Source organism: Petromyzon marinus, unplaced genomic scaffold (assembly GCF_048934315.1).
Source record: "Petromyzon marinus isolate PM22_M1 ecotype Great Lakes invasive population unplaced genomic scaffold, UKy_Petmar_22M1.pri1.0 PM_G_Scaffold_9, whole genome shotgun sequence".
Lineage (NCBI taxonomy): Eukaryota > Metazoa > Chordata > Hyperoartia > Petromyzontiformes > Petromyzontidae > Petromyzon > Petromyzon marinus.
Window position 1 is genome coordinate 5829117 of NW_027423046.1, and position 63412 is coordinate 5892528.

General features: G+C 50.5%; 3 protein-coding genes across 3 annotated transcripts; 2 read left to right on the top strand and 1 right to left on the bottom strand.

Moving 5' to 3' along the window:
- Positions 1-15136: 15136 nt before the first annotated feature.
- On the top strand, positions 15137-30073 carry LOC142921861 (gap junction gamma-1 protein-like). Its single transcript, XM_076063196.1, has 4 exons — positions 15137-15219; positions 24339-24670; positions 26077-26541; positions 29893-30073. The coding sequence occupies exons 2-4, from the start codon at positions 24369-24371 to the stop codon at positions 30071-30073; spliced, it is 948 nt and encodes a 315-aa protein (XP_075919311.1). The 5' UTR covers positions 15137-15219; positions 24339-24368.
- A 4344-nt stretch (positions 30074-34417) lies between these two features.
- LOC142921765 (uncharacterized) lies at positions 34418-37594 on the bottom strand. The gene is made up of 2 exons (XM_076063080.1): positions 37536-37594; positions 34418-36396 (listed from the first exon to the last, which is right to left on the bottom strand). Exon 2 carries the CDS (start codon positions 36384-36386, stop codon positions 35568-35570), a length of 819 nt encoding a protein of 272 aa, XP_075919195.1. The 5' UTR covers positions 36387-36396; positions 37536-37594; the 3' UTR covers positions 34418-35567.
- Positions 37595-45505: 7911 nt separating this feature from the next.
- LOC142921862 (uncharacterized) lies at positions 45506-58439 on the top strand (the record flags this gene model as incomplete). Its single annotated transcript, XM_076063197.1, has 7 exons — positions 45506-45538; positions 45907-45994; positions 46824-47719; positions 52244-52388; positions 52553-52778; positions 52890-53007; positions 58307-58439. Coding segments are annotated over exons 1-7 (1639 nt in total), but the record flags the coding sequence as incomplete, so codon positions are not given.
- Positions 58440-63412: the final 4973 nt, after the last annotated feature.

Here is a 63412-nt window from a genome sequence, read left to right on the forward strand (position 1 = left end):
TCTGAATTTGAGGTACTTCTGCTCCATTCTAATATTCGGTGGTTATCCCGGGGACAGGTGCTGAATCGTGTTTTTGCCATGCGTGTGGAATTAGCCCTGTTTTTGCAAGAGCACCAACACTGCCATGCAGATTGCTTCAAAAATCCTGAGTTCATTCTCATTTTAGCGTACATGACTGATATATTCGCAGCTCTCAATCATCTCAATCAGCAGATGCAGGGTGGTGGAGTCAATATCATGGAAGCGGAAGAACACCTGAAGGCTTTTCAAAAAAAGCTACCGTTATGGAAACGACGAACAGAGAACAATAACTTCGCAAACTTCCCGCTTCTGGACGACTGTGCAAGTAAGATCGAAGATGTGTCTGGAATCGGAGATATTTCTGTATCCACGGAACTGAAGCAAACAATTGCCACGCACTTAGATGAGCTTGCAAAGTCTCTCGACGGATATTTCCCTACAAGAGAGTCATATCCAGCATGGGTGAGACAGCCGTTCACGTTTGCTGTTGAAACAGCAGATGTCAATGATGAATTCCTCGACGAAATCATTGAAATTCAGCAGAGCCAGGTTCAACAGCAACTCTTCAGAACAACAACGCTCTCAACGTTTTGGTGTCGACAAATGAACAAGTATCCAGTTATTGCTAAGAAAGCCCTGGATTTTTTTATACCATTTGTTACAACATATCTTTGTGAGCAATCCTTTTCGAGGATGCTGGACATAAAAACGAAGAAAAGGAACAGACTTTGCTGTGAAAATGACATGAGAGTGGCACTTGCCAAGGTGAAGCCACGCATATCTGAACTGATCTCTCAAAGGCAACAGCAGAAGTCACATTGATTTCCAGGTATGTAATTTGTTGTGAGTTTATGCATTGTGTTGGTTTTATTCTTTGAACAAGGTAATGTTCATGCACGGCTCATTTTGTGTACCAGTAAAAAATATATCTACGTCTTGAATTTGAAAAAAATCACATTTTATTTTTCACTAAAGAGGGGTTCGGTGAATGCGCATATGAAACTGGTGGGGTTCGGTACCTCCAACAAGGTTAAGAACCACTGGTGTAGAGAGACTGAAAAGAGAATAAGGGGCGGGACCTTAGAGTGTCAACGCATTTCAGCGAAAATAACAGGCTAATAAAAATCACAGTGCATTATTTCCTACTTAACATTCGTGTTGGCACCATTCACCGAGGCTTACACAAAACATAAACTGCATAATGACTTGGGCGGTGTTAAACCCAAGGTTGGAAAGAAAGGGAGATTTCGGCCGTCTTTGTATCCCCACAGCGCGGGGTAGGAGTGTGTATATGCTCGGGGGGAAAACCTTCCCTTGACATTAAGTACAATACCACAACGGAAGCTAACCCAGACCTTGGGTTACATACAGAGCATAACTGTGAAACTGTGAGGGATAAATGTTAACTTTAAAAACCTTAACCGTTTCTTGGTGCGTCGGTGAAAGTCGGAGGGAATATTGCCCCTCCCTCCAGGTTGTGTACCCAGACAGAGAGGCGCCTTCGAGACAATTTATAACATTTGATTGTTTTACTTGTGGGTTTTATGGTAGGAGTATGACAACGGAATATACCGTGGGTGATGCACAAGGACACACACTGACACACGTACGGACACACACGGACACAGATACATACGGACAAATCCTGACACAGCAAAAATCGAAAGAAACCCCGCCTTGTGGGCAGGATCCGAGTGAAGGAATTTTTGGGCATAAAAAGAGGATCCTGAACATTGAAACCTCAGTTCGACCGGGGGGGTCGACTCAGGAGCGAGCTGCGACCAGCGGGTCGGCTCGACTCGTCCGCAGTTCATCGGAACTCAGCTGAGTTCGATCGGCTCACCGGAGCCGGCCATCGGGGGCTCGACTCATCGGAGCAGCTCCCCATCTCATCTGCAGGCGGGCAAGACCCGCTTGACAGCTCAACTCGCCCCTGCGTGGGTCAGCCTCTGCCGACGTGGAGGTCTCTGCTGCCGCCGGGGTGGTGAGGGTCGCTGTTTGGCGACAAGGTTGCGTGCACACCGTGCATCGCCAGCCGAGTGCGCACCCGGGTCAACACTCAACCACCGTGCACGCTGCGAGCGAGCTGTGGCGCCATCTACCGACCGCGTCCTGAACTGCAGCAATGTATCGACGACATCCGAATCCGTTCAACACGGTGACCGCCGAATCGATTTATACGTATGACGCGCACCGCCCCCTCACCACACGATAAGCAGGCGTCTGTTTGACACAAAGTTCGACCCCGAACACTGACTATTCAAACAATTCATGTCACTCAAACATACACGGGTCCTTAAACCAGAAGCCAACACTCAAATCTATCAGTCATCAGTGGCTGTGAAGGCGTCACAACGAGACCGAGTGTTCATACATATGTCGTTATAAGCATATCCATAGTTGTCCTCTTTACTATTTAGTGGGCTGTACTCTTAATCGCATAAATATTCAACAGATCCATCAATACGAATTGACTTTGTGACACCTTCTCCCGTAGAGCCACGCTCTTGTGGGGAAGGGTGTGTCCCACCAGATCCTCATCAGGCGATCTGGTCCACAATTAATTAAACGTGGTATCAGGTGAGGTCTTCAGGAGAAAGGAGCACACCATCGCATGCCCTTACTCCAAGCCATTATGTAGTCAGATAATCTGCCGATGTATCTGTTGAGATTTGTGCCTTTAAGAATAATAACTGTTTTAATTGTTTTTATCGTTGTATAATCCTTAAAGTACCTTTCGTTCATAATCGCCGCACGTACTCGCGTACTCTACAGAATAATCACCTGTTCTGAGACCCAGTGTGCTGACAACGTGATAAGGGTTGCATATGGTCGATGATCAATAACGAGTGCGATACTGTGGGAATAATTCAAGTATAATCATTCATTATAAGTTACGGTTTTTGTTTAGTATAGCATTTGCATGTTCTAATAACTCTCTCCTTCTCTAACAACCATCGCTTCATGCGGGGTCCATGTGTTATCAAAGTGAAATCGTACAGTCATTGATGATACTGTCTTGATACCGTGTGGATACCGTGTTGAAGTTCCGAGATTGAGAGTTCACATACATATTATAGTTAAGGTTGAATTAGAAATAAATTGATTAATACAGAAGTGGTCGTGTGATTCTTTCCTGAAATTTTTGCATAAGATCTGTATCCTGCGACGAGATATGAACTCGGGAACCTAAACTATAAACACACCAATCCACACTCATTAAACTAAAGCGAACGATATGAACATGGGACCTAAAATATGAACACTCGGGGAGTGTTAAAGCGAGAATCATTGTATTATGCTGATCAATAATACGAAGTTAGACAACGAGGCCGAATTGACACTAGCGTAACTGCACACGATTGATTGCGTTATCCTGATTGATAACCCCACCTCGTCAACGAGGCGGGGCCTGATTATCATAAAGGCTATCATTAACACAACCACACCCACTCGTATAAATTAATACGATTACCTCTCTAATTAGCATAGTTACACGCATAATTACACGAATTAGCATAATTTCGGATTAATTATGCAAATTTCGAATTTCATTTAATTTTAATTATTTTTAATCAATTTTCACACACCCACATATACAACAACTGTACCAAATCTTACTGTAATGTTTTTCTTTTGCAAAACACGGGCTAATTTGTCAGTTACTCCTGAGATATATGGATTTTTTTATTGTTTTAACAATCTGGTCGCTTTCAGCAGTATTGCTTTGCGATCGTGATTTGGCATTCAGTGCTCTGTTCATTTGAGCATTATTGTAGCCATTCTGTCGTAGTGCGTCTTTAACGTGTTTAATCTCTCTCACTAGACTCTCACCATCTGACACTGTTTTAGCCCGATGTATGAGCGTCTTGATAAGAGAGGATTTCTGAGCTGGATGATGATGTGATTCTGCATTCAGATAGGCATCAGTGTGCGTTTGCTTTCTGTAAACGCTGTGTGTTATTTTACCATTTAGGCCATGTCCAAGCAAAATATCTAGGAATGGGAGTGTGTTATTCACCTCCATTTCCATGGTGAACTGGATGGCTGGGTTTTGTGCATTGAGATGATTTAGAAAATCATTAAGTGTATCTTTACCATGTGGCCAGACAACCAAAGTGTCATCCACATATCTAAACCAAAAGGATGGTTTTAACGTGCTCGAGGCAAGTGCTCTTATTTCAAAGTTTTCCACGTACAAATTTGCTATAGCAGGGGATAAAGGAGAACCCATTGCTGCTCCTTCCTTTTGTTTAAAGAAATCCCCTCTCCATTAGAAGTAAGTGTTATTTAAACAATGACCAGCAAGTTTCGGAATATCTTTTGGTAAACCGGTATTCTTTACTAGTGTATCAAGTAATTTAAGCGATTCATCCACTGGAACCTTAGTGAATAGAGAAATCACATCAAAACTTACCAGAATATCATCAGGAGTAAGTTAAATATCTTTAATCACATTCACAAGATGTTCTGAATTTTTTATGAATGAAGATGTCTTACCGATGTAGGGCTGTATTTGTTTGGTTATATATTTTGCTAATTGATATGTGGCAGAGCCAATTGTACTGACTATGGGTCGTAATGGGATGCCGATTTTATGACTCTTTGGTAGCCCATAGAGTCTAGGTGGTTTTGAGGCCCTTGGCTTAATTTGGTATTGCTCATTTTTAGGGATCAATGAATGTGCAATTATTGCAGTGGTCTTACGTTCTAAAGTATTAGTTGGATCTCGTTTAATTTTAATGTAGGTACTTTCCTCTAGTAAATTTCTAATTCTATTATCATAATCGGCTCGTGACATCATTACAGTAGTGTGGCCTTTATCAGCTGCTAGGATTTGGATATCCTTGTTTACACGCAGCTCTCTTAAGGCTTTTGCCTCGTTAGAGCTAATATTTACTTTTGGAACTTTGCTATTCTCAATTATTTTAGCAACCTCATGTCTAGTCATCTCTGCCTAATTATGTGGAAGGAGTCTAACTGCTGATTCTACCTCAGCAATTATCTCATCCACTGGAATTGTGCGTGGGGTAACGGCAAAGTTAAGGCCTTTAGAAAGGATAGAGACCATGTCACCGGTTAATACAGTGTTAGTCAAGTTCAGTACAGTTTTGTTTTAAAAAATTTGGTTTTCAGTAGGGATTTGTTTATTATGTAGTCTAGAAAATGTATTAATTTGGTTAGTTTTTGTTAGTTTAAACACATTATCAGCCGATTGTTGTGTTATGTTATCGATTATATTCCAATAATGCATAGATACACTATTGCTCATATCTAAATGTAACTGCTTTAACGATTCCGAAATGTAAGATAATTCACTCCTATTGTGCTGTATTGTCTCTATTAATAATAATTTGCTAGCTTTGTGTAGTATTTGGTTAGCTTTAGAAGACTTTATGTGATGTGTTATTTTAACTGCGTTTGGTATTACTTTTGAATCTCTGCACCTTTTGAGGAACGCCAGTGAAGATATCAATTTCATCCGCTTAATGCGAAGCTTCTCCAATTTTCTGGTTTTAAGAAAAGTATCCTCCCCATAGAGGTTTGTCAGTTTAACACGTAGGCTTTCGCGACCAATATTATTCATAATAAAGGTTTTTGGGTTAGATCGCGTTTATTTATAAATGTGTCGTAACCCTCCACCACCCGACACGGCCAATCAGCAAAAAAAGTGTCACGTTGACAAAAGACAAATAATTCACTACTTTAGCCCACCGGTGTGTTGAAGAGTGAATCCACAACATTTACAGTTTGAGTACGACGTTTCGCTGGTAAATACATCCAGCATCATCGGGCAATTCGCCAGAATGGTAAAGCCCTTGCTTGCTCCCGGTTTTATATAGAGCAGCAGGGTGACGTCATCACTTAACTCATATCAGGTGCAGTGATTAGAGGCGGAGGGGGGGGGGTATTGTAATTATATAATCGATTAGTAATCAGTCATTGGTTATAATTAATAATGAGTTGTAGATTAGTAATTCTTTAAATCAAAATGTAATGTGTATTATTAAATAATACGCTTTCAAGCCGCACTAAGCCTGTAGCTGTCAGAGCGATTAAAGTTATTCTTGTTCCTCTCAATTTCAATGGATTCTCTAATTAGTCTTTGCCAGTAATAATTAGTTTTACACACCACTGCAACATTGTCAAAATCAATTGAGTGTCCTTGTTGAAAAGCATGTTCTGCCACTGCCGACAGTTGTGTTTGAGATAATTTAATATTTCTTTGATGTTCTTTTAGTCTTACACTGATGTTACGTCCTGTCTGCCCAATGTAGCAGCTGCCACATAAACAATCAATCCGATATACACCTTCTGTTGATAGTTTAGGTAATGCGTCTTTAGTGCAAGATACTAGTTTTTGAATTTTGTGTACTGTACCAAATCTTACTGTAATGTTTTGCTTTTGCAAAACACGGGCTAATTTGTCAGTTACTCCTGAGATATATGGAATTTTTATTGTTTTAACAATCTGGTCGCTTTCAGCAGTATTGCTTTGCGATCGTGATTTGGCATTCAGTGCTCTGTTCATTTGAACATTATTGTAGCCATTCTGTCGTAGTGCGTCTTTAACGCGTTTAATCTCTCTCACTAGACTCTCACCATCTGATATTGTTTTAGCCCGATGTATGAGCGTCTTGATAAGAGAAGATTTCTGAGCTGGATGATGATGTGATTCTGCATTCAGATAGGCATCAGTGTGCGTTTACTTTCTGTAAACGCTGTGTGTTATTTTACCGTTTAGGCCATGTCCAAGCAAAATATCTAGGAATGGGAGTGTGTTATTCACCTCCATTTCCATGGTGAACTGGATGGCTGGGTTTTGTGCATTGAGATGATTTAGAAAATCATTAAGTGTATCTTTACCATGTGGCCAGACAACCAAAGTGTCATCCACATATCTAAACCAAAAGGATGGTTTTAATGTGCTCGAGACAAGTGCTCTTATTTCAAAGTTTTCCATGTACAAATTTGCTATAGCAGGGGATAAAGGAGAACCCATTGCTGCTCCTTCCTTTTGTTTAAAGAAATCCCCTCTCCATAAGAAGCAAGTGTTATTTAAACAATGGCCAGCAAGTTTCGGAATATCTTTTGGTAAACCGGTATTCTTTACTAGTGTATCAAGTAATTTAAGCAATTCGTCCACTGGAACCTTAGTGAATAGAGAAATCACATCAAAACTTACCAGAATATCATCAAGAGTAAGTTTAATATCTTTAATCACATTCACAAGATGTTCTGAATTTTTTTATGAATGAAGATGTCTTACCGATGTAGGGCTGTATTTGTTTGGTTATATATTTTGCTAACTGATATGTGGCAGAGCCAATTGTACTGACTATGGGTCGTAATGGGATGCCGATTTTATGACTCTTTGGTAGCCCATAGAGTCTAGGTGGTTTTGAGGCCCTTGGCTTAATTTGGTATTGCTCATTTTTAGGGATTAATGAATTTGCAATTATTGCGGTGGTCTTACTACAATAATTGTGATTAAAGATATTAAACTTATTCCTGATGAAATTCTGGTAAGTTTTGATGTGATTTCTCTATTCACTAAGGTTCCAGTGGACGAATCGCTTAAATTACTTGATACACTAGTAAAGAATGCCGGTTTACCAAAAGATATTCCGAAACTTGCTGGCCATTGTTTAAATAACACTTACTTCTTATGGAGAGGGGATTTCTTTAAACAAAAGGAAGGAGCAGCAATGGGTTCTCCTTTATCCCCTGCTATAGCAAATTTGTACATGGAAAACTTTGAAATAAGAGCACTTCCCTCGAGCACATTAAAACCATCCTTTTGGTTTAGATATGTGGATGACACTTTGGTTGTCTGGCCACATGGTAAAGATACACTTAATAATTTTCTAAATCATCTCAATGCACAAAACCCAGCCATCCAGTTCACCATGGAAATGGAGGTGAATAACACACTCCCATTCCTAGATATTTTGCTTGGACATAGCCTAAACGGTAAAATAACACACAGCGTTTACAGAAAGCAAACGCACACTGATGCCTATCTGAATGCAGAATCACATCATCATCCAGCTCAGAAATCCTCTCTTATCAAGACGCTCATACATCGGGCTAAAACAGTGTCAGATGGTGAGAGTCTAGTGAGAGAGATTAAACACGTTAAAGACGCACTACGACAGAATGGCTACAATAATGCTCAAATGAACAGAGCACTGAATGCCAAATCACGATCGCAAAGCAATACTACTGAAAGCGACCAGATTGTTAAAACAATAAAAATTCCATATATCTCAGGAGTAACTGACAAATTAGCCCGTGTTTTGCAAAAGCAAAACATTACAGTAAGATTTGGTACAGTACACAAAATTCAAAAACTAGTATCTTGCACTAAAGACGCATTACCTAAACTATCAACAGAAGGTGTATATCGGATTGATTGTTTATGTGGCAGCTGCTACATTGGGCAGACGGGACGTAACATCAGTGTAAGACTAAAAGAACATCAAAGAAATATTAAATTATCTCAAACACAACTGTCGGCAGTGGCAGAACATGCTTGTCAACAAGGACACTCAATTGATTTTGACAATGCTGCAGTGTTGTGTAAAACTAATTATTACTGGCAAAGACTAATTTGAGAATCCATTGAAATTGAGAGGAATAAGAATAACTTTAATCGCTCTGACAGCTACAGGCTTAGTGCGGCCTGGAAGCGTATTATTAAATAATACACATTACATTTTGATTTAAAGAATTACTAATCTACAACTCATTACTAATCATAACCAATGACTGATTACTAATCGATTATATAATTACAATACCCCCCTCCGCCTCTAATCATTGCAACCGGATATGAGTTAAGTGATGACGTCACCCTGCTGCTCTATTTAAGACCGGAAGCAAGCGAGGGCTTTACCATTCTAGCGAATTGCCCGATGATGCTGGATGTATTTATCAGCGAAACGTCGTACTCAAACTGGAAATGTTGTGGATTCACTCTTCAACACACCGGTGGGCTAAAGTAGTGAATTATTTGTCTTTTGTCAACGTGACACTTTTTTTGCTGATTGGCCATGTCGGGTGGTGGAGGGTTACGACACATTTATAAATAAACGCGATCTAACCCCAAAACCTTTATTATGAATAATATTGGTCGCGAAAGCCTACGTGTTAAACTGACTAACCTCTATGGGGAGGATACTTTTCTTAAAACCAGAAAATTGGAGAAGCTTTGCATTAAGCGGATGAAATTGATATCTTCACTGGCGTTCCTCAAAAGGTGCAGAGATTCAAAGGTAATACCAAACGCAGTTAAAATAACACATCACGTAAAGTCTTCTAAAGCTAACGAAATACTACACAAAGCTAGCAAATTATTATTAATAGAGACAATACAGCACAATAGGAGTGAATTATCTTACATTTCAGAATCGCTAAAGCAGTTACACTTAGATATAAGCAATAGTGTATCTATGCATTATTGGAATATAATCGATAACATAACACAACAATCGGCTGATAATGTGTTTAAACTAACAAAAACTAACCAAATTAATACATTTTCTAGACTACACAATAAACAAATCCCTACTGAAAACCAAAAATTTAGAAACAAAACTGTACTGAACTTCACTAACACTGTATTAACCGGTGACATGGTCTCTATCCTTTCTAAAGGCCTTAACTTTGCCGTTACCCCACGCACAATTCCAGTGGATGAGATAATTGCTGAGGTAGAATCAGTAGTTAGACTCCTTCCACATAATGAGGCAGAGATGACTAGACATGAGGTTGCTAAAATAATTGAGAATAGCAAAGTTCCAAAAGTAAATATTAGCTCTAACGAGGCAAAAGCCTTAAGAGAGCTGCGTGTAAACAAGGATATCCAAATCCTAGCAGCTGATAAAGGCCACACTACTGTAATGATGTCACGAGCCGATTATGATAATAGAATTAGAAATTTACTAGAGGAAAGTACCTACATTAAAATTAAACGAGATCCAACTAATACTTTAGAACATAAGACCACTGCAATAATTGCAAATTCATTAATCCCTAAAAATGAGCAATACCAAATTAAGCCAAGGGCCTCACAACCACCTAGACTCTATGGGCAACCAAAGAGTCATAAAATCGGCATCCCATTACGACCCATAATCAGTACAATTGGCTCTGCCACATATCAATTAGCAAAATATATAACCAAACAAATACAGCCCTACATCGGTAAGACATCTTCATTCATAAAAAATTCAGAACATCTTGTGAATGTGATTAAAGATATTTAACTTACTCCTGATGATATTATGGTAAGTTTTGATGTGATTTCTCTATTCACTAAGGTTCCAGTGGACGAATCACTTAAATTACTTGATACACTAGTAAAGAATACCGGTTTACCAAAAGATATTCCGAAACTTGCTGGTCATTGTTTAAATAACACTTACTTCTTATGGAGAGGGGATTTCTTTAAACAAATGGAAGGAGCAGCAATGGGTTCTCCTTTATCCCCTGCTATAGCAAATTTGTACATGGAAAACTTTGAAATAAGAGCACTTGCCTCGAGCACATTAAAACCATCCTTTTGGTTTAGATATGTGGATGACACTTTGGTTGTCTGGCCACATGGTAAAGATACACTTAATGATTTTCTAAATCATCTCAATGCACAAAACCCAGCCATCCAGTTCACCATGGAAATGGAGGTGAATAACACACTCCCATTCCTAGATATTTTGCTTGGACATGGCCTAAACAGTAAAATAACACACAGCGTTTACAGAAAGCAAACGCACACTGATGCCTATCTGAATGCAGAATCACATCATCATCCAGCTCAGAAATCCTCTCTTATCAAGACGCTCATACATCGGGCTAAAACAGTGTCAGATGGTGAGAGTCTAGTGAGAGAGATTAAACACGTTAAAGACGCACTACGACAGAATGGCTACAATAATGCTCAAATGAACAGAGCACTGAATGCCAAATCACGATCGCAAAGCAATACTGCTGAAAGCGACCAGATTGTTAAAACAATAAAAATTCCATATATCTCAGGAGTAACTGACAAATTAGCCCGTGTTTTGCAAAAGCAAAACATTACAGTAAGATTTGGTACAGTACACAAAATTCAAAAACTAGTATCTTGCACTAAAGACGCATTACCTAAACTATCAACAGAAGGTGTATATCGGATTAATTGTTTATGTGGCAGCTGCTACATTGGGCAGACGGGACGTAACATCAGTGTAAGACTAAAAGAACATCTACGAAATATTAAATTATCTCAAACACAACTGTCGGCAGTGGCAGAACATGCTTGTCAACAAGGACACTCAATTGATTTTGACAATGTTGCAGTGGTGTGTAAAACTAATTATTACTGGCAAAGACTAATTAGAGAATCCATTGAAATTGAGAGGAACAAGAATAACTTTAATCGCTCTGACAGCTACAGGCTTAGTGCGGCCTGGAAGCGTATTATTAAATAATACACATTACATTTTGATTTAAAGAATTACTAATCTACAACTCATTACTAATCATAACCAATGACTGATTACTAATCGATTATATAATTACAATACCCCCCCCCCTCCGGCTCTAATCACTGCACCTGATATGAGTTAAGTGATGACGTCACCCTGCTGCTCTATATGAAACCGGGAGCAAGCGAGGGCTTTACCATTCTGGCGAATTGCCCGATGATGCTGGATGTATTTACCAGCGAAACGTCGTACTCAAACTGTAAATGTTGTGGATTCACTCTTCAACACACCGGTGGGCTATAGTAGTGAATTATTTGTCTTTTGTCAACGTGACACTTTTTTTGCTGATTGGCCGTGTCGGGTAGTGGAGGGTTACGACACATTTATAAATAAACGCGATCTAACCCAAAAACCTTTATTATGAAAAACAAGAAAACTTAGATTAAGGCTATCAGTCTAACTCCGTACTACAATAAACAAAAACATGGCCAAACCAAAAAACTTTTAGAAATCACCAAAATAAAGCCATAAATGCAATGTAACAGTGATCATAGGAACTGTGACCGAATTTTTTACAATAAACTACATAAATAACATGTAACACCGAACCCTAGAGCCACAGCTATGTCGGGTGGTGGCAGGTTTAACCACACATTTATATTTGCGTGATATTACCCCCCCTCCAAAAAAACCTTACTAGTACAGCACGTCAATGTAACGGAGAGCAAATCCACAACATTTAAAATCTGAGCACGACGTTTCGCCAGTGATTACAACCAGCATCATCAGGCGGACGGCCAGATCTGTGCATTTACTCTGCAACACACCGGTGGGCTGAAGTATGAACTAATTGGCACGTTTTGTTTACGTGACAAACCTTACTAATTGGCTGTGTTGGGTGGTGGTGGGTTAACGACACATTTATGCGATCTAACCCAAACAAAAACCTTTCTACTGTATTCATAGCAATTGACGCCCCCTATTGGAGTGATGTAATTTTTGTCCGATGTTTTCCTGGGTTAATAAGTATAGTGACTATAGTCTATATGGTGAATAATATGGCCTACTGTGAGGGTTATTTTAAATTGACGCACTAATTGTAATGCTGGTCGTTGTTGTTCGGCATTTTAGCGTACAACAAACGGAGGATGCTGAGGATGCTATGAAGAACTTTCTGAAAATATTTAGAGGGATTTTCTAAGTTGGTAAATTGATTTTGAAACGTCTGACCGAGGTGTTCTAGTAAAATTGCGTCACTTATATTCTTTACGGATGGTCTTCATCATAACAGCAATTTCCTTGCCTGTAACACAACTTGAATAAGTTAATGTTTTTTTATAATGTAGTTTATCTAATAAAAACATTTCACGGTTGGTGTTGCATATCTAATCCTCTGATCGTATTACCAGTTTCAGTAAATGGTCAAGAGATGTAATGTTCCACAGTTGTGAAAATAAAGTCAGTTTCAAAATACTTTTGAGCACCGAACGACGCCTCTGAAGGTATTAAGCCAGCGGAAGCACGAAGAAAATCCGTCTGTGATAGCGGAGGCGGGAGGGGAGACTGTGGACACAGGTCCTGTATGGGATGGAGTGTTTCTCCAGCGACCTAGGGGAAGAAAAGAGGAGGCCACATGGCGGGAGACTGTGACGCAGATCTGAGAGAGGTCGCTGTTGTACAGCAGCAGCGGTAGCAGCTGCGGGGATTGACGGGAGGGTAGAACGCGTTGGAACCTGTGCCAGGCTAGGTGCAGGAGGTCACGGGACAGACCCAACAGGTGACTTTAGTTGACTCATTGAGATGACTGGCAGATGCACCACTGTGCCAGGCTAGGTGCAGGAGGTCATGGGACAGACCCAGCAGGTGACATTAGTTGACTCACCGAGATGGCTGGCAGATGCACCACTGTGCCAGGCTAGGTGCAGGAGGTCACGGGACAGGCCCAGCAGGTGACATTAGTTGACTGACCGAGATGACTGGCAGATGCACCACTGTGCCAGGCTAGGTGCAGGAGGTCACAGGACAGACCCAGCAGGTGACATTAGTTGATTCTTTAGCACCCATGCAGAACTGCCATAAAGTGGCGGTGACGTGACCACAGCGCTTGTGCCAGGTTAGGTGCACTTAAAGTGCACACTTTGAGGCCACGTGAAGTATCGAAGGTTCTCTGCGAGCCGGTCACGGGACAGACTGACCGAGATGACTAGCTGTTTCACCACCTGTGATCCCCATTGTGCCAACTCACTGTATTTTATCCGCCCAGTGCAACGCTCGTTGTTGTGAGCGTCGCTTCTCCAACCACTGCTGTTGTTGGGAGGGTGACTGCCTCTACTGCCCTGTAGCGTTCTTCAGGAAACTCCTCCACAGAGGCCAAGCTTGGCACCGCTGGTCGGCAAGTCCACTCAGCTCCAAATACTCCTGTGCCGCATCAGTCCATCCCTTCTCATAGTTTCATAGTTTCATTTATTTGGTATAGCCCTGTGAGCCATTCGGCTCTTGAATCGGGTGCAACGCAAACAAACAAAAAAAACATGAACAAGAAAACATCTTAAAATGACTTTGTGCATGTGCAAACAGAAAATCCAGGAAAAAAACATCAAAATATTTCTGAAATAGCACCGTACACCAACGCTGTGTGCAAAAATCCCATTGGGATGCAAGTCAAACAACAACAAGAAAACTAAGATTAAGGCCATCAGTCTAACTCCGTACTACAATAAACAAAAACATGGCCAAACCAAAAAACTTTTAGAAATCACCAAAATAAAGCCATAAATGCAATGTAACAGTGATCATAGGAACTGTGACTGAATTTTTAACAATAAACTACATAAATAACATGTAACACCAAACCCTAGAGCGACAGCTGGCTGCATGAGTCACTCCACAAACAACAGGAGCATCAGTCGGAGTATAACATTTTTCAATGCACCTTTAAGATCAGCACACTAAATCACAAAACAGATAATACTTTGCAGCGGTCATCCGGAGCGAAACATTTTATTTTATTTTAGGCCACTGAATAGCGGTGACAAGCTAGGGGTGTACAACTCCTCTAGAGCAGTTTTGAGTGAAGATCTCATAGGTAGCGATTCAAGTTGCAGTTTATTGGCAATAGCATTCCAGACCCTGGGGGCATCAATAGCAAAGGCCCTTCCTCCGGGTTTGTGTACGGGCAATAGGGGAATGTGAAGCCGGTAGATGAGCAAAGACCCGAGATCAAAATTTGTTCAAATGTGTTCTTTGAAACAGAGAGGAGATCCAGCAGCAGGTAGTCTGCGGGTTGTTTGGTTCTCCAGCTCATGGTGCGAACCCCTCGCCCACAACAGGGGGGGAAGGGAGGGGAATGAGAAGGGAGGAGCCGGAAGTGAGGGGGGGCGGGGTCTGAAGTGAGGGGCGAGGGGGGGGTGGAGGTCAGGGAGGTGACAGGGGAAGAGGAGGGCCGGAAGCGAGGGGGAGGGTTGGAAGGGCGGAAGCGAGGGGGGAGGGGCATAAGTGAGGGGAGGGGCCGGGGGGAGGGTCAAAAGTGAGGACGAAGGAGGGGCCGGATGTGGAGGGGGGCCGGATGTTGGGGATGGGTGGATGTGGAGGGGGCGAAGTGAGGGGGAGGGGCTGGAAGTGAGGGGGAGGGGCTGGAAGGTGACGTCCTAGCCAGGTGCTGCCCCTGTCTCTCATCTCTCTGCGTCATCTCCCAGCTGCTCGTGACGTCTCCTGCGCTCCAACAGAGGTCTGACTCCACCACTCCACCACCCTCCTCCTCCTTCCCTCTCTCTCTGCGCTGTCTCCCACGCAACCGCTGCCGTCTTTGTCTCCCCTTGCTACTGTGGCCACGGCCCCGAGATCTGTGTGTGTGTCTGTGTGTGTGTGTGTCTGTGTGTGTGTCTGTGTGTGTCTGTGTGTGTGTCTGTGTGTGTGTGTCTGTGTGGAGTTGGAGACGCTGCTGCTGAGACTGGAGCGTGCCACTAAGAGGTGGGGCCTTACCATCAGCCCCACCAAAACTAAGCACCTGCCTGGGTATTTTGTACCATCGGACACTCCACCCCCACAACTCCCAATCGGTGATGGGGCAGTTGTGGAGAGAGTGGAGAGTTTCCCATACCTGGGCAGTGTGCTTATGACTGGCTCCAGTTTAACAGCAGAGGTCTCACTCCGAATCAGTCGAGCGGCAATATCTTTTCATCGGTTGCGTAACGCTGTGTGGAAGCTACCTGGTCTGTCGCTCCACACTAAGCTTCAGGTCTTCTCGGCCACGGTCATTCCTTCCCTTCTCTACGCTTGCGAAACGTGGACCCCCCTAATGGAACATCTTCGCCGGTTAGAAACATTTAGGCTGACCTGCCTACGATCCATCCTGGGTTTAACCAGACTGGATTGTGTGAGGAGCTCACAAATCCTTGAAAGATCTGGGCAGGGTTCCATCGGTGAGCTCCTCCGGCAGGCAAGGCTGCGATGGCTGGGTCATGTAGCCCACATGCCCAGCCACCGCATGCCGAAACAGCTTTTGTTTGGCCGGATTGAGGGGGCTAAGCGGGCGCGGCACGGGCTAGAGAAGAGATGGAGTGATGTGGTACAGGAGGACGTGGAGCTGAGTGGACTTGCCGATGACTGGTACCAGCGGTGTCAAGATCGGCCTCTGTGGAGGAGGCTCGTGAAGGATGCTACTGGGCAGTTGGAGGCAGTCGCCCTCCAACAACAACGGAGGGCGGAGGAGCGACGCTCAGAACAATGAGCGGAGCGCCGGGTGGCTAAAGCACAGCAGGTTGTCACAGTAGGGGGCACAGGTGGTGCATCAGCCAGTCATCTCAGTCAGTCGACCCGTGGCACCTGGGTCTGCCCCGTGACCTCCTGCCAGCGGGCGTTTGACACTTCACGTGGCCTCAGGGTGCACATAGCCTGGCACAAGCGTCGTGGTGACGTCACCGCCACTTAGTGGCGAATGGCGGTTGTTGTTGTTGTGTCTGTGTGTGTGTCTGTGTGTGTCTGTGTGTGTGTCTGTGTGTGTGTGTCTGTGTGTGTGTATGTGTGTGTGTGTCTGTGAGTGTATGTTTGTGTCAGTGTGTGTGTCTGTGTGTGTGTCTGTGTGTGTGTGTGTCTGTGTGTGTATATGTGTCTGTGTGTCTGTGTGTGTGTCTGTGTGTGTGTCTGTGTGTGTCCGGCAAAACAACCCCCTACCTCCTCGCGGTGCCGGACGGGCAACTCTGTCGTGGACAGTGCTGTGGGGGGAGTTCCAATTTTGATTGGCTCCTCCCCTCATGGCATATGTGTCCACCACAGGGGCTAAACGGGGGCTCTGGACGGGTGCGAGGGGCTGGTAACCGCTCCACCTTCAATTAATTACCACAAAACCACGAATTAAAGTGAAATATGTAACAACTAAGCTTGTGCCGGAGGCCCCGGGGGGCCAGGCGTCTATGACGTCTCCTGGCCAAACCCCAATTGGCGGAGCCAGGAGATTGAATACCTACCCTCGGGGCTACTCCAGAAACAACGAAAAGCCACTACGGGTGGCCACGTGGAATGTTCGAACGCTCACTGCAGAGGAGAGGCTGCCACTCCTCTGTCGGGAGCTGGACCGGTACCGCCTGGATCTATGCGGCATTCAGGAGGTCCGGTGGACCGGCTCTGGCTCCTGCCACCATGAGGGGTGGACAGTCCTCTACTCGGGGCAGCAGACTGCCAAACAACAGGGTGTGGGTCTTCTTTTGAACAAAAGAATGAAGGGGGCGTGGGAGCGTGGCGGTGAGGTGTGGGAAGCTGTAAGCCCCAGGCTACTTTGGGCTCGCCTTCCCATCAACCGGAGGCGAGGAATGGTGGTCGTGGTTACTTATGCCCCCACCGAAGATGAACATCCGTGGAGGGATGCAGGCAAAGCCGATGAGTCAGATGCCTTCTATGACCTCCTGTCACAGGTGCTGGCTAAAGTGGCCCCTCGGGATAGAGTCATCATGTTGGGTGACTTCAATGCCCGAGTTGGTCATGATACTCGCACCTGGTCTGGAGTGATTGGAGGGCATGGGCCAGATCAGCTCAATAACAACGGTAGGAGGCTGCTAGATTTTTGTGCAGCCCATGGGCTTGTAATTACCAACACGCTGTTCCGGCATCGGCGCATCCACACAACATCATGGATGCATGCCGGGTCCAAGCAAGAACATCTGCTGGACTACATAGTGACGGACCAGCGAATGCGAGCCCATGTCCTTGACACCAGGACCTACCGTGGAGCTGATCTGCCCTCTGACCATCGACTAGTCATCTGTAAGATGCGCCTGCCATTCTTCCACTCCGGTGGTGGGTGTACACCCAGGACCCCATTCCAACCTAAAGTGGCCTGGTCTCAGTTATCTGATGAAAGTTGCAAGCGAGAATTTCATCATCGCTTGCGGCTGGGATTGGCATCGTCCCCGACTCCTCCTGATGTCGAGGGTAAATGGGCGAGGTTTAGGACTGTGACTCATGCAGCTGCAATGGCTGCTTTGGGTACGCGGTCCAGACCTCCCCAGACACCCTGGATGACAGAGGAGTTGTTCAGGATGGTTGAGAAAAAGCGACAGGCCCACTGTCATCGGCTACAGAATCCCACGTCAGAGAATGAGGAGGCTTACCGCAGCCTTCGCTCGGAGGTTCGGAGAGCCGTGAGGCGCTGCAAGGATGGGTGGTGGTCGCGGGTAGCTGAGGAGATGGAGTCTGCCTCAGTGGCCCGTGATCACAAATCGCTATTTAACTCCATCAAAAAAGTAACCTGCAGCGCCACACCTATTACCATCATTAGGGGAAAAAACGGTGATCCAATTTCCGACCCCCAGGAACAGGTTCGCAGATTTGCTGAGCATTTCTGTGAGGTCCTGGGGGAGGGAAAATCCCACAGCCAGGAAAACATCGTGGCACAAAGTGAGGATGACCCTGCTGAGGCTGCGGTGCCTCAGATATTGGATGAAGTCACCCGCTGTGAGTGGCTGGCTGAGGTGCCATCTGCTGAGGAAGTATTGAAGGCGATCCGGAGTCTGAGACCAGGAAAGGCAGCGGGCAGAGATGATCTCCCAAGCGAAATGCTGAGGGAGGGTGGCGTTTGTGCACAGACTGCCCTATATGACATCATAACAACAGTCTGGACCACTGGACGGGTTCCGCAGGATTGGAAGGATGCCCTGGTGGTCCCCCTTTTTAAGAAGGGGGACCGCACAGACTGTAACAACTACAGGGGCATCTCACTCCTCAGTGTGCCGGGAAAGGTTCTGGCAAGGATTATTCAGCATCGCCTTGCCAGGCACGCTGAGGAGAGGCTTGCGGAGCCCCAATGCGGTTTCAGGAAAGGGCGGTCCTGCACAGATGCCATATTTTCTGTCCGTCTGCTACAGCAGAGGTGTAGGGAATTCCAACAAGACCTACATCTCTGCTTTATTGACCTGGTCAAGGCCTATGATACCATCAGTAGGCCTGGGCTCTGGGTCGTTCTTCGTGCTTTTGGAGTACCTGACCCTCTGCTCACGATCATTAAGGACCTTCATGATGGTGAGCGGGCCCGGGTAAAACTACGTGGCCGGGAGTCAGAGCCATTCCCTGTACACCTTGGGGTGCGACAGGGATGTCCTCTGGCTCCCACATTATTTAACATCTATTTTGACCACGTAGTTCGTGAAGCCTTCAATCGCTGTACCGGGGGAATCTCCATATGGTACAGATATAATGGGAGGCTAATCGATGCCCGGGTGCGGTCAAGGGATGGCTCCCTATTGCTCAACCACGTTATGTATGCTGATGACTTGGTAATAGCTGCTCAGTCAGAGGAGGAGTTGGAGACGCTGCTGCTGAGACTGGAGCGTGCCACTAAGAGGTGGGGCCTTACCATCAGCCCCACCAAAACTAAGCACCTGCCTGGGTATTTTGTACCATCGGACACTCCACCCCCACAACTCCCAATCGGTGATGGGGCAGTTGTGGAGAGAGTGGAGAGTTTCCCATACCTGGGCAGTGTGCTTATGACTGGCTCCAGTTTAACAGCAGAGGTCTCACTCCGAATCAGTCGAGCGGCAATATCTTTTCATCGGTTGCGTAACGCTGTGTGGAAGCTACCTGGTCTGTCGCTCCGCACTAAGCTTCAGGTCTTCTCGGCCACGGTCATTCCCTCCCTTCTCTACGCTTGCGAAACGTGGACCCCCCTAATGGAACATCTTCGCCGGTTAGAAACATTTAGGCTGACCTGCCTACGATCCATCCTGGGTTTAACCAGACTGGATTGTGTGAGGAGCTCACAAATCCTTGAAAGATCTGGGCAGGGTCCCATCGGTGAGCTCCTCCGGCAGGCAAGGCTGCGATGGCTGGGTCATGTAGCCCGCATGCCCAGCCACCGCATGCCGAAACAGCTTTTGTTTGGCCGGATTGAGGGGGCTAAGCGGGCGCGGCACGGGCTAGAGAAGAGATGGAGTGATGTGGTACAGGAGGACGTGGAGCTGAGTGGACTTGCCGATGACTGGTACCAGCGGTGTCAAGATCGGCCTCTGTGGAGGAGGCTCGTGAAGGATGCTACTGGGCAGTTGGAGGCAGTCGCCCTCCAACAACAACGGAGGGCGGAGGAGCGACGCTCACAACAACGAGCGGAGCGCCGGGTGGCTAAAGCACAGCAGGTTGGCACAGTAGGGGGCACAGGTGGTGCATCAGCCAGTCATCTCAGTCAGTCGACCCGTGGCACCTGGGTCTGCCCCGTGACCTCCTGCCAGCGGGCGTTCGACACTTCACGTGGCCTCAGGGTGCACATAGCCTGGCACAAGCGTCGTGGTGACGTCACCGCCACTTAGTGGCGAATGGCGGTTGTTGTTGTTGTTGTTGTCTGTGTGTGTGTGTGTCTTTGTGTGTGTCTGTGTGTGTGTGTCTGTGTGTGTGTCTGTGTTTGTCAGTGTGTGTGTCTGTGTGTGTGTCTGTGTGTCTGTGTGTGTGTGTGTGTGTGTCTGTGTATGTGTGTCTGTGTGTGTGTCTGTGTGTGTGTCTGTGTGTGTCTGTGTGTGTGTCCGGTGGACCGGTTCTGGCTCCTGCCACCATGAGGGGTGGACAGTCCTCTACTCGGGGCAGCAGACTGCCAAACAACAGGGTGTGGCTCTTCTTTTGAACAAAAGAATGAAGGGGGCGTTGGAGCGTGGCGGTGAGGTGTGGGAAGCTGTAAGCCCCAGGCTACTTTGGGCTCGCCTTCCCATCAACCGGAGGCGAGGAATGGTGGTCGTGGTTACTTATGCCCCCACCGAAGATGAACATCCGTGGAGGGATGCAGGCAAAGCCGATGAGTCAGATGCCTTCTATGACCTCCTGTCACAGGTGCTGGCTAAATTGGCCCCTCGGGATAGAGTCATCATGTTGGGTGACTTCAATGCCCGAGTTGGTCATGATGCTGGCACCTGGTCTGGAGTGATTGGAGGGGATGGGCCAGATCAGCTCAATAACAACGGTAGGAGGCTGCTAGATTTTTGTGCAGCCCATGGGCTTGTATTTACCAACATGTTGTTCCGGCATCGGCGCATCCACACAACATCATGGATGCATGCCGAGTCCAAGCAAGAACATCTGCTGGACTACATAGTGACGGACCAGCGGATGCGAGCCCATGTCCTTGACACCAGGACCTACCGTGGAGCTGATCTGCCCTCTGACCATCGACTTGTCATCTGTAAGATGCGCCTGCCATTCTTCCACTCCGGTGGTGGGTGTACACCCAGGACCCCATTCCAACCTAAAGTTTTCTGGTCTCAGTTATCTGATGAAAGTTGCAAGCGAGAATTTCATCATCGCTTGCGGCTGGGATTGGCATCGTCCCCGACTCCTCCTGATGTCGAGGGTAAATGGGCGAGGTTTAGGACTGTGACTCATGCAGCTGCAATGGCTGCTTTGGGTACGCGGTCCAGACCTCCCCAGAGACCCTGGCTGACAGAAGAGGTGTTCAGGATGGTTGAGAAAAAGCGACAGGTCCACTGTCATCGGCTACAGAATCCCACATCAGAGAATGAGGACGCTTACCGCAGCCTTCGCTCGGAGGTTCGGAGAGCCGTGAGGCGCTGCAAGGATGGGTGGTGGTCGCGGGTTGCTGAGGAGATGGAGTCTGCCTCAGTGGCCCGTGATCACAAATCTCTATTTAACTCCATCAAAAAAGTAACCTGCAGCGCCACACCTATTACCATCATTAGGGGAAAAAACGGTGATCCAATCTCCGACCCCCAGGAACAGGTTTGCAGATTTGCTGAGCATTTCTGTGAGGTCCTGGGGGAGGGAAAATCCCTCAGCCAGGAAAACATAGTGGCACAAAGTGAGGATGACCCTGCTGAGGCTGCGGTGCCTCAAATATTGGAAGAAGTCACCCCCTGTGAGTGGCTGGCTGAGGTGCCATCTGCTGAGGAAGTACTGAAGGCGATCCGGAGTCTGAGACCAGGAAAGGCAGTGGGCAGAGATGATCTCCCAAGAGAAATGCTGAGGGAGGGTGGCGTTTGTGCACAGACTGCCCTATATGACATCATAACAACAGTCTGGACCACTGGACGGGTTCCGCAGGATTGGAAGGATGCCCTGGTGGTCCCCCTTTTTAAGAAGGGGGACCGCACAGACTCTAACAACTACAGGGGCATCTCACTCCTCAGTGTGCCGGGAAAGGTCCTGGCAAGGATTATTCAGCATCGCCTTGCCAGGCACGCTGAGGAGAGGCTTGCGGAGCCCCAATGCGGTTTTAGGAAAGGGCGGTCCTGCACAGATGCCATATTTTCTGTCCGTCTGCTACAGCAGAGGTGTAGGGAATTCCAACAAGACCTACATCTCTGCTTTATTGACCTGGTCAAGGCCTATGATACCATCAGTAGGCCTGGGCTCTGGGTCGTTCTTCGTGCTTTTGGAGTACCTGACCATCTGCTCACGATCATTAAGGACCTTCATGATGGTGAGCGGGCCCGGGTAAAACTACGTGGCCGGGAGCCAGAGCCATTCCCTGTACACCTTGGGGTGCGACAGGGATGTCCTCTGGCTCCCACATTATTTAACATCTATTTTGACCACGTAGTTCGTGAAGCCTTCAATAGCTGTACCGGGGGAATCTCCATATGGTACAGATATAATGGGAGGCTCATCGATGCCCGGGTGCGGTCAAGGGATGGCTCCCTATTGCTCAACCACGTTATGTACGCTGATGATTTGGTAATAGCTGCTCAGTCAGAGGAGGAGTTGGAGACGCTGCTGCTGAGACTGGAGCGTGCCACTAAGAGGTGGGGCCTTACCATCAGCCCCACCAAAACTAAGCACCTGCCTGGGTATTTTGTACCATCGGACACTCCACCCCCACAACTCCCAATTGGTGATGGAGCAGTTGTGGAGAGAGTGGAGAGTTTCCCATACCTGGGCAGTGTGCTTATGACTGGCTCCAGTTTAACAGCAGAGGTCTCACTCCGAATCAGTCGAGCAGCAATTTCTTTTCATCGGTTGCGTAACGCTGTGTGGAAGCTACCTGGTCTGTCGCTCCGCACTAAGCTTTAGGTCTTCTCGGCCACGGTCATTCCCTCCCTTCTCTACGCTTGCGAAACGTGGACCCCTCTAATGGAACATCTTCGCCGGTTAGAAACATTTAGGCTGGCCTGCCTACGATCCATCCTGGGTTTAACCAGACTGGATTGTGTGAGGAGCTCACAAATCCTTGAAAGATCTGGGCAAGGTCCCATCGGTGAGCTCCTCCGGCGGGCAAGGCTGCGATGGCTGGGTCATGTAGCCCGCATGCCCAGCCACCGCATGCCAAAACAGCTTTTGTTCGGCCGGATTGAGGGGGCTAAGCGGGCGCGGCATGGGCTAGAGAAGAGATGGAGTGATGTGGTACAGGAGGATGTGGAGCTGAGTGAACTTGTCGATGACTGGTACCAGCGGTGTCAAGATTGGCCTTTGTGGAGGAGGCTCGTGAAGGATGCTACTGGGCAGCTGGAGGTAGTCGCCCTCCAACAACAACAGAGGGCGGAGGAGCAACGCTCAGAACAACGAGCGGAGCGCCGGGTGGCTAAAGCACAGCAGGTTGGCACAGTAGGGGGCACAGGTGGTGCATCAGCCAGTCATCTCAGTCATCAGTCGACCCGTGGCACCTGGGTCTGCCCCATGACCTCCTGCCAGCGGGCGTTCGACACTTCACGTGGCCTCAGGGTGCACATAGCCTGGCACAAGCGTCGTGCTGACGTCACCGCCACTTAGTGGCGAATGGCGGTTGTTGTTGTATGTGCGAGCGGGCGCCTAAACAGCTCGAGAAGAGATGGAGTAATGTGGAGCTGAGTGGACTTGCCGATGGCCGCTACCAGCGCTGTAGATGTAGATGCCACTGGTTATTCACGTTCTGTAGATGTAAATGCCACTGATTCTTCACGTTCTGCAGATGTAGATGCTACTGGTTCTTCACGTTCTGCAGATGTAGATGCCACTGGTTCTTCACGTTCTGCAGATGTAGATGCCATTGGTTCTTCACGTTCAGTAGGTGTAGATGCCACTGGTTCTTCACGTTCTGCAGATGGAGATGCCACTGGTTCTCCACGTTCTGCAGATGTAGATGCCACTGGTTCTTCACGTTATGTAAACGTAGATACCGCTGGTTCTTCACGTTCTGCAGATGTAGATGCTGCTGGTTCTTCACGTTCTACAGATGTAGTTGCCACTGGTTCTTCACGTTCTGTCGATGTAGATGCCACCACTGCCATTTATTGTGCATTGAGGTTGAACTTATGACTCTCATTCCAAACGGGCAACTGGACAAACGGGATAGGTTTTTTTTATTATCTCTAAAAGTCTTTAAGTTGAAGGTTTGTAAGTAGAGTAGTGCCTGTACAAACTCGGGTGAACGTTTCCCCGCAGCGGCATCGCTGCATCTGACTGGCGGCCACGATGAGCTGGGGCTACCTCACGCAGCTGCTGGAGGAGGTTCATCGGCACTCCACCTTCCTGAGCAAGCTGTGGATCACCACCTTCCTCATCTTTCGCATCGTTCTCACGACGGTCGCCGGCGAGTCCATCTACTACGACGAGCAGGGCAGCTTCTCGTGCAACACGGAGCAGCCCGGCTGCGAGAACGTCTGCTACGACAGCTTCGCCCCGCTCTCCCAAGTCCGCTTCTGGGTGTTCCAGATCATCGCGGTCGCCACGCCCACCATCCTGTACCTCGGCTTCGCCGTGCATCGCATCACCAGGTACGGAGGTCCCCGGAGGGAGTTTTCACAGCGCAGTTGGAAATGTTTTAATTTGTTTTTTAATTAGGCTGCGCCGTCGATTTGGTCACGAGTTTGAACGGTGAAAGGGCCGGCAAGGTTTCCCCTTGACTTAGGAACGGAGTTCCGTTCCCGAGCCCCCTGTCAGTACGTCCGAACGGCTAGTTCAGTTCAGGAGGGCGAATGTGCGCTGTGTTTAAACACGCATATGGTCAGCGTCGTAAAATATATTCTGCGGTTCAACAGCAAAAAGGGAAGCATTGTTAAACTCTTCAACAATAAGAAATATAATACATTTGCATGCGATATTATAATTGCATAGTGTATCTATATGTATAAAAGGGAAATTTGTGAATGTGTTCAAAATGTTTAGCGTACTTCCTGACATTTAACAAACTTGAGATTTGCCATGTGGGTACTTTCCATACTGTGCACCATGCAAACATTATAAAAATAGACTTTTTTTTTTGGGGGGGGGGGTGGGGGGGGAATGATGATGAAGTGTGGCGAGAATCGATATCTGGTGAGCTTTTGTGGTATCAATTAAACGGGAATAGGCCGATTCTAAAGAAATCTACAAACTTCAATTCCTTTGCGCGATCTAAAGAATCGAATCTTGGTGCACGAGCGTACGTTTTTTTTCCGCTGCGCTAATTTTTATGAATGAGGTAATGATCATCGTTTTTTTTTCATTTGTATATGTTATGTTTTTAAGTTTTGAGAAGTTTTTCAATATATTTTCCCCCGGGCAACGCCGGGTGCTTCCCGCTAGTAGCAAATAAAGCGTAAAATAAAGGAAGGTAAATATTTTCACTTACCTCGAGTCCCGATGCTGGCTTGCTTGTAGCGCACAGACATCTACACCAACAACCGCCGTTTGCCACTAAGCGGTGGTGACGTCACCACGGTGCTTGTGCCAGGCTACGTGCACGGTAAGGCCACGCACACACAGACACACGCGGACGCGCACGGGGCCACACACGCACAAAGACAAAAATCCCCCATGTAGCCTTCACAGGCTGTCGGGATAAGCGCTGCTCGTGAGCGGCGCCTCAAAGCACACGAGGGGGGTCTATGGCCAAAGCCACGCCGGGCTGCATTTTTCTCCCCAGTTGGCAAAGTTTTTACAAATCGCATCAGCTACTCATTCGAGGCTGAGTCGACCTAGGGTAGGCCCAGGACCGATTCAGATCATTGCCACCGGCACGGACACTTTAAGTGGTCTCTCAGAGGCGACGATCAGAAGTGAAAGTGGAATCCCGGACAGCCTCGTAGCTGTCGCTGTTCGTCGTAATGTTGCGTTTCATAGCGAGCGCATATTTCCATTTGCTCGCGACGTTTCACACCGAGGGGTGAAACTTAAACGCCGCCGCTCTCTGTCGTGGTAGGATCGAGTACAAGCGAGACGAACAAACCAAGCGAGCCAAGCGAGCCGGCGGCCCCGACCGCGTGGTTGAATGCACGGAGAAAGAGGAGGAGAAGGTGGAGGAGGTGGAGGGTGAAGAAGATGGCAAGGGGAAGCAGCACAACGAGCGGTGGAGGATCAAGACGGACGGCCTGATGGTGGCCTACACCCTCCAGCTGCTGGCCCGCACGCTGGCCGAGGTTGGCTTCCTGGTGGGGCAGTACCTGATGTATGGCTCGGAGGTGGCCCCGCGCTTCAAGTGCGTCCGTGACCCCTGCCCGAATAGCGTCGACTGCTTTGTGTCGCGCCCCACAGAGAAGACCGTCTTCCTTCTGGTCATGTACGCAGTCGCCGGTCTCAGCCTCCTGCTCGAACTGTCCGAGATTGCCTACCTAGGGCTGGGCACCATCCACGACTCACTGAGCGGGAGGCACCGGCTACGGAGCAGGTGGGGGGCCTCGCTGGCGCGGTTGGCCACGGTCGGGGGGGGGGGGGAGGTGCGGAAGAAGTTCGGCGCGCGTGCGACCGACTGTGTCGGAGGTTGTCGGCTTCGGTGTTGGATCGCGAGAAACTAAAGCGTCGTCTCGTCAAAGCCGTCAACTTGTAGTAGCGGCGTTGCGTCACGTAAACGAAACGTGCCGGGTCGCTACCGGCTCGACACTCGCCGGCTGCGTGTCAGAGAGTGACCCCCAACTACGCCGACAATTCGAGTTTCCGTGATGTTTCGCCGATGATGACAACAGCAAAAGCATCATGGGACCTCCCTTGCCAATAACAAAATATAAGAATTTGTTTTACCCTTTTCTAGCAGTAAAACAGCTGTGTGAACGTGATAACACCAAACGTAAACCTCTTGCAAGGAATCATCTCACTGCATTGGCCACACACACGGTACTTGTAATGAACATGCAAACAGAAACACGCTCTGGTAGTCTATGATGATGATGCATTGTCTTTGAAACTGATTGTTCCACACCAGAGACAGCTTTCTTTAGAGCCTCGTGTGTCTCACCCCGAGCTGTCAATGTCTTCATAGTGGCATTGTCCTCTCATCTAACACTGTTTGAGACTAGGCTCTAAACAAAACTTTCTCATATTTTTGGTTCTTTCGGTAAAGTCACGTGGAAGGGAAATAATATCGGTTCCGTCAGCTTCCCAACCGCTATATATATAGATGATGTGTGTAGTTTATGGTGTAGTGTATAGTGTAGTGTATGTGTTGATAGCTATGTATATAGATGTTGTGTGTAGTTTATAGTGTAGTGTATAGTGTAGTGTATGTGTTGATAGCTATATATATAGATGTTGTGTATAGTTTATAGTGTAGTGTATGTGTTGATAGCTATGTATATAGATGTTGTGTATAGTTTATAGTGTAGTGTATAGTGTATGTGTTGATAGCTATGTATATAGATGTGTGTAGTTTATAGTGTAGTGTATAATGTAGTGTATGTGTTTATAGCTATGTATATAGATGTGTATAGTTTATAGTGTAGTGTATAGTGTAGTGTATGTGTTGATAGCTATGTATATAGATGTGTGTAGTGTATAGTGTAGTGTATAATGTAGTGTATGTGTTGATAGCTATGTATATATATGTTGTGTGTAGTTTATAGTGTAGTGTATAGTGTAGTGTATGTGTTGATAGCTATGTATATAGATGTGTACTGTTTATAGTGTAGTGTATAGTGTAGTGTATGTGTTGATAGCTACGTATATAGATGTTGTGTGTAGTGTATAGTGTAGTGTATAATGTAGTGTATGTGTTGATAGCTATGTATATATATGTTGTGTGTAGTTTATAGTGTAGTGTATAGTGCAGTGTATGTGTTGATAGCTATGTATATAGATGTTGTGTGTGTAGTGTATAGTGTAGTGTATGTGTTGATAGCTATGTATATAGATGTTGTGTGTGTAGTGTATAGTGTAGTGTATAGTGTAGTGTATGTGTAGTGTTTTAAGGACGAGCAGACTTCTTTAGGAGGCACACTTTGTTTATTGTATTATTTCCTTATACAACGCTTAACACACACAGAGGGATATTCGGTCCCCTCACCCGATACCCTAGGGAGGTACAGCCTCCGGACCTGGCAGGACTCACACGCCTACCGCTAACCTCCTTAATACCTAAGGAGGTACAACCTCCGGACTTGGCGGGACTCACACGTCTACCGCTAACCTCCTTAATACCTAAGGAGGTACAACCTCCGGACTTGGCGGGACTCACACGTCTACCGCTATCCTAGTCCTCCGGCTAGGACCTAGGGGAGGCTATCTGACCCACCGCTGGCCCGGTGGGTCCTGACCACTGGGTATGCCGAGCCTTAGCCCTTAGAAGGGCTGAAAGGCTGGTCCAGGGTCCTAGCTAGGCTTCAGCCCAGTCTTCTATCTTCGTGCAGGGAGAGAACTCCCCGAGGTCCGTTGGGTCACCCGTCTTATACCCCTTCGTGGCCAGGTAGAACCAATCATACATTCCCACGTGGAACCGTCTGATTGGTTCGCACCAAACCCTGGCCACGATCCGTTTCACCTCGACTGACCCCAACCGTTGTACCCAGGGGTAATGCTGCACTGCCCTGCGTGTAGTTAACACCTCTACATATGTGTTGATAGCTATGTATATAGATGTTGTGTGTGTAGTGTATAGTGTAGTGTATAGTGTAGTGTATGTGTTGATAGCTATGTATATAGATGTATGTAGTTTATAGTGTAGTGTATAGTGTAGTGTATGTGTTGATAGCTATGTATATAGATGTTTTGTGTGTAGTTTATAGTGTAGTGTATAGTGTAGTGTATGTGTTGATAGCTATATATATAGATGTTGTGTGTAGTGTATAGTGTAGTGTATAGTGTAGTGTATGTGTTGATAGCTATGTATATAGATGTTTTGTGTGTAGTTTATAGTGTAGTGTATAGTGTAGTGTATGTGTTGATAGCTATATATATAGATGTTGTGTGTAGTGTATAGTGTAGTGTATAGTGTAGTGTATGTGTTGATAGCTATGTATATAGATGTTTTGTGTGTAGTTTATAGTGTAGTGTATAGTATAGTGTATGTGTTGATAGCTATGTATATAGATGTTGTGTGTGTGTGTGAAGTAGGTCAGCGGTGGGCAAACACGCGGCCGACACGACGGTGGAGGCATCCAGGATGAAGGCAGTGGCCCACGCCAGTCGCCACGATGGTCACGGAGCGCTGCTAGCTCCCCCGGGCTACCATTCGGTTGTGGGGGCCTCCTCTGATGGGAACCGCACTGGGTGACTTTCGCGAGCGCTCGCAACGTTCATACAATACGGCGTTAACTATTATTCATAATCAAGGTTTTTGGGTTTAGATTGCACTATCTGCTGCACTATCTACTGCACTATACACTGCACTATACACTACACTATACACTGCACTATACACTACTATACACTAGACTATACACTACACTATACACTGCACTATACACTACACTATACACTGCACTATACACTATATACACTAAACTATACACTACACTATCCACTGCACTATACACTACACTATACACTACACTACTATACACTATACACTGCTATACACTACACTATACACTACTATACACTATACACTACACTACTATACACTACACTACTATACACTACACTATACTATACACTACACTACTATACACTACACTATACACTGCACTATACACTACACTATACACTGCACTATACATGCAATATAACCCAAAAAACCCCTCTATGATGGAGAGTGCGTCTCTATATTTGTTAATGAAAATACTCTTCTTGAAATTTGACTCGTTTCTAGGGTGGCAGATGCTGTCGAGCCGGAATCGACGGCGGGTCCCAGAGCGATGTCACCGTCGGAATTGTGGCAGCTCCGTGACGAGGTGCAGAAACTTCAGACCGAGCTGGGGGTGACGTCGAGGCCCCACCAGGAGCCCCCCGAGCAGGACGCTGGCGACGCCTCCCACAAGTCTTGGGTTTAGCGTGCTAGTATTACTCTCGGGCGTCGTTATCGCTCAATCGCTTTTCGCCATCCCACGTTCCATTTACTCGGCCCCCCCCAATGCGCCGCTGCCGTTTGGATCGTCTCGACTTTGAAGGTCTTCGTGACATTCTTCCGTCGAGATTCAATCGGAGGCGACCGTCTGCGCTTTTAAGATTCGAGCGGCAGAGCGCGGGCACCCCGCTAACCCGCTCGCGACGGCACGGGGGGCACGCCGGCACCCAGCCTCGTGGCTCGGGGGATTCGGCGCTGGGTTTGTAACCCAGAGCGTTGAGAGTTCAAATCTCCTTAGAACGCGTTTTGTGTGGCATTGTGGCTTTCGCATTCGGCCAACGTATAAATGCACGAGTCGGGGGGGGGGAATGTTTGCGTGAGTGTTTAATCAATATGGAGGTGTGTTTTGATTAAAGCAACCCAAATATTTTTGTTACTTTAGCTTACTTCTTAATTTGCGTGAGTTTCTGTTTTCGTTGTTTTGTTAAACTTCCTCGTTCATCGGTGGATAAGAGGGCCTGAGTTTAGCGGGCACGTCGTTATTATACCGTAACAGCCTGCTCCGATTTATATTTTGTCAAACCAAAAGGCGTTTAAGATGCTGGCTATGCGGTTTGTGAACAGCTGTGGCCAAATCTGAACGGCAGGTGACAGTGTTGTATGTATTGTTTTTCTGAAAAATATTCAATAAAATTGGGAAATTTAAATTATTATTGTGTATTTCATGTTAATTGATGCTAATTGAGTAAGTTTAATGTGATCAATCGCACACACCCACTAAACACACGCACACCCCCACTAAACACAGACACGTAGGTAAAATAAAATAAATGAAAACTAAATTAAATCACGACGTTTTGGAGGCAACACAAGCTTCCGTCTTCAGATGGAAACCGTCAGCAATATTGCTTTGATAGCAGGCTACAGTCTACATTAGTGGTTTATTATTTTATTTTATGATAGACAACAACCGCCATTGGTCACTAAGTGGTGGTGACGTCACCACGACGCTTGTGCCAGGCTATGTGCACCTTGAGGCCAAGTGAAGTGTCGAACGCCCGCTGGCATGTCACGGGGCAGACCCAGGTGCCACTGGTCGACTGACTGAGATGACTGGCTGATGCACCACCTGTGCCCCCTACTGTGCCAACTTGCTGTGCTTTAGACAGACACACAGACAGACAGGACAGGCGGACAGACACAGACAAGAGGAACACCGAGACAGAGAAAGAAAGACAGAGAGACACAGGCAGAGAGAGACACAGAGGCAAACAGAGATACAGACGTACAGAGAGATGTTGAATCGAACACACTTAACTCGCTCCATTGAAAGAGATTCCTCGATCTTTGCCCATCCCCGAAAGTCGTTATAGTTTCTTGTGTACATGTAAGCAATGTGGGATATCGATGTACACGGATATGAACAAGATCAGCAGACAAAACGTCTTTCATACTCTTTGGTTCTTTCAGTAAAGTCACGTAGGTAGAAAAAATAAAATAATAAAAAAAGAAATCACGATGTTTCGATCACAACACGAGCAGTCATCCTCAGGCGAAACATCCAGACATTGTCGCGGCAGAAGTCACGTGAGTTACAGAACGTGACAAAGGTGCTCCCCCCCCCCCCCCCGTGGCTCGCCCCGCTCAGCTGAGCATTGTTTTAATGCGGTGGGGTCACGTGAAATGTATTCTGTAAAAGGAAGGTACTTTGAAAACCCACTGGCTTTACTCTTTTACAGTGAGGGAAAAAAGTATTTCATCCCCTGCTCATTTTGTACGTTTGCCCACTGACAAAGAAATGATCAGTATATAATTTTAATGGTAGGTTTATTTGAACAGTGAGAGACAGAATAACAACAACAAAATCTGGAAAAAGGCATGTCAAAAATGTTATAATTTGATTTGCATTTTAATGAGGGAAATAAGTATTTGACCCCTCTGCAAAACATGACTTAGTACTTGGTGGCAAAACCGTTGTTGGCAATTACAGAGGTCAGACGTTTATTGTAGTTGGCCACCAGGTTTGCACACATCTCAGGAGGGATTTTGTCCCACTCCTCTTTGCAGATCTCCAAGTCCTTAAGGTTTCGAGGCTGACGTTTGGCAACTCAATCTTCAGCTCCCTCCACAGATTTTCTATGGGATGAAGGTCTGGAGACTGGCTAGGCCACTCCAGAACCTTAATGTGCTTCTTCTTGAGCCACTCCTTTGTTGCCTTGGCCGTGTGTTTTGGGTCATTGTCATGCTGGAATACCCATCCACGACCCATTTTAAATGCCCTGGCTGAGGGAAGGAGGCTCTCACCCAAGATTTGACGGTACATGGCCCCGTCCATCGTCCCTTTGATGTGGTGAAGTTGTCCTGTCCCCTTAGCAGAAAAACACCCCCAAAGCATAATGTTTCCACCTCCAGGTTTGACGGTGGGGATGGTGTTCTTCTTGGGGTCATAGCATTCCTCCTCCTCCAAACACGGCGAGTTGAGTTGATGCCAAAGAGCTCCATTTTGGTCTCATCTGACCACAACACTTTCACCCAGTTGTCCTCTGAATCATTGAGATGTTCATTGGCAAACTTCAGACGGGCATGTATATGTGCTTTCTTGAGCAGGGGGACCTTGCGGGCGCTGCAGGATTTCAGTCCTTCACGGCATAGTGTGTTACCAATTGTTTTTTTGGTGAATATGGTCCCAGCTGCTTTGAGATCATTGACAAGATCCTCCCGTGTAGTTCTGGGCTGATTCCTCACCGTTCTAATGATCATTGCAACTCCACGAGGTGAGATCTTGCATGGAGCCCCAGGCCGAGGGAGATTGACAGTTCTTTTGTGTTTCTTCCATTTGCGAATAATCGCACCAACTGTTGTCACCTTCTCACCAAGCTGCTTGGCAATGGTCTTGTAGCCCATTCCAGCCTTGTGTAGGTCTACAATCTTGTCCCTGACATCCTTGGAGAGCTCTTTGGTCTTGGCTATGGTGGAGAGTTTGGAATCTGATTGATTGATTACTTCTGTGGACAGATGTCTTTTATGTCTACAGGTAACAAGCTGAGATTAGGAGCACCCCCTTTAAGAGTGTGCTCCTAATCTCAGCTTGTTACCTGTATAAAAGACACCTGGGAGCCAGAAATCTTTCTGATTGAGAGGGGGTCAAATACTTATTTCCCTCATTAAAATGCAAATCAATTTATAACATTTTTGACATGCGTTTTTCTGAATTTTGTTGTTGTTATTGTCTCTCACTGTTCAAATAAACCTACCATTAAAATGATAGACTGATCATTTCTTTGTCAGTGGGCAAACGTACAAAATCAGCAGGGGATCAAATTCTTTTTTCCCTCACTGTATATAAGTGTTGTGTCCTTAACTAACCACACGGAGACATCTGGTTGAGGCAACGCAATTATTATAACTCTTTCGAACTCGGCTCTACACACTACTGAAACACGAAGGGGTACGTCCCCTTCCACCCGATCGCCTACGGGAGTGACAGCCTCCCTTCTATCGCAGCCTGCACAATCCGGGCTCTGCTACCCACGGGTCCCTTAGCCCGGCGTTAAGGGAAGACTGGACGACCCGTCCTAGCCAGGGTACGGGAGCTCACCTCTGGTCTGCTACAACCCGGCTCTGGCTAGAGCCTGGGGAGGGTCCCAGGGTGTCCGAGCCACCTCTGGTCCGCTACAACCCGGCTCTAACAAGAGCCTCGGTTGAGGGTCCCCGGGTGCCGGTCTAGTCTTCAGGTCTTCGGATGTCTTCAGGCTTGAGTTAGTGAACACTGCCTCGTCCCGTCCAGAGGGCCGGCCTTTTATCCTCAGGTCGGGGTCACCCCTCCCCTCCTGACCCCCCCCCACCTCCCAGAACCTTCTGAAAGGTTTTAAGGGGCCTTAGGGACGGGTGGGGGGTCACGGGTGTCAGTCTCCGATCACGGGGGGGTGGGGCGGGGGTTTAACCTTTGGTCGACCCCTACGCACCGCGCTCTCTCTCGGCTGCCCCGTTGACCTGTGAATGTGGTAGCAGGTCAGCTTACAGTGCCTTGTTATGGCGCTTACGCACAACTTCGTGACGAACACTGCACGTTCCGTCATTTTCATGCATGGGGTGCTGCAAACCTACGCGCCCCCTGCATGAACGACAGAGGCGCAGGGACAGACGTTCGATCGTGTTGAAATCGATCTGCAGACGACGGTCTTCTCGCACGGCAAGCTTTGTGTCGCCTCATCTCGATCCGGCGATCCCAACCAGGTGAAAGTCCGCATCGAACGGAACCCCTGGCAAAGCCATCTACTTAACGACGAGAGAAAATTCACACGAAATATCGTTTTCAATGAATAAGCTGTCAATGAAGAAATACAATTATATAATTCAAAACATAATACAATTCAAAGTTGTTTCATTTTCAAACTTCAAAACGGAGCATTGGGAGCTTGCGTGGATGCGTCGTTCTTGTGCATTTTTTTTCGTGACTTTCCTGGCCCAAGGCCGCAAATGGTTGTGAGGGGCGCCGCAGGCGGTCAGCCTTGCTTCAACCCTTGGTTGTGAACATCCAGACGTTAATCAGCAAGGAGCATTTCTAGTCCTAGTTCGACAAAATCTACGTCAACACGTAATACAAAACTACAATTTGTGTTGTAGAGAATGAATCTCCTCTACGTGTAACCTTTGAGAGGTATGCCATGTAACTGATTAATGATCCGAGTGTGCTCCCGATTTCAAAGACAATGAGTTGCTCCAGAGGGAGAAGCTTCCTGAAAACACAAAATACCCTTTGACCTGTATGACAAGAACAATGAGTCTCACCTGAGTTATCTGTACAGGTTACTTCCAAAACACACACTTTGTCCTAACATCACTTATTCAATGTTTAACCCTTATAGACAAAATGGTACATGTATGCACACAATCAGACAAGTATTATTGACAGGCATATTAACAAAATTCAATTACTGCACTGAAATATACTGCATCAGGTTACATCGCATTAACAAGAAGCTATTTTAGTATGTACAACATACTATTGCGCCATTCAAAACGAGTAGGCCATTGCATACTGGCGTCTGGGTCAAAATTGATCAAATTCTAAACATTACTTACAAACTCCACAACTAATATGCCACATCAACCATCGCCTCCTACTGACAGGCTCTTGTGCACATGCAGGCCGGAGCAGGGCCACCACCTTGTGCCACACAGGGGCAGCTGCTACTTGGGGATGCTCTTCGAGTGTTTGAGACGAGATACGACACAAAACTCCGAATTGCCGAGGCGATTAAGCAAGCACCATATAAATGGAATTATTAGAACCTAGTGAATGCTTGGGAGCTTATTCGACTCTCGCTCCTGGTTAGAGATCTACCCAACCCACAGGTCCACAAAGACTGGCCGCTCTTACCCTGCAGGTTGAACCTAGGAATTGAGTGTTCAACTTCATTCTTGTCATTAAAGGCCTGTGATAAAGGTGCATCTATTGGAGCGACATCGTTTCAAGCTTACATATCTACCGGGTCTCCATTTGAGTTTGTATTGTCTCGGAGGAAGTCCACCCACACCTCCACTTCCACAAACTGCTGGGAGTTGCCTCGCTCTGCCTCACAGTCAAAATTCACCTCCTGCTTCACGTTGCCTCCATCGATGTGAAGGTCCCATTTTGGAGTTGAATCTTCATCTTCACATTTTACCCTCACTTCTTCGCTCTTCACTTCTTCACATTTCACCTTGACCTCTTCAGATTTCACCTCGATACCTTTAAAAGTGTCCAAGCTGGGATTTTCTTCCGGTTGTTTCATGAGGGATGGGCTCATTGCGTCACTTTGACTTTCACAAGCTGAATTCAGACTCGACTCCTTGTGGATCTTCTGATGCTTTTGTGTTCTCTGGTGTACTTTAAGATTTGATGACTGTACAAACGCCTTCCCACACACACTGCACTTGAAGGGTTTCTCTCCCGTGTGTGTTCTCTGGTGTATTACAAGAGCAGATGAATGTGCAAATGCCTTCCCACACACACTGCACTTGAAGGGTTTATCTCCCGTGTGTGTTCTCTGGTGTATTACAAGAGTAGATGAATGTGCAAACGCCTTCCCACACACACTGCACTTGAAGGGTTTCTCTCCCGTGTGTGTTCTCTGGTGTTCTACAAGAGCAGATGAACGTGCAAACGCCTTGTCACACACACTGCACTTGAAGGGTTTCTCTCCTGTGTGAGTTCTCTCGTGCCGTGTGAAATCTCCAGTCCGATCCATGCTGTATGCACACCGGTCGCATTGGAGCCTTGTCATACCGAGCTGCGCTGAGTGCATTTGCTCCATGAGACCAATTCTGCAGAGGAAGCATCAGAGGAAGCGTCAGCTGCTGACAGAAAAAAATAATATCCACACTATCTACACGTCAGTATCGATGCACAGAGGAAAGCATATATACACAGTAACACGTGACTTACACGTCTATACTTATTCACATATTCATGATATAGTGGAAAAATGTCCCAAATTCATCACACGGGCTGTTATGGCACACAATGAGAGGGCAAATGGTCATGAACATGCCTGGAAGCCCTCGTATCTTCAAAATGAATGTTCACCCAAAACTCTGAGTACACAATTTCAGCTGTCTGGCTACAAAAGGAATATTTATGAGAGCTAAATTCAGCTGACGTAGCAAAGGGTGTTGAAAACAATACTATTTGTGTTAGGCAGAAATTCATAAATTAATGTTCAATCGCAACTTAGAGGTGTGAATCCAGGCTCAGATGTCCTTAAATGCTGGGATGAACAGTTCCGACTTCAGCTGAATGTGTGTGCTGTGTTAACTTCCTGTTTCCATTCTTATAAAGAGTTCCAGAGGAAAAGAAAAGTAAACTACTGTTATGATATAACCTCCGTGTTCAACAGAGTTAATAGACTTTACTGCAAACACAAACTGTACACTGTCACTGGGCAAACAGGCGGTGGCGTGTCTAGAATCATGCCTGGCCACCTTCATCTGCTCAGCATTAATGCTTCCTCACTCCACCAAGTAATTAATTGAGGATCAACGAACATATCCGAGGCTAACTGGAGTTTGCGTGTCTCTCTCCGTGGTGAGATGTTAACTACCTCACCTGGTATACAGGAGGTCGTGGGTTCGATCCCGACCCTGACGCCTGCTGTATATTTGGAGTTTGTGTGTCACTCCGTTTAGCATCTTTGACCGATAGACATTGACACACGTATTCTTGTTTCTTTCGGTAAAGTTACGTAGACAGAAAATAACAATAACAGATAATACAATTACATTAAATAAAGACCACTTGTGTTGCGATCAAAACGACGTGAGTTTTTTTGCTTTATTTACATTTTTTTTGTTATTTTCATTTAATTTTCTATCTACGTGACTTTACCGAAAGAACCAAGAATATTAATTCCTGCAGTCACCAAAGTTTTAAGTCAAAACATTCACACACGTTGACAAAGCCCCACCTTGTGTTGTGTGCAGGTCGCTTCTGATAACAAGAGCGGTATAGCAGCTCAAGCGGGCTTGGCCTGCTAACAAAAGAAAATAAAAACTGCGTGAATATTTACAATAAAACAAAGTTACAAAGTGGCGAGCCGGGTGAAGACAAATTAAACTTAAGCGTGATAATTAAAGTGAATGCAATCAGGCGAGGGCAGGAGGCAAGGCCCCGCGTGGCTAGGCCCCGCGTTGTAAAGTTCCAACCTGGACATCGATTCCCATGCTCGCTGCTACTCAATTGACATCCCTGAGAGAGAGAGCGAGGCTCTACCTTGGTAAACAACAACAACCACCACCACAACAACCACCACCACCACCATGAGAATTTCTCACCTCGGATTTCAGTGCAAGCGCGGATCGGCAGCTTCTTGTTACCTCGCGACCTCACGCGTGTAAGCAGGTAACATGACGTAACTTCCGGGGTAAGAGATGCGCCCCTCCCATAATAAGCGGCTCTGTAACTGAATAAATTATGTTAATGAGCCCGGCCCATATGTCGAGGGATGGGGCGTGGCTGCTGAACTCGTCGCAATGAACTCTCAACGGCTCCAACGAATACATTATGTTAATGAACCGCCAGTCACTGGGCGTAGCTTTGCCCAAATAAGGATTGGCACTGGATTGATATCGGCAGTGACCCAAGCGGAGGTGACGTCACGCTCAAGAGCGCTGTGGACGGGGGAGGGCTGAATACCTTGGTGACATGACGTCACTAGCTGCCACTTCATGCCGATGAGGTCATGGGGATGGAGTTTAAGTTGATTTAGATTCATTTTCCATTGCCCCCTCCCTTGAGTGCGTGAACTCAGCAACAACGTGGACATTATTGTGTATACGTACACACTATGTACACTTTGAGGCCACGTGAAGCGTCAAAGGCTCGCTGGAAGGAGGAAGTCGCGTGACAGACTCAGCAGTTGCGATGGGTTAACTGATGGATGGCTATCGATTATAAATCACATATCCCCGAGTCTCACCTGTGAGTGGCACCGCCTCACGCTGTCGTGGATCCCCACGTGGCTCGGAGCCTCAAAAGCTCCGTAACTCCTGGGTGGTGATACAAAGACAAAGATCCCCCGTGTAGCCTTAACAGACTGTTGGGGCAAGTGCGGTTAGCAAGTAGCAGCACCACGTATGAAGGCCGGCGCGGCACGCGAAGGGAGTGGGTGGCCAGCACCGTGCCCGACCGCCTTTGTCTCCCCAGTAATGATGTTTGCACACCACACCAGGTACTCACTTGAGGCTGAGTCGACCTAGGGGAGGCCCTGAACCGGTTTAAATAATCGTCACTGGGTGTTGGCTGTGAGCGGGAATCAAACTCGGGTCGTTATGTTCGTAGAGCAGCGTACTAACCGCTAGACTACCGCCACACACTTTACACACACACAGTATACACACACACAGTGTACACACACACAGTACACACACACAGTGTACACACACACAGTACACACACACACAGTACACACACACACAGTACACACACACACAGTACACACACACAGTACACACACGCACAGTACACACACACAGTACACACACACAGCACACACACAGTACACACACACAGTACACACACACGGTGCACACACACGCACGACACACACGCACAGTACACACACACGCACAGTACACACACACGGCACGCACACACACACACAGTACACACACACGCACAGTACACACACACACGCACGACACACACACGCACGGTACACACACACACGCACAGTACACACACACGGTACACACACAGTACACACACACGGCACGCACAGACACACGCACGATAGACATTTTAGTCATTTTTTATTTAATTTTTATTTTCTATCTACGTGACTTTACCGAAAGAACCAGGAATGTGAACTGCATGAAATATAAAGCGGGTCACGTGCACGCCTCTCGACCAATCGAAATACGCGGCGTTTTTTTAAACCGAGGGGCGTTTCCCCACCCCGCCCACCCTGCCCCCCGTCCACCCCGCCCCCTTACACCCCGCCCCCTTGCACCGCCCCGCCCTCTTCCACCCCGCCCCGCCTCCTTCCACCACGCCCCCTTCAAACCCCGCCCCTCCTCCACCCGCGTCTCTCCGTGAAGGTTTGAAGGCCCAGTTCAGTTTATTTTGGTTATAGCCCTGTGAGCCATTCGGCTCTTGAATCGGAGTGCAACCACAACAAACACAAAAAAACAAAAACACGAACAAGAAAAACATCTTAAAGTGACTATGTGTGACTGTGCAAACAGAAAATCCATGAAAAAAACCAGCAAAATATTCCTGAAAAAAGAAGCCGTACATCAACGCTGTGTGCAAAAAATCCCAGTGGGATGCAAGTCAAACAACAACAACAACCACAATAACTTAGATTAAGGCCATCAGTCTAACTCCGTACTACAACAAAACAAACATGTCCAAACCTAAAAACGTTTTCCAAATCACCCATAAATAAAGCCATAATTGCAACGTAACAGCGATCACAGGGACTGTGACCGAATTTTTACAATAAACTACATAAATAACATGTAACACCAAATCCTAGAGCCATAGTTGGCTGCATGAGTTACTCCACAACAACAGAAGCATCCTTCTGAGTATCAAATTATTCAATGTACCTTTAAGATCAGCACGCTAAATCAAAATACAGATAATACTTTGCAGCGTCATCCGGAGCGAAACATTTTATTTTATGTTACGCCAATGAATAGCAGTGGCAGCTAGGGGTGTACAACTACTCTAGAGCAGTTTTGAGAGAAGATCTCATTGGTAGCGATTCAAGTTGCAGTTTATTGGCAATAGCATTCCAGACTCTGGGGGCATCAATAGCAAAGGCCCTTCCTACGGCAATAGGGAATGTGAAGCTGGTAAATGAGCGAAGACCTGAGGTCAAATTTGTTATTTGAAACAGAGTGGAGATCCAGCAGGTAGTCTGCGGATTTTTTTGTAAGTACATCGTGAATAAATAAGATCTGGTGCACAAGCCGTCGAACATTAAGAGACATTAAGTTTGACCCAATGTAGAGATCACAGTGGTGAGTCCTATATGTGCAGTTCAATGTAAATCTTAAGGCCGAGTGATAAATGGAATCAAGCTTCTTCAGTACAGTACTTGGGGCTGATTTATACACGATGTCACAGTAGTCAAGTAGAGGCAGTATGGTAGCTTTTATCAGAATCAGAATCAGAAAGGGTTTTATTCGCCATGTAAGTTCACACCGACACGGAATTTACTTTGGCAGGATGGTGCATACATTCAACATATAGGAATCTAAAATCTTAAATAAGTTTTAAACAAGTCTTACTATAATAAGGGTTAAAAGTCTAACACTAAGGGGCTGAAGTATATAAAATTAAATAAATATCGAATATTAAATAGCTTTAAGATATAATTTAAAAATACAAATAGGGAAACATAGTTAATATCAGCAACGTGTCGTTATGTAGATCAAATGTTAAAAACAGTGTTAGCCCTTGGCCTTGTTTAACAGGCCAGCAGCAGATGGGAAGAAACTGTTTTTATGGCGTGAGGTTTTGGTCCTGATGGACCGAAGCCTTCTGCCGGAGGGGAGTAGCTGAAACAGAGAGTGTCCAGGGTGGGAGAAATCGGCCATAATCTTCCTCGCTCGCCTCATAGACCTTGTCGTGTGCAGGTCCTCGAGGGTCGGTAGATTGCAGGCAATTACCTTCTCAGCAGTGTGGATGATACGCTGCAGTCTGCTCTTGTCCTTGGCAGTGGCAGCAGCGTACCAGACGGTTATGGAGGAGGTGAGGATGGATTCAATGATCGCTGTATAGAATTGCACCATCATTGTCTTTGGCAGGTTGAATTTCTTCAGCTGCCGTAGAAAGTACATCCTCTGTTGAGCTTTCTTGGTGAGGGAGCTGATGTTCAATTCCCACTTGAGGTCCCGGGAGAGAATAGTGCCCAGGAAGCGGAAGGACTCTACAATTTTTACTGGGGAGTCTAACAGGGTGATGGGGGTGAGTGGTGCTGTATTCTTCCTGAAGTCCACAACCATCTCAACTGTCTTTAGAGCATTTAGCTCTAAGTTGTTCTGGCTACACCAGGTCACCAGATTGTCAGCTTCCCACCTATAGTCAGACTCATCCCCACCAGAGATCAGCCCAATGAGGGTGGTGTCATCCGCAAACTTCAATAGTTTGACGGACAGATGATTGGAGGTGCAGCTGTTGGTATACAGGGAGAAGAGCAGAGGGGAAAGGACGCAGCCCTGAGGAGTTCCGGTGCTGATGGACCTGGAGCCAGAAACTTGTGTTCCCAGCTTAACGCACTGCTTCCTGTCAGACAGGAAGTCTGTGATCCATTTACAGGTGGTGTATGGCACGTTCAGCTGGAAGAGCTTGTCCTGAAGCAGGGCAGGGATGATGGTGTTGAAGGCAGAGCTGAAGTCCACAAACAGGATCCTGGCGTAGGATGCTGGGGCGTCCAGATGCTGTAGGGTGAAGTGGAGGGCCATGTTAACTGCATCCTCCACAGACCTGTTGGCTCTGTAGGCAAACTGAAGGGGGTCCAGGAGAGGGTCTGTGATGGCTTTGAGGTGTGCCAGGACCAGGCGCTCAAAAGACTTCATTACCACAGATGTAAGGGCGACCGGTCTGTAATCATTTAGTCCTGTTGGCCTTAGCTTTTTGGGCACAGGGATGATGGTGGAGGACTTGAGACAGGCTGGTACATGGCATGTCTCCAGGGAGGTGTTAAAGATGTTGGTGAACACCGGAGACAGCTGGTCAGCGCAGTGCCTGAGGGTGGCTGGAGAGACAGAGTCCGGCCCGGAAGCAGTGCTTGTGTCGATACAGAAAACCAATTTTTATTTTTGTCTTTTTACCAATATAATCAATGTGATCTTCAAAATTCAGTTTTGAATCCAGGATGACCCCAAGATACTTATAGATCTTGACTTGCTCTATTTTATAATTATTTAAGGAATGTAATTGGGGAAACATAACTTCCTGCTTTAGTCCTGGTGAGAAGCATAGCACCTTGATTTTGTAGGTATTCAGGACTAGTTTAAGAGCAACTAGCGGATGTTGTAGTTTGTTGAAATCACCCTGTAGCTTAGCAATCACGTCATCCAGAGAGCGGCCAGCAGTAATCAGTATTGTGTCATCTGCAAAAAGATTTACCCTGGAATGATCCAGGTCAGTGCCCAAGTCATTGACATAAAGAGAGAACAAAAGGGGGCCGAGGATGGAACCCTGTGGAACCCCTTTTGTTATCTTCACACTGTTTGACCTCCAACCATCTGTGAATACAGTTTAGGTGCGAGAAAAGAGGTAATTTTGTAACCATTTTACTGTGTTTTCGGAAAAACCGAGGCAACTTAATTTACTAAGCAGGGTGTTGTGGTCTACTGTATCAAAACCTTTGGACAGGTCTAGAAAAAGACAGGTACAGTACTGCTTCTTATCAAGGCTAGTGTAAATGTGATTCAGAGAGTCTAATGCAGCAGATGTGGTGCTGTATTTTTTCCCGAACCCAGATTGTTTTAGATGTAGTAGATTGTTGGTGGACAGGAAACTGCTAATTTGGTAGGTCAATAATTTTTCAAAAAATTTCATCAACGGGGACAAAATTGAGATAGGTCAGTAGTTATTTGGATCATCTTTAGGGCCCCCTTTGTGAAGTGGACGGACATAGGAATGTTTCCATTCTAGAGGAACTGATGCTTCTTTGATGGACAGGTTGAAAATATGGGCTATAGGTTTGTATATTAGGTGACCAACAGTTAGTAGAGCAAAGACGGGAATACTATCTGCTCCAGTAGAGAAAGACCCTTTGAGGAAAGACAGTTGTTTCAGAACATTACTTTTGTGGATTGTCTGGAAACTAAATTCGTTTAATGTTTGGACAGGGGTGTAGGAATTTGCATGAGCAGAGGTGACTCCCAATACATTATAAAAAAGATTACCAGCTTCAGAAAAATGAAGGTTAAAATTGTCAACTATTTTTTTGGGATCTGAAAAATATTCCCCATTTCGGTTAAGCTCAATGGGCAGATTGTCTGTTTTGGATGCCTTTTCGATATATTTGTTTTCCAGAAAATCCTGGCATTTCCATGTGATTCCAGGAGAGTGGAGGAAAAGTAGGCATTTTTTGCATGCCGTATTTTTTGACGCATCTATACCTTAAAATCCTGTATTCTAGCCAGTCATTGACCAAATTACTTTTCTGAGCACATGCCCAAGCCTTGTCCCTAGTTTTCATTAGCTTTGTAATCAAGGATCAAACCATGGTGGGCGGTTGCATTTAGTTTTAAATCTAACCAACGGAGCATGTTTGTTAAGAATTTGGAGAAACGTGTACCTGAAGGTCTCCCAAGCCGTAATCTAGTTGGGGATATCACAGACCTTGTCAATATCCGAGTGAAGCACATCATTAGCAAATGCCTGAGTGCTGAAGTGTTTCATAGAGTACTTCTCAACCAATTTAGGGGGGGCATTGGGTCTGGCTGATGATCTCACTCCAAAAATGAAGGAGTGATCTTTAAGGTTATTACCCAGAACACCAGTCAGTGTGAAATTGTGAGGGGCATTTGTCAATAGGACGTCAAGCAGAGTTGATTGTCCCGAATGTTTTAGGTTGGGTCTTGTGGGGACATTTATTAATTGAAACAGATTAAATTCATCTGCAAAATTTGTGGCCACGGCCGGCGGGTTTAGCCAATTCCAATGTAGATCACCCACTAAAACTATTTCACCTTTAGGGAGGCCCCCAAAAAGCTCTCTCAGTGCAGACACAGCTTCAACATCCTTCCCACTAGGCGGTCGATAGCAGCACACTACCAATATCTGTTGATTATTTGGGAGAGTTATTTTGAGAGCGAAACCTTCAAAGCAACATTTTTTAAACAAGGAGTGAGCTAGTGAACAAGCTCCTCAGCCGCCACCATTTCAGTCTCCGACCGCCAGCGCTTCCTCTGCGTCTTCGCCATCAACAACTCCAAGTCCTTCGAGGACATCCACCAGTACAGGTGGGTCGGTGTGTGTGTGTGTCGGACTTAACGCATCCACAAGTACAGGTGGATGTGTGTCGGACTTAGTGCATCCACAAGTACAGGTGGGTCGGTGTGTGAGTGTGTCGGACTTAGTGCATCCACCAGTACAGGTGGGTGTGTGTGTGTTGGACTTAGTGCATCCACAAGTACAGGTGTGTGTGTGTGTGTCGGACTTAGTGCATCCACAAGTACAGGTGTGTGTGTGTCGGACTTAGTGCATTCACAAGTACAGGTGTGTGTGTGTCGGACTTAGTGCATCCACCAGTACAGGTGGGTCGGTGTGTGTGTGTGTCGGACTAAGTGCATCCACAAGTACAGGTGTGTGTGTGTGTCGGACTTAGTGCATCCACAAGTACAGGTGTGTGTGTGTGTGTCGGACTTAGTGCATCCACCAGTACAGGGGGGTCGGTGTGTGTGTGTGTCGGACTTAGTGCATCCACAAGTACAGGTGTGTGTGTGTGTGTCGGACTTAGTGCATCCACAAGTACAGGTGTGTGTGTGTGTCGGACTTAGTGCATCCACAAGTACAGGTGTGTGTGTGTGTGTCGGACTTAGTGCATCCACCAGTACAGGGGGGTCGGTGTGTGTGTGTCGGACTTAGTGCATCCACAAGTACAGGTGTGTGTGTGTGTGTGTCGGACTTAGTGCATCCACAAGTACAGGTGTGTGTGTGTGTCGGATTTAGTGCATCCACCAGTACAGATGGGTTGGTGTGTGTGTGTCGGACTTAGTGCATCCACAAGTACAGGTGTGTGTGTGTCGGACTTAGTGCATCCACAAGTACAGGTGGGTGTGTGTGTGTCGGATTTAGTGCATCCACCAGTACAGATGGGTCGGTGTGTGTGTGTGTCGGACTTAGTGCATCCACAAGTACAGGTGTGTGTTTGTGTGTCGGTGGTGGGTGGCTTACTGCAGCTACCATATCATGTGTCTTCTGCTGGAAGAAATAAAGCCTCCAGTTAAATTTGTGACTTGTTACACTGGTCTACAGCCAAAATGCTTTCGAGAAATAAACATGTAGCCCAACTTTACTAATTCTGTGTCACTGAGCTGTCCACTTGACACTGATGTTCTGCTGTGTCTGTTCCACCTGAAGAAGGAGAGTTGTGTTGCCTCCGAAACGTCGTGATTTAATTGTTTTCTTTTGTTTTATTTTATTTTACCTCCGTGACTCCACCGTACAAATTGATTCTCATTGTTTCGTGAGGAGTCGACTCCTTTTAAATCGCATTAAGAATCGACTCCTATTGACTTGCACGGGGAATCGTATTGTAGAGTTGTATTAGAAATCGATTGCTCATTGAATTGCATGAGGAATCGACTTAGCGTCTGAATCAATTCCTTGTCGACTTGTGTTTGGAACCGGTTCGTCGTGTGGAGTTGGATCCGGGTCTCGGGGGTTCAGCATCGCCTGGTGAGTTTGCACTCAACACTCACCACTAGTACACTCACCACTAGTACACTCACCACTAGTACACTCACCACTCACCACTAGTACACTCACCACTAGTACACTCACCACTAGTACACGCACCACTAGTACACTCACCACTCACCACTAGTACACTCACCACTAGTACACTCACCACTAGTACACTCACCATTCACCACTACTCACCACTAGTACACTCACCACTAGTACACTCACCACTAGTACACTCACCACTCACCACTAGTACACTTACCACTACTCACCACTAGTGCACTCACCACTACTCACCACTCACCACTACTCACCACTAGTACACTCACCACTAGTACACTCACCACTACTCACCACTCACCACTAGTACACTCACCACTAGTACACTCACCACTACTCACCACTAGTCCACTCATCACTCACCACTAGTACACTCACCACTAGTACACTCAACACTCACCACTACTCACCACTCACCACTACTCACCACTCACCACTAGTACACTCACCACTAGTATACTCACCACTAGTACACTCACCACTACTCACCACTACTCTCCACTCACCACTAGTACACTCACCACTAGTACACTCACCACTACTCACCACTCACCACTAGTACACTCACCACTCACCACTAGTACACTCACCACTAGTACACTCACCACTACTCACCACTAGTACACTCACCACTAGTACACTCACCACTACTCACCACTAGTACACTCACCACTCACCACTAGTACACTCACCACTCACCACTAGTACACTCACCACTAGTACACTCACCACTCCCCCACTCCCCCTCCCTCCCCCCCAGGACGAGGGACTTTGTCACCACCATGGCCAACACGGCCTTCCTGTCTCACGTTCCGCACCCTGCCCCTGCTGTTGCTGCCCCTGCTGTCCCTGCTGCCCCTGCTGCTGCTGCCCCTGCTGTTGCTGCCCCTGCTGTCCCTGCTGCTGTCCCTGCTGCCCCTGCTGTCCCTGCTGCTGCCCTTGCTGCTGTCCCTGCTGCTGCTGCCCCTGCTGCTGTTGCTGCCCCTGCTGTCGTCCCTGCTGCTGTCCCTACTGCCCCTGCTGTCCCTGCTGCTGCTGCCCCTGCTGTCCCTGCTGCCCCTGCTGCTGCTGCTGTCCCTGCTGCTGCTGCCCCTGCTGCTGTTGCTGCCCCTGCTGTCCCTGCTGCTGTCCCTGCTGCTGCCCCTGCTGCCCCTGCTGCTGCTGCCCCTGCTGTCCCTGCTGTTGCTGTCCCTGCTGCTGCTGCTGTCCCTGCTGTTGCTGTCCCTGCTGCTGCTGCCCCTGCTGTCCCTGCTGCTGTCCCTGCTGCTGCTGTCCCTGCTGTCCCTGCTGCTGCCCCTGCTGCTGCTGCCCCTGCTGTCCCTGCTGCCCCTGCCGCCGCTGCCCCTGCTGCTACTGCTCGTACTGCTGCTGCTGCTGTCCCTGCTGCTGTCCCTGCTGTCCCCGCTGCCCCTGCTGCTGCTGCCGCACTGCCGCTTGGCTCCCTGCTGTGCCGCTGGTGGCTCGGCTTCCTGGGCGCTCTCAGACGCTGCTGCTGCTGCTGCTGCACCACCACCAACACCACCGCCGCTGGCTGTGGTGTTGGTGGCGGTGGTGGCGGTGGTGTTGGTGGTGTTGGTGGGGGTGGTGTTGGTGGTGTCGGTGGTGGTGTTGTCGGTGGTGGTGTTGGTGGCGGTGGTGGTGTTGGTGGTGGTGGGGGTAGTGGTGTTGGTGGTGGTGGTGTTGGTGGTGGTGGTGTTGGTGGTGGTGGGGGTGGTGGTGTTGGTGGTGGTGGTGTTGGTGGTGGTGGGGGTGGTGTTGGTGGTGGTGGCGGTAGTGGTGGTGTTGGTGGTTGCGGTGGTGGCGGTGGTGGGGGTGGTGTTGGTGGTGGTGGCGGTAGTGGTGGTGTTGGTGGTTGCGGTGGTGGCGGTGGTGGTGGTGGTGGTGGCGTTGGTGGGGGTGGTGGCCGTGGTGTTGGTGGTGGTGGGGGTAGTGGTGTTGGTGGTGGTGTTGGTGGTGGTGGGGGTGGTGGTGTTGGTGGTGGTGGTGTTGGTGGTTGCGGTGGTGGCGGTGGTGGTGGTGGTGGCGTTGGTGGGGGTGGTGGCCGTGGTGTTGGTGGTGGTGGGGGTGGTGTTGGTGGTGGTGGTGGTGGCGGTGGTGGTGGTGGCGGTGGTGGTGGTGGCGGTGGTGGTGGTGGCGGTGGTGGCGGTGGTGGTTGCGAGCAACCCGAGAAGTGGGCGGTGGCGGTGGTGAGGGCGGCTGGGACGCTGCGCTCACTCCTCACGCTGCTCACTGACCGTGAAGACGACGACCAGGTGAGACCATGGGTGGGGCGCACAAGGATATGTGTCGGTGTGTGTGTAGGTCGACTCAGCCTCAAATGAGTACCTGGAGCGATGTGTAAACATCGCCGCTAGGGAGACAAAGGCGGCCGGGCATGGTGCTGGCCACCCACCCCCTTGTGTGCCGTGCCGGCCTTTAAAGGCGCTCGCTAACAGCACTTGCCCCTACAGTCTGTTAAGGCTATACGGGGGATCTTTGTCTGTGCGCGGCACGGGCTAGAGAAGAGATGGAGTGACGTGGTACAAGAGGATGTGGAGCTGAGTGGACTTGCCGATGACTGGTACCAGCGGTGTCAAGATCGGCCTCTGTGGAGTAGGCTCGTGAAGGACGCTACTGGGCAGTTGGATGCAGTCGCCCTCCAGCAACAACGGAGGGCGGAGGAGCGACACTCACAACAATGAGCGGAGCGCCGGGTTGCTAAAGCACAGCAAGTTGGCACAGTAGGGGGCACGCGTGGTGCATCAGCCAGTCGTCTCGGTCATATCAGTCATTCGATCCGTGGCACCTGGGTCTGCCTCGTGACCTCCTGCCAGCGGGCGTTCGACACTTCACCTGGCCTCAAGGTGCACATGGCCTGGCACAAGCGTCGTGGTGACGTCACCGCCACTTAGTGGTGAATGGCGGTTGTTGTTGTTGTTGCGTCTCTTCCAGAAACAACACAAAGCCACTACGGATGGCCATGTGTAATTTTCGAATGCTCACTGCGGAGGAGAGGCTGCCACTCCTCTGTCGGGAGCTGGACCGGTACCGCCTGGATCTCTGTGGTATTCAGGAGGTCCGGTGGACTGGCTCTGGCTCCTGCCACCATGAGGGGTGGACAGTCCTATACTCGGGGCAGGAGACTGCCAAACAACAGGGAGTGGCTCTTCTTCTGAAGAAAAGAATGAAGGGGACGTGGGAGCGTGGCGGTGAGGCGTGGGAAGCTGTAAGCCCCAGGCTACTTTGGGCTCGCCTTTCCATTAACCGGAGGCGAGGAGTGGTGGTCATGGTTACTTATGCCCCCACTGAAGACGAACATCCGTGGAGGGATGCAGGCAAGGCTGATGAGTCAGGTGCCTTCTATGACCTCCTGTCACAGGTGCTAGCTAATGTGGCCCCTCAGGATAGAGTCATCCTGTTGGGTGACTTTAATGCCCGAGTTGGTCATGATGCTGGTACCTGGTCTGGAGTGATTGGAAGGCATGGGCCAGATCATGTCAATAACAACGGTAGGAGGCTGCTAGATTTTTGTGCAGCCCATGGGCTTGTAATTACCAACACGCTGTTCCGGCATCGGCGCATCCATACAACATCATGGATGCATGCCGGGTCAAAGCAAGAACATCTGCTGAACTACGCAGTGACGGAACAGTGGATGCAGGCCCATGTCCTTGACACCAGCTGATCTACCCTCTGACCATCGACTAGTCATCTGTAAGATGCGTCTGCCATTCTTACACACCGGTGGTGGGTGTACAGTCAGGACACCATTCAAACCTAAGGTAGCCTGGTCTCAGCTAGCTGATGAATGTTGCAAGCAAGAATTTCATCATCGCTTGCGGCTGGGGTTGGCATCGTCCCCCACTCCTCCAGATGTCGAGGGTAAATGGGACAGGTTTAGGACTGTGACTCAGGCAGCTGCAATGGCTGCTTTGGGTACGCGGTCCAGACCTCCCCAGAGACCCTAGCTGACCGAGGAGGTGTTCAAGCTGGCTGAGAAAAAGTGACAGGCCTACTCTCATCGGATACAGCATCCCAAGTCGGAGAATGAGGAGGCTTACCGCAGCCTTCGCTTGGAGGTTCGGAGAGCCGTGAGGCGCTGCAAGGATGGGTGATGGTGGTGGGTTGCTGAGGAGATGGAATCTGCCTCAATGGCCCGCGATCACAAATCCCTATTTAATTCCATCAGAAAAGTAACCTGCATCGCCACACCTATTACCATCATTAGGGGGAAAAAGGGTGATACAATTTCCGATCCCCAGGAACAGGTTTGCAGATTTGCTGAGCATTTCTGTGAATTCCTGGGGGAGGGGAAATCCCTCCACATGGAAAACATCGTGGGACAAAGTGGGGATGACCCTGCTGAGGCTGCTGTGCCTCAAATATTGAAAGAGGAAGTCACCCCCTGTGAGTGGTTGTCTGAGGTGCCATCTGTTGAGGAAGTACTGAAGGCGATCCAGAGTCTGAGACCAGGAAAGGCACCGGGCAGAGATGATCTCCCAAGCAAAATGCTGAAGGAGGGTGGCGTTTGTGCACAGACTGCCCTACATGACATAACAACAGTCTGGACCATTGGACCGGTTCCGCAGGACTGGAAGGATGCCCTGGTGGTCCCCATCTTTAAGAAGGGAGACTGCACAGACTGTAACAACTACAGGGGCATCGCATTCCTCAGTGTGCCGGGAAAGGTCCTGGCAAGGATTATTCAACATCGCCTTGCCAGGCACTCTGAGGAGAGGCTTGCGGAGCCCCAATGCGGTTTCAGGAAGGGGCAGTCCTGCAGAGATAACATTTTCTGTCCGTTTGTTACAGCAGAGGTGTAGGGAATTCCAACAAGACCTACATCTCTGCTTTATTGACCTGATCAAGGCCTATGATACCATCAGTAGGCCTGGGCTCTGGGTTGTTCTTCGTGCTTTCGGAGTCCCTGACCCGCTGCTCACGATCATTAAGGACCTTCATGATGGTGAGCGGGCCCGGGTAAAACTACGTGGCCGGGAGTCGGAGCCATTCCCTGTTCACCTTGGGGTGCGACAGGGATTTCCTCTGGCTCCCACATTATTTAACATCTATTTCGACCACGTAGTTCGTGAAGCCTTCAGTAGCTCTACCGGAGGAATTTCCATCTGGTACAGATACAATGGGAGGCTGATCAATGCCCGGGTGCGGTCAAGGGATGGCTCCCTATTGGTCAACCACGTTATGTATGCCAATGACCTGATAATTGCGGCTCATTTTGTACCATCGGGCACTCCAACCCCACAACTCCCAATCGGTGATGGGGCAGTTGTGGAGAGAGTGGAGAGTTTCCCATACCTGGGCAGTGTGCTCATGGCCGGATCCGGTTTAACAGCAGAGGTCTCACTCCGAATCAGTCGAGTGGCATCTTTTCATTGGTTGCGTAATGCTGTGTGGAAACTACCTGGTCTGTCGCTCCGCACGAAGCTTCGGGTCTTCTCGGCCACAGTCATTCCCTCCCTTCTTTACGCTTGCGAAACGTGGACCCCCCTAATTGGAAATCTTCGCCGGTTAGAAATATTTAGGCTAGCCTGCCTACGATTAATCCTGGGTTTTACCAGGCTGGATTGTGTGAGGAGCTCACAAATCCTCGAAAGATCTGGACAAAGTCCCATCGGTGAGCTCCTCCGGCAGGCAAGGCTGCATCGGCTGGGCCATGTAGCCCGCATGCCCAATCACCGCATGCCCAAACAGCCTTTAATTGGCCGGATCGAGGGGGCTAAATGGGTGCGGCACGGGCTAGAGAAGAGATGAAGTGATGTGGTACAGGAGGATGTGGAGCTGAGTGGACTTCCCGATGACTGGTACCAGCGGTGTAAAAATCGGCCTCTGTGGAGGAGGCTCGTGAAGGACACTACTGGGCAGTTGGAGGCAGTCGCCCTCCAACAACAACGGAGGACGGAGGAGCGACGCTCACAACAACGAGTGGAGCGCCGGGTGACTAAAGTACAGCAGGTTGGCACAGGAGGGGGCACAGGCGGTGCATCAGCCAGTCATCTCAGTCAGTCGACCCGTGGCACCTGGGTCTGTCCCTTGACCTTCTGCCAGCGGGTGTTCGACACTTCACGTGGCCTCAAGGTGCACATAGCCTGGCACAAGCGTCCTGGTGACATCACCGCCACTTGGTGGCGTATGGCGGTTGTTGTTGTTTGTGCATCTCCTCATCTCCCCGTGCCCCCACAGGTGCGTGCGTATGCATGCGAGGTGTTGCAAGTCCTCAGCTCCAACCATGTTGGCGCATTGGCCCTTTGCAACAATGGAGGCATCGCGGCCTTCGCCAGCCTGCTGGGACGCACTCACAACCCTCACACCCTGGAGAAGATCACCGGTAGCAACCCACCCACACTCACCACCCACTCTCGCCACCCGCACTCACCACCCACGCTCACCACCCACTCTCGCCACCCACACTCACCACTCACCACCCACGATCACCACCCACACTCACCACTCACACTCACCACCCACCCACCCTCGCCACCCCTACCCCAGGCACGCTGTGGAACCTGTCGTGCCACGAGCCTCTGAGGGCTGCGCTGGTGGAGCTCTGCCTCCCGGCGCTGGTGGAGCTCGTGCTGGTGCCAGAGAGCGGCTGGAGGAGCAACGTTGGAGACAAACCCTCCTCACCGTCCTCACCCAGCTCGCCCGTCTCACCCTCCTCACTCAGCTCGCCCGCCTCGCCTTCCGCGGCGTTCTGCAACGCCTTGGCGTGCCTGCGGTAAGGCGCGCCGAGACAGACGTGACGGGGACGTCGCGGTGGACGCGACGGGAATGTCGCGGTTGACGTGACGGGGACGTCAGGGTTCACGTCACGGCGGTGACGTTGCAGGGAGTTGAGCTCGGCAGACCCGGACAGGCGACTGAGCATGCGGCAGTGCGAGGGGCTGGTGGACTGCGTGCTGCACTTCATCCGCTCGGCACTCAAAGGGCACAACATCGAGACTCAGGTGACCCCCACACCAAGATGGGTAGTGGTAAAGTAGTGGTTAGCGCTACGAACCCGGCGACCCGGGTTCAATTCCCACTCGTGGCCAACACCGGTGAAGATTATCTGAAATGGTCCTGGGCCTCCCCTAGGTGTACTCAGCCTCAATTGAGTACCTGGTGTGGTGTGTAAACATCGCCACTGGGCAGACAAAGGTGGTCGGGCGTTGTGCTTGCCACCAACCCCCTCGTGTGCCGTTCCGGCCTCTTCATAGGTGCTCGCTAACAGCACTTGCCCCTACAGTCTGTTGAGGCTATATGGAGGGTCTTTGTTTATGTATGTGTATGTATGTACACGTGTGTGGATGTATGTGTGTGTATGTATGTCCGTGTGTGTGTATTGTCCGGCAAAAACAACCCCCTACCTCCTCGAGGTGCCGGACGGCAATGTTGTGGTGGGCAGTGCCGTGGGGGGAGGGCCAATTTAGATTGGCCTTTCCCTTCATGGCATTTGTTACCACCACAGCGGCCAAAAGGGGGCTTTGGACCGGTGCGAGGGACTGGTAACCCCTCCACTTTCAATTAACTACCACTAAAATACGAGGTAATGCATTTATTAAGTTTGTGCCGGAGGCACCAGGGGTACGGGCGTCTATGACGTCGCCTGGCCAAACCCCATTTGGCGGAGCGAGGAGATTGAATCTTTATCCTCGGGGCTTCTCCAGGAACAACAAAAAGCCTCTACGGATGGCCACGTGGAATGTTCGAACGCTCACTGCGGAGGAGAGGCTTCCATTCTTTTGTTGGGAGCTGGACCGGTACCGCCTGCATCTCTATGGTATTCAGGAGGTCCAGGGGACCGGCTCTGGCTCCTGCCACCATGAGGGGTGGACAGTCCTTTACTCGGGGCAGGAGACTGCCAAACAACAGGGAGTGGCTCTTCTTCTGAACAAAAGAATGAAGGGGGCGTGGGAGTGTGGCGGTCAGGTGTGGGATGCTGTAATCCCCAGGCTACTTTGGGCTCGCCTTCTCATCAACCAGAGGCAAGGAGTGGTGGTCGTGGTTATGTATGCCCCCACTGAAGACGAACATCTGGAAGGATGCAGGCAAGGCCGATGAGTCAGATGGCTTCTATGACCTCCTGTCAAAGATACTGGCTAAAGTGGCCCCTCGGGATAGAGTCATCTTGTTGGGTGACTTCAATGCCCGAGTTGGTCATGATGCTAGCACCTGGTCTGGAGTGATTGGAGGGCATGGGCCAGATCAGCTCAATAACAACGGTAAGAGGCTGATAGATTTTTGTGCAGCTCATGGGCTTGTAATTACCAACACGCTGTTCCGGCATCGGCACATCCACACAACATCATGGATGCATGCCAGGTCCAAGTGTAACGAGTTCAACTGAGTCGCAGACCTTGTCTTGGGACCAACACTTTATTCAGAAACTCAACGTAGCATAACACAACCTACACTTGGGTGTTGAATGCTCATCTAGCCACGCTACGGCAGAACTAGACACGGTTCGCTATCCCGGCCCAGACCACAAGCTGGGTCCCGGACCACGTGGCTAGAGGCTTCTTCAACCCGACGTGGATCTTCATCACCAGTAACACGAAGAACCCCGAGCCCCTCCCGGGGCCCCCGTTATATCGGCCTGGGCTGGGGTTGGCTCCGCCCCTCGCCCCGCCCACCTTCCAGATCTCTCCGGCTCTTTCCCGAAGGCTCCCCGAGAGCTCTGCTATACCACGTGACCGCCCAGCGGCCCCCGTTCACTGGAGGCCCCCCTCCAATATCACCCGGTTACGTGTCGGCAGGCCAACCAGCGTATCATGCCCCAACGTAACCCTGGCTGGCTGACACTCCCTCTCGCTCCCTCACCGGGAGCCCGCACCGCACACCGCACATGGTGCCTCCACGCTGCACAGCGCTCACCCAAGCCCCGTGAGGGCTGGTACTTTGCCCAGTAAGCGGACTACACATAATGCCAAGACATTATCCGCTGCGGTTTCGTAAGCCCGGCACCACACAGTGACAATCACAGTCACTACACAAGCAAGACCATCTGCTGGACTACATTGTGATGGAACAGTGGATGCGGGCCCATGTCCTTGACACCAGGAGCTGATCTGCCCACTGACCATCGACTTGGCATCTTTAAGATGCGCCTGGCATTCTTCCACTCCGGTGGTGGGTGTACACCCAGGACCCCATTCAAACCCATAGTGGCATGGTCTCAGCTAGCTGATTAAAATTTCAAGCGAGAATTTAATCATCGCTTGCAGCTGGGGTTGGCATCATCCCAAACCTCCTCATGTCGAGGGGAAATGGGCGAGGTTTAGGACTGTGGCTTATGCAGCTGCAATGGCTTCTTTGGGTACACGGTCCAGACCTCCTCAGAGACCCTGGCTGACAAAGGAGGTGTTCAGGCTGGCTGAGAAAAAGCGACAGGCCCACTCTCATCATCTACAACATCCCATGTCAGAGAATGAGGAGGCTTACCGCAGCCTTCACTCGGAGGTTCGTAGAGCCGTGAGGCGCCTTAAGGATGGTTGGTGGTTGCAGGTTGCTGAGGAGATGAAGTCTGCCCCAATGGCCTGTGATCACAAATTCCTATTTAACTCCATCAAAAAAGTAACCTGCAGCGCCACACCTATTACCATCATTAGGAGAAAGAACGGTGATCCAATCTCCGACCCCCAAGAACAGGTTTGCAGATTTGCTGAGCATTTTTGGGAGGTCCTGGGGGAGGGGAAATCCCCCAACCTGGAAAACATCGTGGCACAAAGTGAGGATGACCCTGCTGAGGCTGCTGTGCCTCATAGAAGAGGAAGTCACCCCCTGTGAGTGGCTGGCTGAGGTGCCATCTGTTGAAGAAGTACTGAAGGCGATCCGGAGTCTGAGACCAGGAAAGGCACTGGGTAGAGATGATCTCCCAAGCAAAATGCTGAGGGAGGGTGGCGTTTGTGCACAGACTGCCCTATATGACATCATAACAGCAGTCTGGACCACTGGACGGGTTCCGCAGGATTGGAAGGATGCCCTGGTGGTCCCCCTCTTTAAGAAGGGGGAACGCACAGACTGTAACAACTACAGGGGCATCTCATGCCTCAGTGTGCCGGGAAAGGTCCTGGCAAGGATTATTCAACATCGCCTTGCCAGGCACGCTGAGGCGAGGCTTGCAGAGCCCCATTGCGGTTTCAGGAAAGGGCGGTCCTGCAAAGATGCCATATTTTCTATCGGTCTGCTACAGCAGAAGTGTAGGAAATTCCACATCTCCGCTTTTTTGACCTGCTCAAGGCCTATGATACCATCAGTAGGCCTCGGCTCTGGGTTGTTCTTAGTGCTTTCGGAGTCCCTAACCCTCTGCTCATGATCATTAAGGACCTTCATGATGGTGAGCGGGCCCGGGTAGAACTTTGTGGCCGGGGTGCGACAGTGATGTCCTCTGGCTCCCACATTATTTAACATCTATTTTGACCACGTAGTTCGTGAAGCCTTCAATAGCTGTACCGGGGGAATCTCCATTTGGTACAGATATAAGGGAGGCTGATCGATGCCCAGGTGCAGTCAAGGGATGGCTCCCTATTGCTCAACCACGTTATGTATGCCGATGATTTGGTAATTGCTGCTCATTCAGAGGAGGAATTGGATATGCTGGCTGCTGAGACTGGAGCGTGCCACTAAGAGATGGGGCCTTACCATCACCCCCACCAAAACTAAGCACCTGCCTGGGTATTTTGTACCATCGGACACTCCACCCCCACAACTCCCAATCGGTGATGGGGCAGTTGTGGAGAGAGTGGAGAGATTCCCATATTTATTTTTTACCTACGTGACTTTACCGAATAGAACCAAAAGTATGAGTTTGCCATACCTGGGCAGTGTGCTTATGACCGGCTCCAGTTTAACAGCAGAGGTCTCACTCCGAATCAGTCGAGCAGCAATATCTTTTCATCGGTTGCGTGACGCTGTGTGGAAGCTACCTGGTCTATCGCTCCGCACTAAGCTTCAGGTCTTCTCGGCCACGGTCATTCCCTCCCTTCTCTACGCTTGCGAAACGTGGACCCCCCTAATGGAACATCTTCACCGGTTAGAAACAGTTAGGCTGGCCTGCCTACGATCCATCCTGGGTTTAACCAGACTAGATTGTGTGAGGAGCTCACAAATCCTTGAAAGATCTGGGCAAGGTCCCATCGGTGAGCTCCTCCGGCGGGCAAGGCTGCGATGGCTGGGTCATGTAGCCCGCATGCCCAGCCACCGCATGCCGAAACAGCTTTTGCTCGGCCGGATCGAGGGGACTAAACGGGCGCGGCACGGGCTAGAGAAGAGATGGAGTGATGTGGTACAGAAGGACGTGGAGCTGAGTGGACTTGTCGATGACTGGTACCAGCGGTGTCAAGGTCGGTATCTGTGGAGGAGGCTCGTGAAGGACGCTACTGGGCAGTTGGAGGTAGTCGCCCTCCAACAACAACGGAGGGCGGAGGAGCGACGCCAGTCATCTCAGTCAGTCGACCCGTGGCACCTGGGTCTGCCCCGTGACCTCCTGCCAGCGATAGTGTAGCGGTTAGCGCGCTGCGCTATGAACCTGGCGACCCGAGTTCGATTCCCGCTCACGGCCAACACCAGTGACGATTATCTGAACCGGTCCCGGGGCTCCCCTAGGTCGACTCAGCCTCAAATGAGTACCTTGTGTGGTGTGTAAACATTGCCACTAGGGAGACAAATGCTGTCGGGCGTGGTGCTGGCCACCCACCCCCTCGTGTACCGTTCCGGCCTTCATAGGTGCTGCTCGCTGACAGCACTTGCCCCTACAGTCTGTTAAGGCTATATGGGGGATCTTTGTATGTGTGTGTATGTATGTGTGTATGTATGTGTGTATGTGTATGTATGTTCGTGTGTATGTGTGTGTGTATTTGTGTGTATGTGTGTGTGTATGTATGTTTGTATGTGTTTGTATGTATGTGTGTATGTGTATGTATGTTCGTGTGTGTTGTGTATGTATTTGTGTGTATGTGTGTGTGTATGTATGCGTGCGGGGAGCAGCGGTGTAGTGGTTAGCGCTATGCCACAAACCCGCTCACATCCAACCCCGGTGGCGAAAATCTGAACCGGTCCCTGGGCTTCCCCTAGGTCGACTCGGCCTCAAATGAGTACCCGGTGCGGTGCGTAGTAAACATCGCCACCGGGGAGACAAAGGCGGCCGGGCGCGGTGCCGGCCACCCACCCCCTCTTGCGCAACTAACGACACTCGCCCCTACTGTCCGTCACGGGCTACACGGGGGATCTTTGTCTTCGTCTGCCACGGGCTGTCTGTGTGCGCAGGCGGTCGAGGATGCAGTCTGCCTCCTCCAGCAGCTGAGCGTGCACATCCTGTACCACATCCCAGACGTGAAGGGCTCAAGGGTGGGGGGGGGCTGGGGAGAAGCTGCCAGCCACAGCTTCACCATGAAGAGAGGTGACCCCCCTCCACTCCCTCCCCCCTCACTCCCTCCCCCCTCACTCCCCCCCCCCCTTACTCCCTCCCCTCACTCCTCCCCCTCACTCCCTCCCCCCCTCACTCCCTCCCCCTCACTCCCATCCCCCCTCACTCCCTCCCCCTCACTCCCCCCCTTTACTCCCTCCCCCTCACTCCCTCCCCCCTCACTCCCTCCCCCTCACTCCCTCCCCCTCACCTCCCTCCCCCTCTCCCCCCCCCCTTACTCCCTCCCCCCTCACTCCCCCTCTCACTCACTCCCTCCCCCTCACTCCCTCCCCCCCTCACTCCCTCCCCCTCACTCCCTCCACCCTCACTCCCTCCCCCCTCCACTCCCCCCCCTTACTCCCTCCCCCCTCACTCCCTCCCCCTCACTCCCTCCCCCCCTCACTCCTCCCCCTCACTCCCTCCCCCTCACTCCCTCCCCTCACTCCCTCCCCCCTCACTCCCTCCCCCCTCACTCCCTCCCCCCTCACTCCCTCCCCCCCTCACTCCCTCCCCCTCACTCCCTCCCCCCTCACTCCCTCCCCCCTCACTCCCTCCCCCCTCACTCCCTCCCCCCTCACTCCCTTCCCCCTCACTCCCTCCCCCTCACTCCCTCCCCCCCTCCACTCCCTCCCCCCTCACTCCCTCCCCCCTCACTCCCCCCCCCTTACTCCCCCCCCCCCTCACTCCCTCCCCCCTCACTCCCTCCCCCCTCACTCCCCTCCCCCCTCACTCCCTCCCCCCTCACTCCCTCCCCCCTCACTCCCTCCCCCCTCACTGCCTCCCCCTCACTCCCTCCCCCCTCACTCCCTCCCCCCTCACTCCCTCCCCCCTCACTCTCCCCCCTCACTCCCTCCCCCCTCACTCCCTCCCCCCTCACTCCCTCCCCCTCACTCCCTCCCCCCCTCACTCCCTCCCCCCTCACTCCCTCCCCCCTTACTCCCCCCCCTCACTCCCTCCCCCTCACTCCCTCCCCCCCTCACTCCCTCCCCCTCACTTCCCTCCCCCCTCACTCCCTCCCCCCCCTCACTCCCTCCCCCTCACTCCCTCCCCCCTCACTCCCTCCCCCCTCACTCCCTCCCCCCTCACTCCCTCCCCCCTCACTCCCTCCCCCTCACTCCCCCCCCCCTCACTCCCTCCCCCCTCACTCCCTCCCCCCTTACTCCCCCCCCTCACTCCCTCCCCTCACTCCCTCCCCCCTCACTCCATCCCCCTCACTCCCTCCCCCTCACTCCCTCCCCCTCACTCCCTCCCCTCACTCCCTCCCCCCTCACTCCCCCCCCCCCTTACTCCCTCCCCCTCACTCCCCCCACCCTCCACTCCCTCCCCCCTCACTCCCTCCCCCCTCACTCCCTCCCCCCTCACTCCCTCCCCCCTCACTCCCTCCCCCCTCACTCCCTCCCCCCTCACTCCCTCCCCCTCACTCCCTCCCCCCTCACTCCCTCCCCCCTCACTCCCTCCCCCCTCACTCTCTCCCCCTCACTCCCTGCCCCCTCACTCCCTCCCCCCCTCACTCCCTCCCCCTCACTCCCTCCCCCCCTCACTCCCTCCCCCCTCACTCCCCTCCCACCTTACTCCCCCCCCCCTCACTCCCTCCCCCTCACTCCCTCCCCCCTCACTCCCTCCCCCCTCACTCCCTCCCCCCTCACTCCCTCCCCCCCTCACTCCCTCCCCCTCACTCCCTCCCCCCTCACTCCCTCCCCCCTCACTCCCTCCCCCTCACTCCCTCCCCCCTCACCCTCCCCCCTCACTCCCTCCCCCCTCACTCTCTCCCCCCTCACTCCCCTGCCCCCTCACTCCCTGCCCCTCACTCCCTCCCCCTCACTCCCTCCCCCCCTCACTCCCCCCTCCCCCTCACTCCCCCCCCACCCTTCTCCCCCCCCTCACTCCCTCCCCCCCCTCCCCTCCCCCCCTCACTCCCTCCCCCCACTCCCTCCCCCCCCTCCCCTCCCTCACTCCCTCCCCTCACTCCCTCCCTCACCCCCCCCATCACTCCCTCCCCCCTCACTCCCCTCCCCCTCACTCCCCCTCCCCCTCACTCCCTCCCCCTCCACTCCCTCCCCCCTCACTCCCTCCCCCCTCACTCCCTCCCCCTTACCTCCCCCCCCCCCTCACTCCCCTCCCCCCTCACTCCCTCCCCCCCTCACTCCATCCCCCTCACTCCCTCCCCCCTCACTCCCCTCCCCCCTCACCCCTCCCCCCTCACTCCCCTCCCCTCACTCCCTCCCCCCTCACTCCCCCCCCCTTACTCCCTCCCCCTCACTCCCTCCCCCCTCACTCCCTCCCCCCTCCACTCCCTCCCCCTCACTCCCTCCCCCCCTCACTCCCTCCCCCCTCACTCCCTCCCCCCTCACTCCCCCCCCCCTTACTCCCTCCCCCTCACTCCCTCCCCCCTTACTCCCCCCCCTCACTCCCTCCCCCTCACTCCCTCCCCCCTCACTCCCTCCCCCCCTCACTCCCTCCCCCCTCACTCCCTCCCCCCTCACCTCCCTCCCCCTCACTCCTCCCCCCTCACTCCCTCCCCCCTCACTCCCCTCCCCCCTCACTCCCTCCCCCTCACTCCCTCCCCCCTTACTCCCCCCCCTCACTCCCTCCCCCTCACTCCCTCCCCCCCTCACCCCTCCCCCTCACTCCCTCCCCCCTCACTCCCTCCCCCCTCACTCCCTCCCCCTCACTCCCTCCCCCCTCACTCCCTCCCCCCTCACTCCCTCCCCCCTCACTCCCTCCCCCCTCACTCCCTCCCCCTCACTCCCTCCCCCCCTCACTCCCTCCCCCCTCACTCCCTCCCCCCTTACTCCCCCCCCTCACTCCCTCCCCCTCACTCCCTCCCCCCCTCACTCCATCCCCCTCACTCCCTCCCCCCTCACTCCCTCCCCCTCACTCCCTCCCCCCTCACTCCCCTCCCCTCACTCGCTCCCCCCTCACTCCCCCCCCCCTTACTCCCTCCCCCCTCACTCCCCCACCCTCACTCCCTCCCCCTCACTCCCTCCCCCCTCACTCCCTCCCCCTCACTCCCCTCCCCCCTCACTCCCTCCCCCCTCACTCCCTCCCCCCTCACTCCCTCCCCCCTCACTCCCTCCCCCTTACTCCCCCCCTCACTCCCTCCCCCTCACTCCCTCCCCCCCTCACTCCCTCCCCCTCACTCCCTCCCCCCCTCACTCCCTCCCCCCTCACTCCCTCCCCCTCACTCCCTCCCCCCTCACTCCCTCCCCCCTCACTCCCTCCCCCCTCACTCCCTCCCCCCTCACTCCCTCCCCCCCTCACTCCCTGCCCCCTCACTCCCTCCCCCCTCACTCCCTCCCACCTTACTCCCCCCCCCCTCACTCCCTCCCCCTCACTCCCTCCCCCCCTCACTCCCTCCCCCTCACTCCCTCCCCCCTCACTCCCTCCCCCCCTCACTCCCTCCCCCTCACTCCCTCCCCCCTCACTCCCTCCCCCCTCACTCCCTCCCCCTCACTCCCTCCCCCCTCACTCCCTCCCCCCTCACTCCCTCCCCCCTCACTCTCTCCCCCCTCACTCCTGCCCCCTCACTCCCTCCCACCCTCACTCCCTCCCCCTCACTCCCCTCCCCCCCTCACTCCCTCCCCCCTCACTCCCTCCCCCTCACTCCCTCCCCCCCTCACTCCCTCCCCCTCACTCCCCTCCCCCCTCACTCCCTCCCCCCCTCACTCCCTCCCCCTCACTCCCTCCCCCCTCACTCCCTCCCCCCTCACTCCCTCCCCCCATCACTCCCTCCCCCCTCACTCCCTCCCCCCTCACTCCCTCCCCCCTCACTCCCTCCCCCCTCACCCCCTCCCCCCCTCACTCCCTCCCCCCCTCACTCCCTCCCCCCTTACTCCCCCCCCCCTCACTCCCTCCCCCTCACTCCCTCCCCCCCTCACTCCATCCCCCTCACTCCCTCCCCCCTCACTCCCTCCCCCTCACTCCCTCCCCCCTCACTCCTCCCCTCACTCCCTCCCCCTCACTCCCCCCCCCTTACTCCCTCCCCCTCACTCCCCTCCACCCTCACCCCTCCCCCCTCACTCCCCCCCCTCTCCCTCCCCCCTCACTCCCTCCCCCCTCACTCCCTCCCCCCTCACTCCCCCCCCCCTTACTCCCTCCCCCTCACTCCCTCCCCCCTTACTCCCCCCCCCTCACTCCCCTCCCCCTCACTCCCTCCCCCCTCACTCCCTCCCCCTCACTCCCTCCCCCCTCACTCCCTCCCCCTCACTCCCTCCCCCCTCAATCCCCCCCCCCCCCTCACTCCCTTCCCCCCTCACTCCCCCCCCCCTTACTCCCTCCCCCCTCACTCCCTCCCCCCTCACTCCCTCCCCCCCCCCTCACTCCCTCCCCTCACTCCCTCCCCCCTCACTCCCTCCCCCCTCACTCCCTCCCCCCTTACTCCCCCCCCCCTCACTCCCTCCCCCTCACTCCCTCCCCCCCTCACTCCCTCCCCCTCACTCCCTCCCCCCTCACTCCCTCCCCCTCACTCCCTCCCCCCTCACTCCCCCCCTCACTCCCTCCCCCCTCACCCCCCCCCCTTACTCCCTCCCCCCTCACTCCCTCCCCCCCTCACTCCCCTCCCTCCCCCTCACTCCCTCCCCCCCTCACTCCCTCCCCCTCACTCCCTCCCCCTCACTCCCCTCCCCCCTCACTCCCTCCCCCCTTACTCCCCCCCCTCACTCCCCTCCCTCCCCCTCACTCCCTCCCCCCTCACTCCCTCCCCCCTCACTCCTCCCCCCTCACTCCCTCCCCCCTACTCCCCCCCCCCTCACTCCCTCCCCCCTCACTCCCTCCCCCCTCACCTCCCTCCCCCCTCACTCCCCTCCCCCCTCACTCCCTCCCCCCCTCACTCCCTCCCCCCTATACACGACACTAGTAGTGTATAGGGTAGTGTAGAGTGTAGTAGTGTATAGTAGTGTATAGTGTAGTGGTAGTTTGTGGATAGTGGTAAGTGTATAGTAAGTGTAGTGTATAGTGGTGGTGTAGTT

What these genes read in the sequence shown, in the direction of transcription:
- LOC142921861 (XM_076063196.1), top strand. Translation starts at nt 24,369, where the DNA reads ATGAGCTGGGGCTACCTCACGCAGCTGCTGGAGGAGGTTCATCGGCAC. An exon ending in GCCGTGCATCGCATCACCAG is followed by an intron (nt 24,671 to 26,076) that starts GTACGGAGGTCC and finishes CTGTCGTGGTAG; the next exon opens with GATCGAGTACAAGCGAGACG. An exon ending in AGGCACCGGCTACGGAGCAG is followed by an intron (nt 26,542 to 29,892) that starts GTGGGGGGCCTC and finishes ACTCGTTTCTAG; the next exon opens with GGTGGCAGATGCTGTCGAGC.
- LOC142921765 (XM_076063080.1), bottom strand. Translation starts at nt 36,386, where the DNA reads ATGGAGCAAATGCACTCAGCGCAGCTCGGTATGACAAGGCTCCAATGC.